We start from the raw sequence: 65,249 nt of genomic DNA on the forward strand, positions 1-65,249 counted from the left end.
CTCAGGGAGCACCGTCTTGCATGCTTTTGAAGTCTCCCCACTACAGAATTTGAAGCCGGTGAAGCTAAAACTATGCCTGCCACTTGATGAGTTTGAGGCAAAACACATTTACAGGAAAAAGTTTAGTTTTGTTTTTCTTCATAAATGTAAAATGCATATTATTTTTCTACATAATTTAATACTTGTTTGATCACAATTAATTGTTCCAGCCCTACCATAGTTAATACTGAATTTAAGGTTTTACTGCACCCGTCATGTGATAAACAGATTTGGAAAACTTTAAGACATTCAAATTTGTTAACTTGTGAAATCAGAAGTTGCAAATTGCTTATTTTTCAAGTGTGTTGATCTCCAATATCTAATAGCAGAAGGGGATGTGGGGGCTTTTAGGGTGCTAACCCAAGCCTAGTAGAGCAAAATTCCTTGTGCAAAGTTGACTTTTTCCATCCTATACACATAAATTGGAAGATTGATAGTACATGATGAAAATGTTTTTCCATCTGCTGCCAAACAAGCATTTCTGAAGAGTTTAAAAATAAAGGAAATGAATAACTTTAAACAGCATTTACATTTGAATGGGAATCAAAGGCACAAAACATGCATTAGGGATATGGCTGTAGTTAGTTTAAAAGGAAGGTTCAACATATATATATATTTTTTTAAATACACATCTTGACTAAATTGTAAATTAATAGCCAAAGTGATTTCAAAAACAAAGAAGCGTTGAATGCAAAGCAGAGGTTATACAATTGTCTTATTTTTTATCTCAACTTCTGGCAATCAAGGAAAATTTGCAATTTAATTAGAAAGAGACGAAGCAAACATGAACCAACATGCTTTAGTTGATAGATTTTATGTAAGCTTGCAGAAGCAACCATATCTAAATGTTTCATTGATGTGCTCCTTTCTCATCCATCTATTCACGCTGCAACATCAGCTCTCCTTGTGACTTTTGAGCACAAAACACCTCCACCTCCTGCGGAAAATCTAATAGCCTAATTGATGACTTGAGATAATGCCATGGCATGCACAACGCAAATCACGTTAGCAATGAAATCAAGGGTCTTAGCCTCAAGACACGTTGTAGATGAATTTTACATAAAAAGCATTTCCCATCAATCTTTGAAAAGGGCAAATTTCAAAACATCACCATGTGGCCACAGGTAACATGTTGTTGAGCAGAATTAATCTACATTTTAACATTGCTGTTCAAATGGTTCATTTGCTCATTTCTTATAAATGAGCAAATTGTTTCCACATGTGCCTCATATACAGTGGGAGAGTTTACATGTCCGGTAAGAGAAAATTATACTTCCCCCCCCAAAGCAGATGATTTAAATCATAACCAGTTTTTAAGATGAGGTTTTCTGTATAAAAAACATTTATAAGCAGCTGAGTCATCACACATATTTACATAGATTTGAATTCCCTTTACTGTGTTTTGAAGGATGATGAGTTTCTCCTATGGATGGTCCGTCACCTCCATCCTCATTCAGTCCGTATGTAATCCATGTAGCTCATCTGTTTGCTCTTTCATCTGCAACCTGCCTCTTAGCAATTACTTCTTTTAAAACGCTGCTTTGCTTTACCATATATTTGTTCTTGCTGTCTGCAGAACAGCTCAGTCACATATGGATGGATTCCTAGAGACTGTGACCAATTTCACTTTTGGTTTTCAGTACAAAACGTTAATAGAAAAAAAATTGTACATGGGCAGCAAAAGAAAAACAAGTGAAACTCGGGTACTGTGTTTTATTGCACCCAATTAATTGGTGTAAATCAATGCGGCACGTTCTTTGTAAGTAATCATTGTTGTGCTGCTAGTATTTGGTTTCTCTTGTGAAAGAGGAGTTTGAGTATCTTCGTAACTAGGATCTTGCGAATATAAAAAAAAGCAACAAAAAACCCAAATGAGAAAGCGGAAATGTAATTTGAATATTACAATCAGATATTCCATTTATTAGAGAATGCAAAACATCTAATACATTCTAATACTTTCAGCCTAAATGACAAGAAAACACTTCGCGACAATGTCATAACAATGACATGAGACAACTTTAGTATTTGGAAAAACTAGGAATCCTCATTTTTCTTTTTCATAAAGGTTTTACCGATTAAGCTTTGAAAGAACTTGACTAATGTATACATTTCGGTTTTCTCTCTTGTCAAAAAGTGGCCCAAAAGTAAAAGGAAAATGTTCCTTTTGGGTCTTAAAAACTATAACAAAAAGTTTAAAATTTTAAAGAAACTCGGTGTACATCCATCAGCTTCATGTTTGTACCGTCAATGTTCTCATTCCTGCATGGAACAGCGAGTCCCGTTTCAAGCAGAACAGGACTTGCTGTTCTGCATGCTTTAGTGTTTAGTTGCAGCCACACAACTGACTTAAATGAGTGGGTGATTAACAGGCCTCTGCAGCACTTGAAGACATGCAGAGGAGGTAATGCAATAATTTTAATTAGGTGTACTGGAGCAGAGATGCTTTTAAAATACAAAAGGCAGCTGGCCCAAAGGATCAGGTTTGAGAACTAATGATCTAGTCTGTTGAAATTTCTACAAGACTCAAGTCATACTGCTTAAAAAAAAGGATGAGTATGTAAACTTCTGAACCTAAAGAAACGTTTCCTTATTGTTTTTCTGCCATTTAACAAATAGCCATAATTTTGATAAGAACTGACCAAACAAGTATTTAATTTTATTTAATGTCAGACAGTAAGAAGAATGTTTGTATTTTTGTACAATATATGTAAATATTTGATTTCAAGCCTGGCAATGCCTTGAAATTCTCTTAATGAATCTTGAGATTGTTGCACTGTTAAACCAGGTGCCATTTTAATGCCTTCATGCAGTGGCGCAACTACACATTATTCAGGTGGATGCAAAAACATAAAACATAAATTGCCTCGTTATGTGCGAGAGGTGAAGGAGCGTGAGGCGCGCTGAAGTGTATGGGAAAACATAATCGGCGAGTCGCCCCCTCCAGACGGGGTTTTGGCGCCCCCTCTGGTGCTGCGCCCCTATGCGTTGCATACGCTGCATACCCACTTTTTGCGCCTCTGCCTTCATGCTAACTGAGATGGATCATATTTCAGACAGAAGACACAGCTTCCTTTCACTTTGATGGAGAGCAAGAATATGTCTTGTTCATCCTATGTTCACTGAGTTAGATCAAAGATTTTCCATTTTCTTTTCGTTTCAAAAAGGTTGGAGAAGTCAGAGATGCAAGATAGATTTGATTTGCTGTGACAGAGCAAAGGACAGTTAATTGATGACAACGATTCACCGAAGCACAAGAGTCCACAGAAATGTCTCCTGTGTGTGTGACCAAAGTATCACAGTGTACTCCCCTCTCAGGGCTGTCTTTACTGTGAATTGCTTTTGCAAAGAATAAGGAAAAAAAGTTGCTGTGGTCAGAAGAGTGCCAAACAATGCAGAAAACTGAAGACATCATAGATTGTCAGTTTTCTTGCATTTTTAAGTAGCTTTGAGGTGTAAATGGAGCAGAGAGACAGAGAGGACAGACGATGTAGCTATGATGCCAATCTCTAACAAAAACAACAGAAATGTCTCTCTATACTACTATCTTATCTGCTTTTGGCCATGGTTGCTTTAAAACAGGTTACACCTTTTTGTCCCTTTAATGACAGGGTTTTTGAGAGGTTTTGTTTTTTTGTCACTTAAATGTTTTAAACATACCTATTTAATCAAATATTGAATATCCCCACCATGAATCCAAATGAGCACACCAGTCTGTAATATGACAAGGCAGGCTGCTTTTTCCAACTTAAAAAATGTGAGGATATAAATGTTGAAAACTGCTGAAGTACAAAACCTGAAGAAAAATCATCAGCAATCATCCTTGGCCTGCTAAATGAAACCCAAATATTTAAAACAAAATATACATAGCTGAAAGTCTTCATGAGCTTCTTTGCTAGCTTTTGGTACTTCCTCTGTATTTCATAACAATCGATGTTATAAAAACTGTTAATTCTTCAATAGATTAAATTATATTTAAGATGTTTAAATGGAGAAAAATATGGATATTAGCAGCTTTGATTTAAAATATAACCCTGAGATATCCTTCAAGTCTGATGTTTGCGTTTTGTAGAATCAGCAAGTCAGAAGCAGTTTTACAATCCTGCAAGCTCCTCCGGTGCCCGTTTTCCTTTAACAAAGTTAAGACTAGAATAGCCTGAGTGATTTACAATGCAGACAACACCTTTATCATTTCTGTGACAGGTGTTAGATTGGAAATAACAATGGTTACACAAGAGTAGTCAAACACAGACATAATTAAAATTAACTATCAGAGCAAATCCCAGGCATGTTGTCCATAATAACGCGGCAGTGATTAGAGAACATCTAATGAATGGCACATTATGTACATAAAGATCAATCAATGCCAATGGCATGAATTATTGCAAGACCGTCCTCACTTCAATGGATTACAATATGATTTTCCTTGTGTTACCTTAAATAAAATTACAAACGAATGTAAACTGAAACATTAAAACAAATAATGATTATGTAAAGATTTTTTTTTAGCCAATACTGTGTTTAGTCCACATGCTACTCTTGGTGCAATTACAAAAGAAATCTGGATTTATGTCTAAAGTATTTCTTTAAACACATAGTCCAAGTTTAATACAGTTGCAAGAGGAACAAAAAGAGAAAACAAGTAGGAACACATGGAAAATAACATTGTACCACAATATGATTATAGATCAAAGCAGCATGTTGTCCACAACAAAAACTAATAAAGTTGCTTGAAAAGCTTCTAATAGATCTTGTGACGGGGTTCTCTTATGCTTGGACAAAAAAAAAATGACTGCCCAAGGCCAGAGATCACTTTAGTGAAATTTATTCAGTTCTTCAAGTGAGCAAAAAGGTGGCAGGTGAAGAATATATATACAGGGACGTCCAGGCAGGTTAAAACAGACAAAACAACAGTACCTTCAAGGTAAGAGTCCATCACCTTCGCTGTGATCTGGCAGGAGTCTAGTCACAGACTGCCTCCCTGTGGCGCAGAGCCCTGCTTTTAAAGCCACAGGCTCCGCCCACAGAAAGACCAATCAAGCAAACAAAACAATTAAACAATTAAACAATTACTTCCAACTCAAATGAACTCTTAAAGGATACAAAACAATCATAATAATAAAGAAAATAAATAAACTTGTAATCAAAAATACAATAATCAATTTAATAGAGAACACTCAGTATACTCCAATGACGTCATCATGATTCCCTCCCGGCGCGCCACAATCCGGAAATAACCCTTATTGACAACAAAACCGGGAAAATGTTTGGAAGTGAAAACAGATTAGGATAGATACGCTAACCGAAGCAGGAACACCGCGTGTGCACCCACGATGAACCGCATCAGTCTAAGCCGGAACAGAAGTTGGTTAGCGATTGTGTAGGTTTATGTATATATGTGTACACATGTTGACACGGACTCATAATTAAGTCCCAGCTCGTGACGGCTCCTCCGTCACAGGTCTGCAAAGGAAAACAATATACGTGGCTTCTCATTCCTGGAGAAAATTTCAGAACATTCTGTCACCAGCTCTTTTCCAAACAACTTTATGAAACACTCTAAACAACAGCTGGATTGACCATAATACTGTAAATTAAACATAGGAAATACAGAAAGGCCCAAGAATAAAAGGTAATGAAACACCCAAGAATACACATCAACAAAAAGTAGAATACAATACAAATGGTACCAGAAGTAAAAATGAGTCCAATGTCAATAACTCACACTGGGTAAAAAGCCATAGGAGTGGCATGGAAGAGAGCTTTTAAATTAGATTTAAAAATGTTAATATAAGGTTGCAGGTTAATGTTTATTGACTAAGCATTCCATTGAATTCTGCAGCTGCAAGATAAAATCTTCATCTGATGACCTGAGAGCATATATGGGTGTATGAGTTCTGAGAAAAAACATCTCAAAATACTTCAAAATTAAGACTTAGAATGGCACAGAGATAAAAAGTGAATCAGTGAAGGGTAGCACAAATTGAAGGACTCTGCTCTTGTTCAAATATGCCTTTCATCTTGTACAAGATGTGAGCAAAGAACAGAAGACTATTTCTAAAAACGGGGCCATTACACTAAACAAGACATAAGGTTATAAAAGCATGGGCTACTCTTTCAAGATTTCTTTTAGACAAATCAGGCTTCATCTCAACTGCTTCTGTTGAAAACACAGGGCATGTTTTCCTTACTTTCAAGTTTAAGGGATCCGTTTTTACACCCAATTTTGAATTAAAGCTCAATAAGAGATGCCAGAAAAGTAAGGTTGATAAAAGTGTTCCTTCCTGTGCGCTTCAGTCTAAATAACATAAGTCCAGGCTGTCTTTAAAATATTAAAGATTTAATACCATGCATTTCCTCCTATGAAGAAGGGAGTCAAGGAGAATCTGAACAGAATAGTTGCCAATGTGATTCAGTTGGGAAAAAATCTGATAGATGTAAACCTAAAAAAAAAAGGTAATACCATGCTTTTAGTAAATGGTATCAACTGGCATGAGAAAAAAATGGTAATCTATAAAAGGACGAGACTGACAAGTTAGTCTTGTGGCTCCCCCAAAGCGAAGCCAGGAGAGCTGGAGACAACAAAATTAAAAAGTAGATCCTAACACTAGGATGAAAGGGGCTCAACATATGATACCTAATGGCTGCTCAAAGCTAGAGATGATGATCTTCTAAGCATTGAAATCCACTGCTAAGTTCAGCAGCACTGAACTTAACCAACTGCTGATACCAATTGTATAACAATTAAGCCGCAGAGAATGAGTGTTGTTGCATTAACCTCTGTCCTGAATACATAAGGTGGTATGATCAAGTTTGTGTTTCATGGTTGCTAGGAGGACAAGCCACAGTTTTAAATAGCTTCTCACACCTTTTACTCCACAATAATGAACTCTATATACCTTACAATTGCCTTATTGTCTTTTTCAGAGAGGTGGCAAGATTTGCTACTGTTATATTACTCATTCCTTCTTGATATTGTATGACCACATACCTGATGCATCAAATCATTATTGTCAAAACCTCTCCTTGTATGTTTATTGTCCGATTCATAATTGGTTACTGTATTGTTTTGTATGATGTGAAGCACTTTGAACTGCCTTGCTATATAATGAACTAAACAAATAAACTCAACTTCAGTAAAGTTGATCAAACATACAGTAGAATATCAAGTCCTGTTTTCTTCCTTAACCTTTTAGATCTCACAGAATAAGGGCCTTTTACAGTTTGGCTCAGATTTGACTAGATAACAGGTAAAACACTTCTTGTCTTGTCACTTCTTGTCTTCTTGTTTCCCTAAAGTTGGATTGACTTTTGCTTTAAATTGGTAAACAGAATTCAAATAGGTGGTAAAATATTATTTTACTATGGCTTCATATAATAAACTGCATTCAACCTGCAGTAAACAATCCAGTGACTGGAGGAAAGTCATGTTGATCAATTCAGAAAAGAAAAAAAAAATAAAGCCAAAGATGTCTTTGCAAAGAAGAGAAATTCACTACTTAGGAATGCTATTCTTAGAACACATTCTATTCTTACCACTTGCTATTTGGTGTGAATGTAGTATGTGGAGTGAGTCTTATTTTAGTTTCAAGGCGTGATCATTTCCAGCAAACAGAAAAAAAACTGAAAGAACCTGATATACTTCCATGGCGGGAGGAGGAGACTCACGGTAAATTGGGAGCACAGAATGAAATGGAAGTTGGCATTCTGAGGAGAAGAGACACGTGGGTGGTGCTCATAATAAGCAGAAAAACAGGAACTAAGTGATAACATGTAACAAAGTACACCTGCACACCTGAGCAAAGCCACTCCTTGTCCAGAGTGGCTCAGAGATGGTTGACTAGCTGAAGCAAGAGGTTGGTCTAAAAAGGACTGCAGAGGATTTTAATTTCGTTTGGGAGAATTTTTTTTGAAGACTGTAATTCAATGCATTTGTATATACATATAATTTGGAATTCCATCTACAGCAGCAAAAATAAACTTTTTTCTCCTGCTTATATGCACTCCTGAAGAAAATGTGGCCTAGGAACATACTGGTCCTTCTTCTGTTCTGCTATGGTGAGTAAAACCAGCTAGTACAGATTTATCTTTTTTTAATTTGAAGATGTATAGATGTAGATGTTTCACTCAATTAACTATTAATTGAGGTAATACTATAAAAAGCAAAAAATAGTTACAACCACCAGCACATGGAAAAAAAACCTCTGCCACTCATTAATAATGAAGGAAAGTCTGAGAACTCCATCACAGGAAATGCTGGTTTATTTTAATGTTAATTCAAGACTGTATCACTTTTAAGTACACTTCTTTAAGTATAATGTTTTAAACATATCCGTTTAAGTTTTTTGACTGTCATATGTGTTATCTCTACCATCTCCAGGTTAGTAAATAAACTAAAAAAAAATCATTTAAGTCACTTTCTATGTAAGATAATTCAGAGCAACAAAAAGTATGATGTCCTGCATGCTATTTTCTAAAGCCCGTCTTGAAATATTAGAAATGTATTGTATAAAAAGTAGGTGACAGGCAGGATTAAGTAACAGCAGTTTTGAGTTTCAGTTATTAGCAGAGACAAAGTCCAACTCCAACAATACTTTCTGCGACGCCCTGAATCCAGGGTGTAATATCACACTGGGCTCTGAGTCACCTATTGCTCAGGATAAAAATATGTTTGAAAGTGAAAATTTTATTTACTGCGTATAATAACTTGCCATCACATTTGAAGACTAAAAAGCAGTTTAAAATGCCTAAAACTTGTTTTTTGACACCTTTTCTAAAAATGATTGGAACAATAACTATTAAATTTGTTGAATAAACTTGAACAATAAACAAACCAAGTAAATAAGCAGAAATACATTTTCTCCCTTTCTCCAACAGCAAGTCCCTCAACTGGAAATGACCGCGTGTATTTCAGGTCCAAAAACTTTAACAATGTTCTTCACTGGGATCCTGTGGAGCCTGCTTTTCCAGGCCAAAAAGTTCTCTATAGCGTGCAGTACTGGAGGTAAGATCAGAGTACTGAATGTTAATTGTCATTAATCTAAAGTCTCCGAAGAGGCCATTCTCCAGATGACAATACACAAAAAGAAGTCTAGTACAGACTTCCAAAACTGTTTAGACAACATAGTTGTTCAAATTTCAAAGAAATTTTTGTGTTTGTGTTTTTTGCATAAATTAGCAGTTAACTGCTAAGTCCAATGAACTATGCTGTAACTCCAAATTAAGATTATCCCTACTCACTAATCAAAAGTACTCCACTTTAAAACCAATAAGGGTCAACACTTTGAATAAACCTAGTCTACTAAACCATTGTCAACTACACAGCTGCAAGTTTTGAAATTTAATTTAATATTCAAGTGCCATCCATGGTAAAGATAACTATCAGTATTGAGTAACTGGCCTCATTGGTCTTAGATTTTTCCTGAGCAAACAAAACTGTAGATTATCCTTATTTTTAGTGTTTACTTATCTCACACGTATGAATAAAAAGATCTGTTTTTGAGAATGCATATTTGTTCAAATTGCTATGCAACTATGTTGAGTGTGAAACTGTTTAAAAATTAAGAATTGAATCATATTTAAAAAAGCTACACATAGCTGAATACAGGATGCTTTTTCCATTTACATATATGTCAAACACTTGTTTTTTTAAAGAAGATGAGCTCAGTAAATAGGATATGACTATTAATTTTAAGCTGCAATTCTTTCTTTACTATTGTGCTCAAACTAAAAATGTTATTTCAGCTAATTACTAACAGGACAGTTTTGCAGAAAAATATCAAGTGCCACCCCATTCCTGTTACATTTCTCTAAGGCGTCATCACCTGAAATGACTAAACTGAAAGAATCAAATCAACCACCTATAAAATCCATTTCTAGGTCAAAATGATGCATGATTTTATACCTTGAGAGACATGTGGCCTACTGAACAGATACAATCTTGAAATGCTCATGGTATTTTTAAAGCAAATAAGCATTTGATTTGAAAATACTCAATACATTTAATTGCAATCATTACAATAATGTTTACAAAACTGCAAATGAAAAAAATGTTTTATTGTAATTTTTGGAGGGCTCTTTTAATTTAAGTATCATACATTCATATGACCAATAGCCTATCTTTGGCCAATTAGATGGTCTCCTAGTGCCATGGTGCTCATGCCTGAAAAAGAATGTAATAACTAAATTGAAGGAAAGAGGGAAGAATATATTCCTTATATTGTGCATTGACACCTTGCTTGCAACTATACAAGCTCTGAATGAGAATGTAGGAACTTAATTTTGTCTGCAAGATTGAATTGGTTTAGTAGTTACACAATTAATGCGGTTGTGAATTTCCAAAAGACTGACTATACTGTCTATTGCACCGATTACAGGGGTGATGATCAGAACTACTTGAAAAAAATGGAGTGTCAAAACATCACCAGCCTGTCATGTGACCTAACTGCAGAAACCCCATCAGTGTATGACGTTTACTACAAAGCTAAAGTAATGGTTAATGGGAGCTGTCATGGCATCACCACCTCCTTTAATCCCTTGAGAAACAGTAAGATTCTCCACACACGTTATTTTCTGATGTACTTTATCACAAATGTATTCTCCTATGACATTCATTTATTGTTTTAATTTTCTGTCTGTAGCTGTCTTTGGTCCACCAGTTTTGTCTATTCGCACAACAGCGTCTAGCCTGCATGTCAACATCACGGTGCCAAAGGGGCCAAATGGAAAATCCATTCCAAATATCATCAACTCCACCAAAAACGCTGTGCTGGAGTACACCTTAAAAATAACCCGTCCACAGTGGGCTGCACAGGTTTGTTGACATTAACAAACATCATGAACATATGTTTATCTTGTATTAGAAAACAAGTTGCATTAAATATATTATTGAAACTGGATAAAATATTATGGTAAAAAGCAGGCATAAATATATATTTGATTTTAAACAGGAATATCTTATTGGCATAAAAATCGCTACTCTTCTGGGTATTTTGGTTAAAATTAGAAATGTCATACACAAGCTACTAAAGACAAATAGAGGGAAAAAAACAACAGCACAAAAAATACTTAATTTAAAAAGGACCAATGTTCACCTAAATCTTTTTTAAATCTTAAGTTAATAAGAATTACAAATTAAACTAAATAAATTAAATGGACAATAATTAAGCATGTTCTGGAGATCATTTCAACATAAGCATTGGTTTGAAAAGCAGTCTTGTCCAAAGCTAAATGTGCACACAGTGATAAGTCTGACCTTTGAGCAACAGCCATCTTCAGCTCTAAAACTGGAGAGTCGACTGTGAACATTTAGTTCTCCCAGTTAGATTGTATAAAATTGGTTTTCTGAAGTTGATTTGTTGAAGACTTTGGAACACAATGACATCTACAAACGGATGGATAGAAATACAAATAATGAAGCAGATCGGTTTTGTTTTTCATAACGGGAAGGTTGCAGTGGTGTCTGTTATTGTGCTATGGCCTTGTCTAATTCCAAACAGTGGGTAGCTCAAAATATAGTTTCCAAACATTTTCCTGTTAATCTATAAAGATATATATGTGTGTGTGTGTGTGTGTGTGTGAATTATGTTTTTCCCCCCTTTTCAAATTTACCCTCTTTTCAGGGTAATTACACATCTGTATAAGAGCATTTTCAGACATTGTGCTTTACTGCGTCTGCTGCAATATTTATTTTTTTAAGGAAAACACTTTGGTCTTACTTTCCAAAAATGCTAGGTCAATTTGACCTATTCTGCCTGCAGTGAACTAAATGTCAATTTATTCTCCTATCCTGCCGTGTCTCCAGGTCCTCAAAAGCAAAAATAACTACTTTGACATCAACTTAAAGTACAACGAGTCCGTCTACTGTGGCTATGTGGTTTACAAAGCTACTCCAGAATGGGGTCACTCAGACAGTGAGAATACATCCTTCTGTGAAACTCTGCCAGGTGAGCAAAATGATTATCACAAATTTCATGCTAGAGTTGATTGATTTTAACAATCATGATTTATATATTTTTAATAATTCAAGTAAATTAGATTTTGCTTTAAATACTTTATATGCGTTTTAAGAATCTGATTGGACGTAGCAGGAACCATTAGAACATTTACAAAAATGTGATACAACTGAAAGCAACAGTGTCACTCTTAACAGCTCTGGAGTCACAGCTGCTGGAGAGATGATGCATCAATTAAGACACTTGAAGATGGTGCATTTTTCCCAAATGCTGCTTTAATCAGTTTGAGCAAATCTTCTTGAGTGATTGCAGCCACTTGGAAATAATGCAGTGTTTAGTAATACATTGCTATAAATTGTTGTAAAACCATCCTTTGCAAAACAGTCTGCACTATGAACACCATTACAGCACAGAAAAGTCTAACCAATTAAAGCTTGTTACACTGCAGTTTCAGATTGAGATGTGGCCTTACTATTGTTGACCATTTAATCAAAATAATGGTTTGTTCTATAAAAATTATTGGGAAACTAACTTTCTACATCATTAGAGTTAAACTGAAAAAATATATTTTTTCACATTTTCAAAGATGACTTCTCCTTTTATCCTAATATTTTCAAAATGTATACAGTCAATCCAAGCTTATTCAGAAGGGAGTCCTCTGTAAGTTTCTCTGAACACATTATGCAAGATCCTCACAACAAAACAATTTTCAGAAGCAAATACAGCTTTCAGAACATTTTAGTGCATTTAGTGGATTTAGCAGTTGTACAGGGATACATTTCCCTCTAAAGATGCCTAAGCATACAAGTCATAATGGAATTTTTTCCTCTGCAAGCTTTGAAGTACCTCAGAGTGTCTTAGTTTAGAGCTACATCTGGATTTCCCCATGACATGACAGTAACACATACTTTCTCCTCCTTTAGATGATCCTCATGTACCTTTTCTGTGGCCTATCCTGGGTGCTGCTGTTCTGGCAAGCATAGTCATAATATCAGCTGTGTGTGTGTGCAACTATGTGAAGGGTGGAGACTCAGTCATGATAAAGGCACTGGTAAGTCCGTTCTGTCGTCATAGTCCTTTCCTTGAAGCAACAAGGAAATCTTGCCTTACAGGAATATCAAGCCACAGAATTCCATTACTTGAGACATTCACATACCAGTTTTATTTTAGTGATGTAAAAGAAAAACTGATTTGCTAAGGTGCTTTCTATTGTCAGTATCAAACATGTTAGCATTGCTCATTGTATAAATATTTCTAGAAATTAACAGAGCCCTTCTCACTGTCTTCAAAACAGGTAATATCCCCCAGCGAAAACAAACTTATGGAAAATCCAGATAAGAATTGCAGGCTTTCTAACGTTTCTAGGAAGGACACAAACCAAATAGTACACAACAAAGACAATACATCTATAAGTCCTGAGATCTCTCCGTATAGCCCACAAAACCCTGTCACAAGTGCACAGTCTTCTGGAAGCTATGCTGCGGTTGGAGTCCAGCCCCAGGATTCGCTGTTTTCTGTGAAAGCAGAAAGCAGCAAAGAAGAACCCCAGATGGAAGTAGGAATTGTTCAACCATTACCCTCATATGCTGCAAAACAACTACCCAACATTAAACCAAGTTGGAGTGATCCCGAGCAGCAGCCACTGGTGCTACAAACTGTAAGAGGCAACGATGGACAACTACAACTCGCATTTCAACTAGGTAACACAGACAGGAAGCTTCTCTTATCAGACGTAACCTGCCAGGATGGACCGTTTAACTCTTTTGAAAGAGTAGACAGTTTAGATGGGAGAGATTCTGGCTGTTATGATAGCATGGTTAACACACCAACCAGCTTATACTGCAACACCAGTTACTCCTCCGAAACAACGGTTCCCGATTTTCAGCAAGAATGTCAGACCACGTTTCCCGGTGATGCCATATTTCAATCAGGGTACAAACAAAACTGGATGCCTGAAAGGCCACATGAACCCATCGACATTCACAGACACTTGAACCTTCATTAGTCAAGAAAAAACACAAAGAGGACATTAGGAGACATGAAGGTCAGGTGTGAAAAGGAAATGAAAAACTTTCCTACACCATAAGAACATTTTGTCCAGTTTTTTACTCTATAAATCCACCTTCCCAGCAATATCGGTCAAGGACTGTTTTTCTCCCCTCGCTGGTGGAAGAAGAAGTTGACCAGAAAAAATGGGAACTAGAAGGAAAATGTAGAACTTTGAGAAAACAAGCAGATTTGCATGAAAGTGCTGATGGTTATGTAAAAGCAGTTCTGTATGTAAATTTTCACTCCTTCATGTGACAAAGGATGGTTTGTAGTGTTTCTTGTTATTTTATATTTTACCATTTATAACTTATATGCCACAAATTACTCAAGCAAATAATGCCAAAACATATGCATGTACTATGAATGCATTTGTGTGCCATTGCCACAACTACATAGAGATTTGTAGATCTGGTACATTGTAACTAATTTCCCAACTCAGACTTCTTTAAGGTTTGTCCTATTTCCCTTTTAGCAAATTCTGATTTCTCTTAAAACTATGGTTAACCCAACACCCAAGAGTCAAAATATTTGACATTTTATTAATTGAAAGGCAACAGACTTCTCAATTTGTGTCACATATCTACAAATGCAGTAAAGTTCTCCAAGTTATGGAATAGATATCCGGTATGTCATTTACTCATCTCACTGACTAATGTTTTTACACAACTCAAAATATAGTTGTGCACTGTTTCACAAGAAATTTGTAACTAGATGAATAATTCATTTATTCTAACCACGTATGTCCTCATGGATTATTATTTATACAACAAGGAGAGGAGATGTCATCGTGTGTGTATGAGAAAGCAGTCAGTGTTGCATAAGTCTGACGGTAAACACAATTTCACTATTTTGAAACTGAGAACTACTGAGGTAGCATTCTTTAGCTAGCCTGGTAAAAACCAGCCCCTTGCTCTTTACTTTGCTTCATACAGATGGTCGGGACCCTCAGATATTGAAAGACGACTTCTTGTTGGAGGCGTGTGTTCTGCTGAAGTTTTAAACGATTAAATCTCATTTTACCCAGACGATAACATTTGACCATGATGTATGTAATGTGCCAGCTCAATCATGAAGAAAGCTATGCTATGAAGCTTACCAGAAATTCTACACACTGTAAGCAACCATCTCCCTCTGCAAAGAGAAAAGCGCTAAGTATCCTACAGAGTTTCTTTTTCCGACTTTAACTGCTCAATATTTAGAAGTGTGGTCAACATGGACTTCCTCTGCTGCCACTGCAAGACTCCAACCATAGGCAGACTACAACTCTAAAACAACCCAGAAATTCAATATCATTGTTCAAAACTACTTTTGTTTGTGGATTGGCTAGGATGAAATGCATCCTGAGAAATTGAGCTCTGTTGGAGAAATCCCAGACAGACCACTGAAGGGAGATGAGAATCCAGGAGATTTATATTGGAAGGCAAATTTTAAGCTGTCTTTACATCAGTTAACATTAAACAGTCTCCTTACACATGTATTGCAAGTATTCATCCTCCTTACAATGAACTACTCAAAATAAAGGCATTGATTTTTAATTATCTATGTTTCGTTACAGATTGAGTTGGACAAAATTTTCACTAATTTCCTAGGGCATGTTTACTATATACCGTTCAAGTTATTTATGCAATATAGTTTTCAAATACATGTCACTGACTGTTATTTTACCACAATGCGACCATCAGTCTGAAAGTTTTCTGAAAACAAACCTTGCTGTGCCATTGTTTACCTAGCCACAATGTAACATTTGTCAGAGACATAGGAAAATAAGTGTTTTCAGTCTTTTGAAATAGATGGAAGATGAAACTACAAACTAGAACATTTTCCTCCCATCGTATTTCAGTATTATCTATGATGCATAGAAACTCATGCCTTACTTTGTGTCTTGAAATAAGAAAATGTTTTTCAAACTTGTTTTAAATTTGTACAGATTGTTTGCTGTTCTTTTAGTGAAGGAAAAAATAACCTGTGCCACATAAAGTAATATTAGGAGGTGGTGTCGTGGCGCAGTATAAGCCACACTGATAAGAGCTTGGTTTTTAAAGCTTGAGTGCAATCTTTTATGTACAGCTGTAAAGTAATAATGTGAGGTGTGTTCAGAGTGATATGAGTAACTATGTACAAAACAATGGAAATGTATATCTATCTCTGTACAAAATGTCACGTTGATTTCTCTTGAATGTCTGTGTTGTAAAGTTAAAATTATGAGTGTACATATATATGTGTATATTTTTAAACTAGTGTAAACTTCCTTTACATAAATGAGATTGTCAACTGTGGAAAACAATAAAATGTGAATTCTGTTTTGGGTTTCTAAGTAACAGAGGTCAAAGTATCTAGAGCATCAAGTGTGATAAGTGATTGCTCTGTGCTCGGAGACATTTGTCATAAGATAAAAGGGGAGAAAAATGACAAACAATCCAAAGTTCAGCTTGGCAGCCTTTTTGCAAGAAGTGAATGTTTGCAGTCAGTGTGTGCTTAAGTTAAACATTTCTGGATCTATGTTTATATTTTTCCATACTAGAGGATTTGTATTGAAATCAAATGCCTAACAAAACACTTTAGTCACTTTCCTTAAAGGATGACTACAATAAACATGAAATGCTAAACCAGGATAATTTTCTTATTTTATTAGACTGGGTACTTTTAATAACATAAATATACTGATGGGATATTTTCCAATTGTCTTGACGTCAATTTAAATTTGAAGCTCAATGGCTATTGTTAGTTTTGCTATGCAACTGCTACCCAAATAGGAAATCTTGTATTTTAAGTCTGACGTACATGCAGATGAAATAAGAGAGCCTCTTTTCACTTTTACAGAATATGGTTAAAATAATTGTTTACATAAACGGTTTTTGCAGAAACCATGATAGTTTTTTGAGGCCATCACTACTGTTCCCAATAGATTTACAAAGATTAAAAAAAGAAAAAAAAGGGACAAAACAAGACCCAGAAAAAGGCCCAGCTATAGGGAGGCAGTACTTTTTACATTTACAAGGAACGTAATAATTTTGTGGAGAGAGAGGCAAATAATTTTGAATTGGTTAATTTTTCTGCTTTGTAATATAGTCAAATCAGTTTAAACTCAACAACTAAGTTTCTATCAGCTGTAATACAATTTAAACCATTGATGTATGTTTACAGTTGTTTGTAGTGAAAAAAAATATCTTTCACTGAAAGATATATTTTAAGGCTTTTAACCATTTATGTTTATGCTCACTGCATTAGAAAAACAAAACAAAAAAAAAACAAAAAACAGAAAAGGCCATGACACAGTTTTTACATTTTGAACAACTTCTAACATCGTCTGTGTAAATAGATTGTTCCCCCCTATCATTCTGTTATTTACTTATAATTATAAAGATGACCTCAGGACTCCAGATTTGTTTTTAGCAACCCCAGTGGTGTCAAACTTTGGGAACTACTGTTTTAAAGGAAAGTCAAGTTAAACTTTTAAGGAGAATATAAGACATTTGTTCACATGCACTTGAACTTCAAAAAGAAGACAGAACCTCAGAATTACGAGTTTAAAGCTTCACAGAACTTTCTTAATTGTAATCTATGACCAGTTAAATAGTTTCTTTGTGATCAGATTTTCACCACATCCATTTTTGAGTTTAGCGTTTGCTCTCGATCCTTTACTAAATAATTTCATAATCACTTTTTTTGTAATTTCAGAAAACACCAGATTACTTGACATTATTCAGTCTCTCTTGATACTTCTTTCCCATCTCCCCCCAAAGTTTTTGAAAAAAATAAATAAAATTATTCTGGGACCTGTCAACCAAACCCCAAAAAGGTTGATGTGAAGGACTATATTCCAACTAGTGGTTTCCAGGTTAAAGTGAGGATAGGTCTGATATTAAAAGGTTATTATAAAGATATGATTCAAAGCAAGTCAAGATCTGGAAGATGATTTCAAATTTTCAGAAAGGAAACTCACAACAGTTATTAATTTAACATTCAAAATGTCTCCTGTGAGAAGCAGCAAGTGAACTCCTGTGCAAGGAGCCAGTAACAAAATATTTAATCTATAAATGAGACAATACTTTTTCAAGAAAAAAAAGCATGAAGAAATAAACAGGAAAAGCCGAATGAAATAAGAGTTCAAGTCGATACCAATCATTCAGACAAAATGCTGCAATAAAAAAAGAGAAACTTTAATGGCCAGACATTTTTTTGTATCAAGTTTCTTACAAGACAAGAAACCAGTCAGTTGCTGCTGTCAAGATTTTTCCACCATGCCCTTTGAATCTGTCTTTATATCTTGCTTATCTTTGGAAAGGGGAAAGAAATAATCATTCTTTAAATTGCCTACCAGCTCTGACATGTTCTATTCTTTCTGTCTGCTGGAAAACCCATCAATCTTTTCTTTCACATCTCCAAGTCAGGGTGATATCGAGGAGCACATTTCAGAGCAAACTCTCTTGAGTGCCAGAGCCATGATGAAACTTTGGAAGGAGGATGGTTGTTTGAATGAACCCAGTTTTCCCCACCCAAACAGAATTTCAATCACTGCTGTGGGTTTGTGCCTGGCCCAGATCAATGAATTTGTTGATGGACTCTGAGTCTGGCCACTTCAACCATTTCTTTCACAAGCAGGACATGGATTAGAGAAACCAGGTTTGACATTTCTAGAAAATAAATTATTTTGAGAAGTAGCAACTTTAGGAAGATGAAGAAATTAAAATTATTTGGTTAATCTCTGAACATACAATTCTTCACAAATATAAAGTTCAAACACCAAAAGCATCTTTTGGATGCGTTTTTTATTTTTTACTTATAGCAGTCTAGATTATTTTCTGTAAAGAGCAATACAATGAATGTCTGAAAATTATAGCAATAAAAAAATGTTTAACAATCTGGTAGCTTCGGAAAATCACATCTACTATGCTTTTCTACAAATATATGTTCATCTCTTGACAACTTTCTTTATTTTCTTTCTTTAAAGAAAGTTGGTTGACGTTTTGAAGAAAAAAAACCAATAATGCAAATTCATCCTAACCCAAAATAATTGGATTTGTCCAAATTAGTGTGAACCACAGACTAAAACATTATGAAACAATATCATAGCTTAAAAAACAGCTTCACCATTATACTTTGCAACAAAATGAACATGAACATGGACAAGGAGTCGTATCAGAAAAAAAACAAAACATTATAGTACAAGTGTTGGTATAGAACAATTTTAATATTCAGTAAATACTTCTCAAAATGCATAGAACTAATTCACAAAGCCTTTAAGTGCTTTGATGGTTCGACAGTTGCTTCAAAAATATTTATACTTAAATTCCACATATTTTACAACTGGTCAAATCATATTATAGATAAAAATTACTCAATCAAAAAATAAAAGATCTGACCTGAGTTTCAGGCTTCCCCTTAACACAACAGGTCTGGTAAAGCATAAAATTCTCAAAGTGTGATCATCAGATTTTATTTTGGTGAACCAAACAATGTGGCACTCCTTCATCATCACTGAAAAGCAGCTGAAGCACGACAACATTTGGTGCACTCTCACCTTCAAGCTTTGCTAAAGACGTATTCACTGTTACCTTCAGCCTAAAGCAGTAGTCCAAGGTCAAATCTAGACTGGAGCCATTTTATAGGATTTTAAATCTGTTCAATGAAGAGATCATTTTTACCATAAAAGTTTTAGTACTCCCTGTAGAGGTAAGCACAAGCCATCAGCTTGTGCTTATTAGCACAAGCTGATGGCAATACAGATGATTGCCAACAGTGAATGAAAAGCTAAATATTGTTCCCCCTCATAACCAAAACACAAAGTGCATGTCTTAAAATCCCTTCTATTTAACCCATGCCAATTACAGTCTAATAAACCCCGTGACAAGTCAAGGTTCCACATGTTTGTAAATGTTCTTGCATAATGAAAATATTTAAGATGTTAGAGCCAGTTATACTAGGCCTTAATATACGAGTTTCTATCTTAACATTGATGAAATACTACTTATTAAATTAGAGAAGATCAGACCTTCTTTAGATTTTCCCAGTGATGTCAGGTTTAGAGGATTTTGCACAGTGACATGAATGAATCACAACCTTCAGCCAGCCGTCCTGTTCAGAAGATGAGGCTGACCTCTCTCCCAAACTAAATTATTTCATAAATTGAAGTCTACATGTAATTGGATGGAATCACTTTGCTACTCATCCATTCCTCTCTTGCATTCTAATGATGTCTTAATGGGCCTTTATTAGGAAAAAAAAAAAAAAAGCCATGGAAACAGCTGTCACAGCTGGCCAAGAAATGACTGATCTGCCCTGAAACTTCTATGTCCATTAAAGGTATTCTGTGCTCGATAGCCAGTGAAAGGATGGAAAAAAAATATTTTATTTGAACCAGGTCAGTTCTCCTGAAGGAAAACAATCGATCCAATCTGGACAGAGTGGAGTCGTCTCTGTTCCTATGTTGTCTATTAAACTACGAGTTGCATGGTGTCTGTGCCATTTTTTCAAAGGCATGAACTGTAAACGGTGATAAATAAAAGGGGAAAAACATTTAAATGCCAGGGAGCACACGTCCAAGCACTTTATAACCAGGAAATGTCTCGTGCCAGTGAGCACACGTCTACTTTATGACCAGGAAACATCTCATTTTTATTGCCAGAAAAAAAAAAAAAAAAATCCCCCATTTCATTTTATTAAAAGATTTTTCTAGACACTTAGTGAAGCTTGTTCCATTTTTGGTCCCTAATAAAACCATCAGCTGTTCATGTGTGAACCTCACTCCACTACGGTAATTATTTATAATTTTAAGAAAATACATTTCTCAATGCTTTTCAAAACTACTCAATTACATTTACTTGACACAAAACAACTGATAAATGTAAAGGCAGCTTTTTCTGTAAACCTCTGAATTTTTTCTCAACTTCAAATACTAGTACGGCTCAAAAAATTTTAATATTGCATAAAAGAGCAATATTTCTTGCTAGTTATCTCAGAAAGCTAACCTAATATCATCTAGAACAGTGGTTCTTAACCTGGGTTTGATCGAACCCCAGGGGTTCGATGAGTCGGTCTCAGGGGTTCGGCGGACCCTCTGCCACGGAGGTAAAGACACACTTGTGTAATGTCGTGATGACGCGCCACTTTGCCATCACTTCCTGCAGAGGATCACGTCACATTGCTTAGCCAATCAGAGCTGCGGAGGAGCACTGATTGAAGGAGTTCCACTCTCAGCATAGATTTGAACTTGTGTCTTTAATTACTTAAGCAAAGCTCACCGTTTTTACCAAATTCTGTAGCTTTCGGCGTACTTCTAATTCTGCTCCTTCGTCAAATCTTTTCGGGGTTGGTACTGCCTCTAGTGGCGTGGGGGTGGTAACACGACTAATATAATTACATTTCTAAATCCAAATACTGCAAAGTCTTTATTATTTATTATTAATTTTTCATTCTCAAGGATTTAGAGCTAATTAAATAATCTAAACAAGACCTTAAAGTGGTTCCAGTTTCTCTCGATGGCCAACCTGTTGAAACTGTGGCAAATTTTAAATACTTTGGGTTGTTCCTGGACAGTCAGCTCAACTTTGCTGAAAACACTGACTATATTTTGAAGAACTGTTCTCAGAGAGTCTACCTTTTAAGAAGAATTAATGATCTTGAATTTGGGGGAAAAAAATAATATTTTATGTATCACTACAGAAGGGTTCATATGAAACTGGTGGGTCCGGTACGTCATAAAAGGTTAAGAACCACTGATCTAGAATCATCACATACAGACCGATTTATTCCAAGATTTTGTTTCTTGTAATTTTGATTATGTTTTACAGATAATGAAAACCTAAAATTTAGTCTCTGACAAAACAAAGTTGAACACTGTAGGAATTTTTATTTAGTTGAGTGATATTCATTTTAGTTAATCTTTGACCTCTCTAGTGGAACCAGGAGGAAGATAAAATGAAAAATAAATAACCAACCAAAAATAGAACACATAAATGGTGTCTGCCTGGAGATAACCACGTGTATTTTCTAATTTCTCTCCCTCATGTGACTGCCACAGTGTTAGTCTGTTTATTAGGGACATTTTGGTAATTTAAATTCTAATCTGGATTTATAGTTGAATAGAGTATTCATCACTCCTATTATTTGCAATTTTATCGCTTTTTGTGGTAATCCACTGACTCTTCCTACATAAATTATTTGGAAGTTACGACAGTATCACGAGTCCTCAATTAGACTCTGGATATAGATATAATACTCATAATTATATCTGGTTTTCTCTAGCTACAGCATAAAAAAAGCAAATCTGGGGTAAATTATTCCAAGTGAAGCCAGAATCTGAGGAGTTATACAAAGAAGAAATAAATTAGGCGCGTCTCAGCTGTCTTGTCTCAGTTATTCTTAGTCGAACACTCATGCTGATGAATGATGAAAATAAAGGGCACAGCAACCCGAGCTTGTATTGTGTGTTGATATTCCAAAGGCAGGTGTGCCCACTAAAAGCTTATAAATAAATTCTGTGGCCTTGAATGATTCCCTCTACTTGGAGCATTGGTGGAAGTTTGGTCATTGTGAGTCAAATCAGCAATGTCCACTTCATGCATGTTAAGAAAAAGAATCTTGCAATTATGACACACGTTCAACAGATTTTCTTAAGTTATTTGTGGTCATGTGAAACCATCAACAACAAGCCACAAACTCAAATACAATCTTGGAGATTCAAATATGAGAAAAAGTGGGATTAGAAAAATTTATAAATCTTTTAAGGGCAATAGAATTGACAAAAAATATTATACATTATAATTTATTCTTCAGTATGATGCACACATCTCTAGCCACTCTTGCTTGGTTAGATTTAAGCCATATTTGGCTTGTTTTCTTTATTGATCATCAATCAGAAACAATACCCTTATTCTCCTTGAGCTTTAGTATCTCTAACTGTGCATCAGCTGTGAGTGTTTAGGACAGCTAGGAGTTAATCTGGCTTAATATCTTTTTGACATGTAGAGTAATAATGCTTGACATCTGAAATTTAATATCAAATAAATATGATAGCAGTTCTTCTGGAATATTAACACAGATTATGACGACTATTTTGCAATATCATTAAGTTCAGCAGCATATTAAAGCCTATGTGTCAATAAAAAAAGGTTAAGACAAGAATGCACTGCCTTATAATAATTTAAAAATAGTTTTCATACCACTGTTTGACAACATTTCAACAGGAGAGATGTTTTGGACCCAACAAGAAGTGGAGAGTTGTTGGTTTCACAAATTTATCTCAACCTACATTCCAGAAGATGCATTTTTAAAAACAAAACACGATTGACTTTTTCAGTTCTCAATTGTTTTCCTTTTTATAACACCTTCTTTCTGTTTTCTATGTTTTTCCTCTCAAAGATCAGTCAGTATTGTATAGAGAAGAGTTGTCTCATTGTGTCTTAGCTGATTGTCCAAAAAAATAGCTCTAAATTGGATGGACTGATGATCACAGAATATGGTTGTAGTGGTGACTGTGTGCATACATTTAGGACAAGTGCAGCCTAGGTTGGGGGTATTTATGGGTAGGAGAGGATGTCATCAGTCTATATTTACCAACTTAAGAATGAAAGAGCATTGTGTGGTCCACATACTTGGCACTGGAGGACACTTTGTGTTCAGGGTCTACCTCATCGCTTCAGCAAAAGACAAAGGAGACAGAAAGGTGGACGTAGACTGTGACTGGTAATATAGAGAAAGGAGATTCCAAAACTGAACATCTTTAAGGTGAGAGACAAGGAGGCAGCCGGAAAAGGAAGTGGGATACATTTGTCCTACTATTCATTGACAGCCAGAAGACCTCGTCTGTTTTCCTTTTGAAGAAAGGGTAAGTAAGGTCTCAATCATTTCACATTTCTAGACATACTACAAACAGTATTCAAGAGGGTTTTATCTGATTGTCAATAAAGACCGATTTCATGCATTACCATACATACAAAAAAAAATAGGACTGTGTGAATTGCATTCTTCTCCAACACATCTGCAAAGTGCTATTAATTAGACAGTCTTTGCATTGCCAGGGAGGCTTTTTTTCTCGTTGTTCCTCTTGAGTGTATTTTCTAGCTTATCCAGCTTGTTGAACTTCTTAATGGTCTAATCTTTTCTTGGCCTCAGTGGATGTAGCTTTTAATTACTCTCTAGGGATGACATCAAGTAAGTTCTCATTTTGTTCAGACATTGCTTTCCTTTGCAAACCGAACAGAAAAATCATCTAAATACACTTTTCTTCCACCTTTACAGTGTTAAATATGAGTTTTGGGAGCACTTCAGTTAAGAGACTTTGTGCTTGCCTTTTCCCTCCATATCAGTAACCATGCCTACCAACAGAGATTGATCAATTTTAATGGACCACATAGTTTGATCTGCCATTAATAGTACTCAAACAAACCTCTGCTCGACTCTGTGTTCATACCAGAGTCATGAACACAGAAAAAAATACAAAACATCACAAGGGATTAAACTGACCCACCAGTGTATTAGCCCGTTATCTAACTCTCCACTGTTTTCCTCCGTGTAATCAAAGAAGATGAGAAGAAATAACACATTATGCTCCAAACACAGGTGCTCTCTGTTGGGAGTGGTTGAATGAAGCCATCACTCAAGCGCAACCTGATTCTGTTTGTTGGGCGCATTCTGCGTTCACTTCCCCAGAGCAGCACCATGATTAATGACAGGCAGGGTGTGGGCAGCAGCATGCCAAACCTCAACTGATGGATTATTAGGGACTCAGCAGCCTACAGAAAAGTGATTCATTTAACATGGGACTGTAACACACCTTTTCAAGACACCAAATCTTTAACCACAATTAGGAAGATATTTTTACCCTAATTTATTTAGCCATTTTCCTTTTGCTTGTGTAACACCTAATCCATTCACTAAATAGTTGATATATTCAACATGAAAAAGGAAAGAAGCAGGCATAACTGATGACCCAGTTAGGCTGAATCTCATTTCCCAGTGATACCCATTTGGATTCACCCATACCCATATCAGGATACCAATCCTTGGTATTTTGTTCAAGAAGCATTTGAAATATTTCACAACAAATAGGAATCTCCTTTTACACAAAAAACCCTAACCATCAGATTTTAAATACTGGGTGGTAAATTTGTTGATTTATCTTTAATTCTGCAATAAACGGGGATACAAAATTCCTTGATATGTTTCTTAAAGCAGCAAGTGGCAATGCCAAATACAACATATCTGAAAATGCTCTAAATTGTATTCATGTTTTAAATTGAGAATAATGTAGCTATGTTTTGTATTTCCTAAGCTTGTTAAGGTTAAACTGATATCTTTACAAAAGGAGTGTAAATGCTTTTGTTAAAGGTGATTATCATTTCACACCTTTTCAGTTTTGTGATTTTATACCCATATTCTTTGGATATAAAGTGGAGCCATTATCTTCTGGACAATTTTGTGCACCAAACTGCACCCTTATAGAGGATGTTTCAGATAAGTTAATGAACTTTGAGAATAACATCCATCAGTAGGAAATCCCATTATTTTGGAAAAATCAAGATCATCATCTGTCATATTTCTTTCATTAAGCCCAACTTTAGTACAACTCCAACCTGAAATAACATTCCATGTGCTTTAAATATGAAAAATGTAAATACTACTGGTAAAATATTTTTGCCTAGGTATTTAAGTTGAAAAATGTTTTTACAATAATATGTGCATTGTTTGCAGACACTGAAAACATCTCATTTCCTCTCACGGAATGCTTTATCAGCTCATTATGGAAACAAGTTGTTCTCATTTTTAATGCTTCCTAAAATTATATTTTATAAGATTTACTTCCATTTTCAGTGCAGTGGTTGCACAACCTTGACTAATATTTTTGCAAAATTTCACTACGAAGATTCATTTTGCCTGATCAAAAAAAAAAAAAAGTATTTTAGAATAAAGATGCAAGAGAAAGATAAGTTACCTTGTAGTGAGCTAGTGAGACATCAGTTTTCCTATTGATATTTTGAATTGTTGGGTTGATGTTACTGCATCTTGTAGTTTAGATTCAATTTGTTTTGTGTATTTTCTTCCACCAAATACATTTTATGAAAGACGAGAAAACAGTGGCATTTAATACTCAACTACCACTCTTGGAATATGGTATGGAAAGAAAGAATCATGTGGCAAATACAGAGTAGGGGAAAGTAAAGCCATCACATATTGAATGCATTTCATTAATACCTCAGGAAATTGCTTCAGCCTGTTAAAAGGTTTACCAAGTTTGGTTAAATATTTTTTCTCAACATTTCAATAATGTATACATAAATTTATTGCCAAAGCTGTATACATCTAACTTATTCCAAATACAGTAAATTACCCAGCTAGTGCTAGTGTGCATTTGGTGTGAGATTCTCATCGACTATGTATCCCACTTGGCTCCCCCTTCCTGCTTCTCTTCTCCCACACACTCACAGGTGCCTTTTGGGGTATTTTGCCATGGAAACCAAGATGGTGATGCAGCGAGAGCAAGAAGAGCAGATGTCCCAGATGTCTCACGGCATGCAGCTTTCCTCCCAGATAAAAAAGAGGACCTTCACTTCCAGGTGTAAATCGTTTATTGAGATTTGTTGGAGGAAAAAGAAAACGGGGATATTGCTAAGATTTCTGATTTTGCTATAAAGATGAATGCAGTTTAAGAATTAAATTGGTGAGATCCTGAAATGTAAGCACTATTTACTACAACATTGCAGCAGAAAGCTAAGCCAAATATGTAGTTATCCTAAATGTATTCATATTTCAGCTAGAAAGAGCATTCCTCTGTGCCATCTACCTTATTTGCAACCCAGAAACTATTAATAAAATCTCCAGTAATGAAACTGCTGCAATTAGGGGCACACTGTTTTATTGAGTTAGGTACAAGAGAGTGCAATTAGATTTACTTCAGCTCACTTCGACATTCCCATTACAGATACTGTAAATACCTTTTATTGCTTGCTCAATCTTTTCAATTAAAAAGGTGAATCTGTGGGACATTAGCTTAGATTCCTTTTTGGCAAGTTTGATAGCTCAGACAGCTCCACTTGATCTTAAACTGGGTAAGTAAACCATGTTTCTCAGTTTAAATGTAGCCAATGTAAAACTTTTTTGAATTTCTGAGAAAGTCAAAAATATGTAAAGTCCCACAGAAGTAAACATTTTAAACATCTGCAACTAACAGGTAATTGTGGGATTGGTGCTGTTCTGAAACAGGTGCTATTAATGCAAAATCAGCAAGGTTTCCAGTTACTACCATTTGTGTATAACTGTAAGAGATGCAAAAAACAAAGCACAATGACAGGAACAATGCATAGTATTTTCACAAAAATGTCCTTGTTAATTCATCTGATAAGTAAAAAAAAAATCTTCCCTCAGTGTCACAATATGCATGTAAGAGTTCAAAATGCTTTTCTGACTACAATAATTTATGATACTTTGCTTTTCTCATCACATATTTCTCCACTTCAGCCACCTCCACACACATCTCAGCAGCAAACCCTTCACATTTCTAAGCCCATCTCCCTGTGAGATGATATTCATCTTCACACTGACTCAAATACTGCACAGTGAGCCTACATAGCTACATAAAAAGAAGAATGAAATTCATGCAACACATCAAACAAGAGCCAAAAGAATCCTATTGAGATTTAACCAAAATCACTCTCCGTCTGTCACGCGACACTCAAGTCAAATTTGCTTGATTTTCACAGCCTCTACTGCGGCAAGTTATTAAATTAGGCTAACCTGTGGACCTACAATCTCCACTGCGGAATAAAAAGAGCACTGGATCCACTTTCCTGCTTAGAGAGGTTGAAAATGTGCAATTATACCATTAAGCTTAGTTTAACTTGAACTTAGAAGACATGTCTCTGTGTATAAAGTAATTATGAGAGAGAGCAGGTGGTTTGTAGTATTGATAAATTAAAAAGAAAAAAAAAGTTCAAACTAAGGTTTCAAGCATTTTACTTCCCCCCTTCCCCCATTGTGTGCAATGGTTAGATTGTTCTGTAAGACTTTTTAAGTTGCACACAACAGTGAGAGCAGAATGTACTGTACCAGTCAATTTTTCCTCTTTTTATTTCCTCCCGTTAGTGTTTTGAGGAACGCTCTTCATGTTTATTAACACACGACTTCACATCCCCCAGTTTTCTGCACACAGTACAAGTCACATGCTGGCTTTACTGGATGCACCTGTGCGTTTATATGCTGTGCCCTGTGGGTTTGTCTCTTTGTGTATCTAACTGTGGCTGTACTCTAGCGATACCACCCGTAGAACAGGAAAGCAGAAGTTGTTCTCACAGTACCGTGAAATGGGGAAATTTCTGAGCTGGCAAACAAAAGGAAAAGAGAAGTCATGTAAATTTGCATTGCAATTTGTAAGATGGCTTGTGGAAAGTAATGCCTGAGGCTAGACCTTAGCGGCAACGGTAGTTGGGGTTTGTGTCATTCACACCTGAGTAAACTTATCTGACAGATAAACTGTGTTTTTTATTTCAGTGCAGGTGGAGTTTACAGTACTTTGTTTCAATGTTGAGCCAATATTTTAAATATAGCTGTGAAACAACAACAAAAAAAACGCAGAAACTTAAAATCCCCTCTCAGTGTAGCTGCAATTACTCAGTTTTTAAAAAAGCAACACTCATCTGCCAAAGAGGGGAGCGAATTAAAAAGTAGCTCCTCCACTAAATGTCTTTAAACCTCATTGCCACTAGAGATTATGTTGCCAATAAAAGTCCTTCTCCTGTAAATGGGGATGCCAAAAGAAAAGGTCAGCTCGTTTTATTGTGGTGAACACTTGTTGCCTCTCACAAGCCAGTTGTACGTCACAAGAGTGTATACAAGAGTATCAAGTGTGTATCTGCATGGCTGGACATGCTTTGGATCCCTAAAGAGGCATTCTATTGAAGGAGATAACTGGTTGTGTTTTCATTAAAAATACCTTCCCTGTACATGTCTACTTCCTTGTATTATTTTTTTCATTATGCTGAGTTTATGTTCTGGCTCATCAACTGAAGCACACATACAAGCATAATTAAGAGTCGACAGCAGTGCACTGTAAGAGCTAAATGTTCCCAATGATTGTATGCTAAAACGCCACAAAAACATCACCACTCTACCATAATTAAAGTGTTAAATAGATCCAAAAGCCTCTGGCTTGTAACCTACATGATTGGTATATGCGTGACCTCACAACCATAACCACCGTTTCTCCTGATTGCATAAAATCCCTGAAGACAATAGCATGTGTTTGTACAGCACTGAGGGAAAGGGGAACACTCAGAGCTGAAGCAGCCGATTCTGGTCATGACATTTTTCACACTCGAGTAAAAATGGGTCACACTGTGCCAGACAGAACTTGAGTTACTATTGTTTTTTGCTTTTGTTTTTTTTCCCACAAAACATATGTAATGCACCAATTGAGCACTCACTGGTTACCTTATTAGGTACTTCCTGTTTGTGCCAAGTTGAATCTCCATATGCTTTGAGAACCGCTTTCAGTCTAGAGCAGGGGTGGGCAACTCCAGGCCTCGAGGGCCAGTCTCCTGCAACTTTTAGATGCGTCTCAACTTCAAATAATGAGGTTGTTAACAGGACTCTGGAGAACCTGACTGCACTTAGGAGGTGACTCAGCTGTTTGATTCAAGTGTGTTGGACCAGGGATACATGCAAGAGTTGCAGGACACCGGCCCTCGAGGACCAGGATTGTTTATTTCACCCCTGGTCTAGAGTCAAAAACAGACCTCATGAAATCTGGTTCATGTTCACCAATACCATTACATTGCTGCTGCAGATTTTTCAGCTGCACAGATAAGTGAGGTGATTTGAGTACAGTGAACCCATTAAAGAAACCAATTTGAGATTATTTAAACTTTATGATACATTACTTAGCTGAAAGAGATCAGCAGATGAGTACCCATTATGACCAAAAAGAGATGGTCAGGCTCCAAAAAATACTCTGCAAAGCTGTGGCGCTAGGTGTGCCAGGAAAAGTCCCTCACATCATTACACCACCCCAGCAGGCTGAACTGTTGAATTTTTTTTGTAATTCTGACCACCAGCTGAACATTGCAGCTAAAATCTAAACTATTCAAACCAGGCAACATTCAAACTGTGGCACCCTCTGTGGTTTTCTGCTGCTGTACCTCTTTTGCTTCGAGGTTCAAGATATCAACAGAGTTCAGAGACGGTTATCAGCATGCCTTGGATGATTTGTAAACTCAAGTACATTAACATACCAGACCTGCCCATTTGGCAACTACAACAATGCCTACAAGTCTCATAAAATCCATTCCTTCCTTACTCTGATCTTTGATTTTTATGTCAAGCTTTCTTCACCCCACCCAGATCCCTAAATGCGTTAGGTTGCTGCAATAGAAATAGCTGATTCAATATCCGTGCAAACAAAAACATTAAATAGCTGTATCTGATAAAAGGAACCAGTGAGTGAAGATTTTAGTTCAAAGTTCACTGCAGAATAACATTTTGCAAGAGCACCACTATTAGAACTGAATTACCTGAACAGGATTGTGCTCTAAAAGACTGAGAACTGGTCAGCTAGAGAATAAAATGGTGCAGACTCTAAAAGACCAAATACAACAAAGAAGCAATAACTAAACCTCTGAGTTCGTGGGAAATAAGAACAAAAATGCCTAAAAACAGAACAAGAGAAACAATAGATAGTTGAACCATTGATGCTATGCCAAAGTTCTGCACAAACCTCTTTTGGGAATTTCTTTGTCAGTGAAAGAAAATACTCTATTGCTGTAAGCTGTGATACTTCCTCAAGACAGAGCTGTAAATATGTTTTTTTTAATAGTACCTTTTAAATAAGATTCTGCTGAACATGACTCACCAAACTGCAATGTAGTACTTCTAGTGTATTTAAAACTAACAAAAGATAAAACATTACAAACTAATCAACATTTAGGGCTTATTCCTGAATAGTAGCAGAACAATATGGGGTTTTATTTTTCATGAGTGTAAAACTCCAGACTGCTTCTTTTGTTCACCTTACTAAGAACTGTGAGAAGACACCATATTGGATAAAATCAGGCTCTTTACTGACCATTTAAAACTAGTCCTTACTAGCCTAAAGCCTCATGTACATGCCATGTGTTAGTAGTAAGCAGAACTTATGTAGAAGCATGATTTCATTTAAAGTTCAGACGATTATGCAGTCAGTGCTGCTTTCTAGAGGTACACGAGAACAATGAAAATTAAAATTAACTGTTTTGAAAGCTCAATTTTACAATTAGAAAAGTAAATGACGTTAGACCAGATATAGCTTATCATTTGTGTTTTAATAATATGTAAAATAAGTGTTAATACAATATTTTTTTTCTTCTCCCGTATGTTTCCTTAGTGATGAGGATGCCTCCTTCTCTAATGTTCAACCCATCATTCCTGCTGATCTGATGTCTGTCAAAGAGATCCTGAACATGAACAATTTACCCCGCCACAGGACTTGGTAAGACAGGATTTCAGCCATGTTTGTATATGCGGTATGTTTTGTTGACAATTCAGCCTAGAGTGACATCATAGATATAAAAGCAAACAGTGCTGTCTGCATCTAGTGACGCTTCTCTCAATTACTTTTACAACACAGAGGACTGCAAGTCCCTTCAGGTCCTCAATTGTAACAAATCTTTGTCATGCCCTAGAAGGGAGACAATATGCTCTCATATTGTTTGAGAGGACAACAGTAATTGCATAACAACATCTGTGATACTTTTGTATAGTGTAATAATAACCACAGGAAAATATCAGTAGAGTGTAATCAAAAATATAATTTTAGTAATTTAATTCAAAAATTAAAACTCAAAGAGTTTCCACACATTAGTATTTTGTGACTATTAATCTTGATTATTATAGCTTACAGAAAACCCAACATCCAGTTTCCAAGGAAATGTGCCTCTGCTGAGGAGGTCAGCAAACCCACAGTGCTTGAGATTTGCTCCAGTAAATCTGCTTTGTTGACTTTATTGATTCTAATATTCCTTTTTTACAAAACTCCATAGATTGTGTGTCCTGATTCTTATGATTACAATATGTTTTTCAGTTTCTAATGGGGTCGGGATAATTTTGTTTATAAAATGGCAAAAATAAATAAATAAAATAAAATAAAAATACTCATGCTGAATTAAAGACCGGGTTCACCCCCCTTTCTTTTGAGGACTTCCTCCCTATATGATGTATGGATCTTCTAATGCTCTTCCCATCAATCAGATCTCACTTTCATATCCTTCATCTCCACACTTTAAAGAAAAAAACAGAAGAGGGTCAAGTTCTATGCACACTTTGCCCTGCAAGTCAGATCAGAGTAAAAGCTTTTAAAGTCTCATCTGACAATGGAAATCAGGGCTTCTTCCTCATCTCATTCATCCATGTCTATAAAGGCCAGCTGGTGCCCTTCAGTTGCTGTTCTAAAGAATGTCACACCAGTAATGAGCCATAATCACTCAACTGTGTCATACAGCAGAAGCTTTGTCTCTATTTCATACAGAGGAAGAGGGGAAGGAAGCGTCTGCAAAATGGTACAGAGTTTTATCAGCTGGTTTTTCTGATGGTTAACATAATATTAATGATATTCTGGATAATCAATGTGGCATTCCAAAAAGAGAGCAAAATAAAGCAATTTTAGGCACAAACATTCAGGAAGAATACCCTAAATCTTATTTTGTATCAAAATGTGTATTTCAGACCTTTTTTCCCCCTAATCTGGACATTTAATTATTCTTTTTTAAGAGAGTTAGGTACTCCAGGGATCATGTCAGAAAAGCTCAATAATTCCTGCATTAATACATCTTTACAATTGGTGATCCAAGTTGTGAAAAGTGTTGTACATCTAAGCTTTGACTAGGCTTCCGTTTACTTAACAACATTTCTACTTCCAGGGACTCATCACCAGGTTTGATGACACTTGTAAGGGATTTTTGTGAAAGGCTTGTTCTTACAATCCAAACAAGATAAAATATTTACCAGCAGAAGAACAGTAGTATCATGCTGGTTACCAGATGTAATTTGCTACCAGAGCATGTAGTCTAAAGTATTAGTGAATAGGAATCTAGGAGCACTTTGTTAACGGCATGTAGTGTAGAGCTATCCTTTACTCTGCGAGTGTCTCCTGATCATGTTGCCAGAACAGGATTACTGTTCAGCTGTCAGAAAGAGGATGTCACATCTAAAAATAAGCCCCAGAATGGAGAGGTTTAGGTCGCAGAGAACAGAAGCAAGGCAATTGTTGCCTCTGGTGACTTGATTTGCTTTATCAAAATCCCTCTCTTACTGTAAGGGCACCTTGTTTCGTCTGGGTCACGCAGCATCTGTCTTGAGATTTAATAACTTCTTCACATTTGGGGGCTTAAGTGCAGGAGCAGCTATTTTGTTGTCTTCCAATACATCCAGAATATGATTACACTTGTGTCAAAACATCTGTGACATCTTTAGGTTGTTGACCTTGTCAGCAGTGTAAAGTGGAACATTGGAATATTTTTCCCCATTTCCACGCCAATGTGGGGTGGAGAGAATAGAAAAGAAGCAAAAGAAAGTTTGATTTCATATATTAACTAAAATTGAAAAATATTAGAAAAAAACACCTGTAGATCCTACCTGAAAACACAAAGTATACAAAAATAACTGAAAAAGAAACATCATGCCTTGATCTAAAGCTCAAGAACAGATTAATTAATTTAGAAATGGTTACAAAATGACTCCAGTCATCAATTATGAGAGCTTTCATCCACAAATGGAGCAAACCCCAAGTTTCCTTGCATTAGTGTGGATCTTGTTTTTCTCATTGTAATTTTATTTAGCATCATCTTAATTTTCGTTTCAACGAAGCCCCGTCAAAGGAATATTTGTTGCCACAGACAAAATCCATCTATCCATCTACTGCAAAACAAATGTAGCACAAAGCCTTGTTTGAAATTTGCCAGAAACTATCTTGATAACCCAAGACTTTTTAGAAAAGTAAAAACAGAAGACACCTGAACAGGGGCACCGTTTTTTTCTGTCCCTGTAAATTGGAAAGTATGGCGAATACTTAGACAGCATTACCATTGAGGTGAAATTAAGGGGAGATTCTAGCTGTGCCAAAGGAGCATGAATGGGTCCTACCCAATTTACCGTCTCACATCTCTATGTGCTCTCTTCCCTAAACTTCAATATTATGAGACAATAGCCCTTTTCATTCTCTGTGCACAATTAATCCAACTTTACCAGGCCATTTCAGCTTTTAAATATTTTGTCTTGCTGAAATAGCACATTTGATCTAAACCAGATGGTAGATTTATTTTTAATAAGTTATCACTGTGATAACTTTTTCTTAAGTTATCATCAAGATGTTTCTCAGACATCTTGATGAATTCAGCATGTGTTGAAACTTCAGCACAAAGGGAGGGAAATCCCCTAATGTAGAGTATGATTAACTCCTGCAGGTTAAGAGCTGAAAGATGGGGTTGAAAGCTTATGAATAGTCGAACACTATTACTTTGGCTATGCCTGACAGGATTTGAGAGAGTGACATTCATTTTAATTTTTATTGAAGAGAATCTGGCATTTGGTGGTTTTCCAACATTTTGCCTACCTACATGTTTTAGGATGAGATGCAATTTCAGCAACAGCTCATGTTAAAATGAAGTTAAGAAAGTCTGTGTTTTATCCCCTCGAGGCTTAACATATTTGAGCCAAAATATATCAAAAACACTGGCACACACTAAATCATCAAGTGAACTCACAAGTTAAAGCTGTGTTTTGAGCACCTGGATGTGTATATGATTCTAAGCATGTGCATTTACTTGCATATTCATTCATCCAGGTTCTGCATTTTACAGAATAATTACAACCATTTGGGGTCCATTATATTTACTCTACTGGCCATCAAAGCAAAGGGAAGAGATTATCTGAAGAATGAAGTTCCAGTCTCTGCTGCTGCAACGTATTTGTTTGTGAAGTAGGTTCTGAAATAATTAAACTCTTGGGACTGTCAATCAAAAGATGGAAAAAAAATATCCCTGTTTAGGGGCGACTATTAAAATGTCTAGAAAATACAGAGAAAGACCATAACTGTGTGTGAAGCATGTTTAAAACCATACATATGAATGAACTATACTAACCACAGGAGATGTTGGATGCAACATAAGTTGGAAATATTCACAACTACAACAAGCTATACACATGTGAATTGATTCTCTTTCAAAAGCAAGGAAACAGTAGAGCAAGCACAGATATAAAGTTTTCACCAGCTATGAAAAAGAGAAAAATATGTTTCGTTGTAGAATATCACCATAAGCCTTTAAAGATATGAGCTCGACAAGAGAAATTAAGAGTGCCTCCTAGCCAAAAACAGAATCACTTTGAACTGTCCACATGTGAATTCCTGTAAAGATAGACATGCGGCAGATTTCTTTGGTAGCAGGCAGCTCATCTTTTCAAATTCAAACAAACCAGCAGTGGCAGCTGGATTTAATTTTCCTGTCCTGAAAGAGTAACATCCAACTCCCTTTAGTACACGGGAGCAAATGGAGCTCATTATACAAAACGACATAAGCACAAAGCAACAAATCACAATGGTCGACCCTGAGCATTTGAAAGAGCCATAAAAGAAAATTAACATTTGTTTAAATAAACTGGGAGAGAATTAAACATCTGCATTCAAAAAACGATCAGTGGTACCTTGCAATTGGTTCAGAACCTGCTCAGGTTGTTGGTGCTGCTGCTACTTTGTCAAATTAAAAAAAAAAAAAAAAGAAGAAAAAAGTTAGGTAATGCAGGTAATACAACTACTAAGGCGTATTGCCGTTTTACCTTGGTGTCCGTTATACTTTGTTATAACTTATTAAAAAAATATGCAAGTAATAACATTTTTTAATTTTCCTTTGTGATAGGGAAGTTCTGCAAGAAACGATGGCTGCAGATGAAGAGTACCACAGAGAGAAGTGGACTCGCTTTGGTAATGAGGCGGAGAGGACCGAGATAGATGTGATAAGGAACCAGCATCTGTTGCGCAATCGTGTTGACAAAATGGCGCTCCGCAGACAGGTAGAAACATGTGTATCTGGATAGTTCATGTATACATGAAGTGTACATGAATAGTACACTGTACTGTACTATTTATAAAGCACACTGCTTTACAGATGTATTCACACCCAAGTTTTCCAAAGCATTTAGTATATTTTATTGGAATTTTGTATAAAAGACTAATGTTGTGCAATGTCAAATTGTTAAGGGGAAGAAAAAAGTAGATTTATTCCAAGAATTTTTTTTTTACCTGTTCCTTGATCTTTTGTTTGTCATGCTTCATTTTTCATTTTCTTTTTCCATAGAATATATCAGTTTCTTAAAATACTGTCCATCATCTGTATTTCAGGCAGAAAATAAGAAGTCTGCCCATATGAACTACTTGGAGAGACTGAGTCAGAAAGCTCCAGATTTCACCATCCCTCTGAGAGCCCACACAGTCTGGGAGGGAATGAAAGTGATACTGTCCTGCAGTGTACGGGGTTGTCCACCCCCAAAGATTCAGTGGTATGAATGAGCATCTATCTGTTCTGCATGTCATTTCTATGGCTTTAGATAATCTATTGAGTGTTTCTTTTTTTCCCCAAGACACTACCAAATTTGAATTGTCCTAGACATCCAGTCTATGACTGAACTGTCAAATCTATCACTTGAAGCCATTGGCAAAATGCAAATGAGAAGCAACATTTCTGGCCAAAGTATTTGACCTCAGATCCACTCCCCTCTCAGTGTGCATACATTTTAAATATAGAGATTTAGTAGGAAATAAGATATCTTAATGTCATGTATATAATCCGGGTTTTTTTAAAGGGTCTTAATTTCCAAAAATAAATAAATAATTTGTTTCTACTGCAAAAGCTAATGAAATGTGGTTTTTGGTACTCATGCAATACAATACACAGTCATGCCAAAATTACTGTTGGCTGTGTAAATATCAGTAACATATATTCATAACAGTCAAATACGGGTAAAAAGAAATAGAAATGACCTCCAGCATGTGGCCGAAAAGTCAAGGCATTTTCTTCCCAAGCCGAGGTCCCAGAGCTAAATATTGCACCGTGTATTAATATAAAATTGCTTGTGCAAATTCAGGAAGTTTGCCAAACTATTGACCCTGAGACCTGAGTTGCTGTGAGACTAGGTGATGAAAGGGCTCAGGATATTTAGTATGCATGAACACTGAGATCGAGATAACCTGTGGCTCCCGAGTTTAACCAACCCATATGGGACCCATCAAGCCCAATGAGCTGCAAAGGTCTGTGCTCAACAAAAATCGGCACATGAGAGAATGAAAGATCAAAGGCTTTCCTTCTGCTGTGTACAGTCGTCCAAACTTTACCTCGATGCAGAATGTTAAAAACGAGTAATCAGTAAGCAGGAGAATGTAGCATCCAAATGCAGCTTTTGTTTTCAAAGGAACATGCATGCATGACTGTCATATCAACAAAGACTATTTACTTATTCTTCAGGTACAAAGACGGTGAACCACTAATAATATCTTCCCAACCATGGAATTACAGCCTCCAACAAAATGTTGGCCTCAGTTTACTGGAGATCAGAAGGTAGGTTCATGATTAAAAGTGCTATTAATGCTGAAAATATTTCCATAAAAAGCTTATTATGGGAGTGGACATAAATGGATGAAACTAAAATTGAACAAGGCAAGATATTCTGCAAGATGTGGCTGGCAAAATTAAATATATATTTTTTTCCCCTTGGGGTTTGTTTTTTTATTTATATGAACGACCCATTTGAGCTAGAGAACTACATGTGGAGTAAACTTTTTTTGTGGTCAATCATTTACAATGCATTCTTCACTCTTCAAAAGGTGCTTTCCAGCAGATGCTGGAGAGTATAAAGTGGTTGCCAAGAGCGCTCTGGGCGAAGCAACAACATTTGGAACCTTAGTAGTAAACTGTGAGTGACCTTATACATGTCAAACAAGTTTTGCTCCAAACCATTATGAAAACCAAGATGGATCCCGAGATAGGGAAGAGTTCACTTTCAGGCTTTATATTCGTTATGAGGCACTGGAAAACTGATTTGGCAAATATCAAAAACAAATAAATATTCAGATTCACTACAAAGTGAAATATCTACAGACAAATTCAGTGCACATGTCACTGCTGTCATAAAATTATCCAGTGACGAGTATAAACAACTCCACATTGCACAAATATTAAATTAAAAACACATACTGTATCTACTTAGTTATTTATTGACAACACTGCCTCCTAGTGGCTGCGTTTCAGCTGTAAAATATTCAAACAAACAAGACAAGTGCATCTTAATGAATCTAAATACCTGAATATATGAGAAACTCATTTATAAATGTAGTGAACCTTTTAAATAGAGGATATTTTCTGTATCAATATTTTAAAACAAACTGAATTAAGTGGGGTTTTTTTCTTGTCATTTTAAATTTTGGATTGACTAACAGCTAATGAAAACCTCAAATGCAGTTTCTCAGAAAACTATAGTACTACGTAAGACAATTTATATTGCAGAAATGTTCCTTAGGCTTGTTATGACCTACATAACCATGAGGAAGCAAACTGATTTGTCTAGCAGGCAGACATTGATACCCTCCATAAAAAGAATAAGCCACAAAAAGGTTATTGTTTTTGAAGCTGGCTGTTTACAGTATGATGTATCCAATAATGAAAATTTGAGTAGAAGGAAAAGTTGTGCAGCATTGAGAGGCTTGTCAAGCAATGGTTAGGGGATTTTCACAAAAAGTCTACTTTTTCAGGATAGGTTCTCCAAGTTGTTGTGTGCAAAGAAACGCTTAAACCAAGGAAAACACCTCTAGAGTGCATATAAAGCAAATCACAGCAGCAAGCCTACATTTTTATACTGAAAATTTTTTCACGATCTGTATTTATTCATTTTATTTTTGACACACTGATTTTGGGGTAGTGGCATTTGTTGTGAGCCATAGTAATCATGACAACAGAAAAGCAATTGAAACATCTCTTTCTGTATCTTAGTGAGTTTTACTCTGAGTTGGATTATTGAAATAAATGCAGTTCATCTGATTTTCAAATTTATTAAGATGAACACAGAATATTCTGTCCATGAATAGATTATCGTAGGTAAGCAAACTGTAAACACAGGTTTTAGTCAAACAGACAACTTCTAATCAAGCTTTTAGTCTAAGTAGAAATCACAAGTGAGTCCAGGTGGGGGGGGACATAAGAAGCTTAGTGCTAGAATAAACAGTGAAGACGCTCCAAGCTCTTATCAAAAACATTAAAACCACAAGAGACAGAAGAAGTGCTTTAAGTGTTTCAAACAGAGAAAGTAAAACAGATAAACCCAACACTTGAGAGCATCACAAACCTAATTCAGTGGCCATTCCACCTCCCAAGAAAAAACAAACAAAAACAGCAGGCTAGACTTCCTTACTATAATTATTGTGAAATAATAGGAAACTAGTTCGAACGAAACAAGTGGTCAAAACCAGTGCACGATTATGAAAAGCATCTCAAGAATTCAAAATGCACTAAAGTCAAAATGACGACGACGAACCAACGGGTCCTGCCACCAATAAACAACCGCTTTCACTCAAAGCAACAGCATGGGCCAAACAAAAAACAACAAAAAAAGGTATTTACTCACCAGTGGCAGAACCGTGGAGTTGTGTCACATAGATTCCTATGAAGTCCGCAAACAGCCTGTAGCCCAGTCAGTGCGTTTCTCGCAACAAATTTTCCAGTTCGCCACACTAAACATACATTAAAATATTACAATTAATCTTAAACCGCATATTTCCATTGACCAATACCGAGTTAGTTAGCTTCTCACCGTAAGTTTATGGTGGACGATGTTTATATAGATCCACTTGCCACACTTGGTCATACCATGTATCTGTGTAGATTTTTGCTGTACAGTAACAGTGGCAGTGGTACAAAAACAAGCATGAAAATTGAGGTCTTGGTGTTGCCGTTATGGTCAGCTAATCACAGGTGAACACAATTTAGCCTTAATCAGGCCCTCCACCTGCTTTTGGTATCCTAGGAAACTAGGCTCCTTTCACGTGTAGGTTAGTCGTGTATCAGATCTTATTCAGTACTTCTGATTCATGAAGCCATAAAACTGGAATGAATAAGGCCTAAGTGAGATTTGCTGTGCTTTAGATGTTGTTCTTGGTTATTTTAGGACTTCCTGGATGAAACATTTATGCTGTCAGAGCAATTTTGATTGGCTAGAAATTCATGAAAAGCTTCACTCCTATTTTATGTGTGGGGAAAAATGGTTCTCACTATTTTTCTAGTGTCCCAAATACTTAAAAGGTGCCTTTTCCAGACTGATTCATAATAATGCAGTGCAATTTAACACTTTCTCCCAAAACAACAAGGAGGGCAATTATATTTTAAGCAAATGACCAGGGTAGTTTGGCTGGTGTTTTTCTTTAAAGGGATGAAATCTTCATTTGAAAAAAATATTTTTGTATTTACTTATTTTATTTTTGTCTGATTTATGAACATTGATATCATTTTATGCAGAATCCGAAATATTTAGGTTCAACAAAAAGGCTAAAATAGAAATCATCTGTAATAGGGAACTACTTTTTTACAGCATTGTGAAAATCTTATTCAACTACTCAAGGTGTGTATTCTTTGGGTATATTTTAAATATCTGTTTTATTTATTTATTTTTTTTAAAATCCTCAGTTCCAGAGAATATTCTGTGTTTTCTGTAAATGTGGCACTGCCCAGTTTAATTTGCCTCCCTATTTTGCTACCTTCTCCTTCGTTTTTACAATGTTCTTCCTGATGTCTCTCTCTATTTTTTAAAACTCCCCTCCTTTCTTTAATCTGTCCTGCTCTGCTACTTCGTGATTCAGCATATCATGGAGCCATGGCTGGTTCAGAGTGCTCGCAGACCACCGGTAAGTTTCAAACCAGGGCCTAATAAAAAGTGTCCCCTTTCATTTTCTCTGCCACACTTTGAAGCTCCCTTTTTTTCTCCTGCGAAGGAGGGAGGTCTGAGTGGCTTTGAAAACTCTGGCATGACACTCAGCAGTGCTGTGTGCCGTGCTTCCTCAAGAAAGATATGGCTGGACTGAAAGGGTGCACTGCATCGCTGGTGTTTGTTTATCGTTGGATTTATGTTTCTCCGTGGGTGTTTGTGGATGTAAGGGTGTTAATTAGATATGAGTCGCTTGCTGCAGGGATAAAATGACTTGCTCATATCTAAGCAGAAATGACAGTCATGTATATTTCATCTCGGCAGTAGCAGGAGATTTATCCCATTTTGCTCCCAGCTCTGGTAGTCTTTGACCTATATAGCCTCAACCATGTGTGAGGATCAGCAGTTTTTTGGCCAAAATGTACAGTTCATTGATTTATATTGCTGTTTCTACAATAATAACAAGGCTGCCCACTCATTAGAATTGATCGATTGTTCATAATGTTTGACAAGGCTGTCCTGTGAATGTATGTAGAAAAAAGGCAGAAATATATCAGGAACAAAACTTTGAGGAATCAGGTCATACATAATTGGCACTTTAGAGTTTGGCTTTAATGTGGAAGTCGGATATTTTCATCAACTCAATTTTTATTCCATAATATAGTATCCAAGTCCTTCAAAAACAAGAGTAATCTGTGCAGGTCTCGACTTATTAGAAACAAATAGAATACGTATTCCAGTCGTATTATGTCTGTTCAGTTTATTCAGAGAAAACCTAAATTGCAAATCTGGGATGTGCTTGATTTGCAACTTTGAATGTGCTGAAATGTCAATCTGTATAATAAGGAGACCCTGCATTTCATTTAGCAAGCAATTCCCCCTAATCTTATGGTGTAAATCTAAAATAGTTTAATTAGGCCATTATTTGTTTGTAGAATTAGATTTTAAATGTATATTTATAAAGTTTTTGTCACTTTAAATGATTTTAAATTGGATACATCCCTGAAAATACATACAAATGCATATCAAGATTATGCGATTTAATCTAGTTTACAATAGTATGTTCCCAGAAGCTCTCTCTCTACAATCAATACAGTACATTCCCCAAAGTAAGAAATCAGATGGTAATCATTTTGAATGAAGTTTTATCAGCATCCTAGGAGAAGTTCATCTTAGAAAATGTCCTGTAAAGTTGTATGCCCTCTTTTTTTATCTAAATGATACTTGATTATCTCATGAGAATGTTTTTTTTCTTCTGCACAAATCAGCCAATAAACAAAAGAGCAACTGTGGAAAATTTATCTTTGTCATCCTATCTTCGAGGGTTTGAATGATGACAAGCGGATATGCATATTAACTTAACGGTGATTTAGCTTAGCAGAATGTAATTATCATAGAAAACATTTTGCTGTCTGTTGGTGACAGATTCACTTCAGACAACCAGGTTTGACAAGCTGCTTGAAACACATGTTGGTCATGCCCAGATTTTATGGATTGATGCCTTGGTAAGCCAGGAAATGACTGATGGCAGAAGGGAGCTGCTTACTTTCAAAATGTGCCACATTTTCAGCTTTACTGTTGTTTTATGTAGTGTTCCCACAGGCTGCTTCATGTGGAGGTCTTTTGTGTTTGTGGTCTTTTGTATGAAGGGTTTATTTTTTTTCTTATGGTTATACCACGCAGCATAAAAATATATTTTTTAATTAGCTAAAACCCCTCTGGTGTTCTTTCATACCCTTCCATTTCTGGTGTTGAAGAAGCTGGGTGTGTTCCCTCCAGATACTAACAAGTTGATATCTTTGCACACATCAGTTTTAATGGCACAATGACAGAATGTTCCTACATTTCCCATCATCAGGATCCATTCCTGTAGTTCGATCAGTTCAGAACAAGTTCAAAAGAGCATTCACTCAAAATATTATCCTTTTGTTTTCCTTCCCATCTCTCTCTCTCTTTGTTATTATATTTTTATTACATCACACTCCTTGACCTTCTTTTTCTTCTGCCTCTGCTAGGCTTGCAGCAACAAAAAGAAGCCTGGTTTGACATTTCCTTTCCACCTACCTGGGTAAAGGAGGGGAGTGGCCTCTCCCTGCAGTGTACCTTCACATCAGACCTGCTTCCTTTCCAGCAGGACGTCCTCTGGTTCAGAGATGGTTGTGCAACTGGAGTCGCCTGTGGCACATTTTTTGGCAGTTTAAATATGGCACACTTCTGACACTCAACCATGCTGTCATCCTCCAGGCATACAGCTGCAGCAGTCCAGCAATGTTGACATTAAGACATTTGACAATAAATCCATCATCACTATGATGGCTGTGTACAAGGAGCATGAAGGTGTTTATAGTGCCAGACTGAGGACCAGGGATGGAACTGAGGAACACTTGGCTTTTGTCTACCTTAAAGGTGAGAAATAAGATGAAGGCATTGATTTAAAAAAGTGACTTGCAAGAGGAATCATACCACCTTGGATCTTTTTGATCTTTTTGCATTTTGTCACATAACCACAAAAAAAAAAAAAACACACAAAACACACATTTTATTGGAATACACTTTTTTTCAGTTTTACTTACATGAATCAGAAATGTGACATGCATTTTAAACATGTTAAACAATGTTTTCTACACAGCAGAGACCAAAATTATAAAACAAACAACATTCTGGTTTGTGATTTTTCTACCCAGTTTTACTTTCAGGGTCTTCTAAGTCTCTCCGACAATGCCAGGGGGACTCATAGAAACTACCTCAGGCCTCTCAAAAAACTTGGAGCCCAGATTTCTTTTACAGAGTCAAACTCGATGTTTTTCAAACTGACGGGTACTTTGGAGTCACCTTTAGAGCTTGGAGTGTGGAATCATCATTTGCTGTCCCATCCGAGATAAATAGTGTTTGAGCAACCTCGCCTCCTCCAAACACCGGTTGTCGTCACCAAATTCTGGTTTTGCTTTCATTTCCTGTCAGCAAACAGCAGTGATTCATACACTGAAATTGCACCATCAATCAAACTGTTCTGCAGCGGAGAGCTTGTTAACTTCATTCTGTGGAACTATATGGTCTTCATGGACTGCAGTTTTACCTCTGACACGGCATCTGCAGAATGTATATAAACCACTTGGAAAAACGCTCAGCTTTGTGAGGATGCTTGGCTCGTGTTTGTTTTTCATTGTGATGCAAGTGTGTGTGCCTCAGAAGGAGTTTGATATGCTTTGCATCATTCATAAACTTTGTGTGCACAACATATGACTCCAAATACAGATATAACTTTCTGCAAAGCTTCTGTTTTCATCTTGTCTCAGGCCTCGGTTGCAAACATTAAAGAGCAGAGCCTTTATAACAGTTGGAGTAACTAATTAGTAAGTCTTCTAACTACTCTGCAAGTAAACTTCCTGATTAATTCAGTTGTCATATTTGCATTCCAAGCGTGTATAGCATTGCACAAAAAACAAATAATTGGAGGTCTAAGGGATAAAAACAGATGCACGTGATGGCGACTTCTTTTTGTTGTTTGAAAATATATTTCTAGCATGAGAAAGCGGTTTGGAAACGTCAATGTATTTCTTTAATCCCTTCAAAAAAAGACAGATTTTCTATGTGTTTTTGTAGCTTCTCTCTGTCGTTGTTTAAGTTACATTGTGCATGTTTGATCTAGATTCTTTGGTTATTTTTACAGCTGATGTAAGAGCAAATGCTAACCCCCCAAAAAAGTTTAGATTAAGACTTTTTCTGATAAGCAAACGATCCATAATAATTAAGTGTTGGATTTTTTTTCCCTAACTTTCAGCATTCTTTTTCTGACTCATTACTGTTCTCACTTAGATGGGTCGGCTGCAGTACCAGGAGGTCCTGCATCCCCTTTGGCAGTGGAGGTGTCCGATGTCAACAAGGACTACGTCTTTCTGACCTGGCAGCCGCCCAGTGCTGATGGAGGATCACCTGTGGAGGGCTATTATGTGGAGAGGTGAGAATCAGTCTGACCTAACCTGTACGTCAGATTTGTTCTGCACTTACAATATTTATAAATCGCAGATTAAAATTCAAGTTAAGTCTTGGCAAAAGAGACCCACTTAAAAGTTCAATGCTTCACTCATTTTTTTTGCTGCCCAGTAAGTTCAGACATTTGACTCAGTACTACTTAATTTTATCCCTGCTGGCAGTAATAGTAGTCAAATGTGAGAATAATTATACTGTGTTTCTTTTTTTTATTATCTTCTGAAGTTTCTTCTATTTGCCAAATGTTCCTGATCATTTTTCATTTACAGACTTTTTACAGACTTTTTCAGTGATGCTTGACTCTGATTTCGAATCAGGTAGTAATGAAACGTTTGTCTCTTTTCAGAGAGCTGGCTCTTTTAGCACAACTCTCAAAGTAGAAGTAGCTCTTTTGGCTCCGAAATGACTAAATTTATTATCATCTGTAACCTTATATTTTAACTTGACTTTGGAAATAAGAATGTCTTCTATGTTGATAAATCACTTCACATTTAATGTTTTTATGAGAAGCCCTTTACTTGCCTAATTGCCTGATTTGTGTTATGTTGCAAAAGCAGGTATTTTTTCCTTTTGTGTAATATTTTGACCAAACTTTTAGTTTTTTTAACACAATGTTTTTAACATAACTCTGCAAACAAATAACTGCTGCATTTTTTAATGTAACTATTCACTAACTAAAAATGTAACATTTTGCCTTTGCATTTTTATTTATTACATATATATATATATATATTTTTTACCTGTGATTGTTTCATTATTTTCTGCATCTGTTTTACTTTCCATTCCAACTTGTCTCAGAACTGCTGTCAGAGAAAAACATCTCCACAGGGGTTGTCATATGCACTGGCAAATTCACAGCAGGCTGCTGTCTGTGTGTTTCAGGCAGGAATGACTTTTGTGTGACCAACATAAAAGCCTACTTGTTAGAGAAATGCACTGATAGTTGTCCTCGGAGGTTTGGTATGCAGAAAATAAATTATTCCTTTCTGCTTTACTCCAAGACTGTTTGTACCATTTTTGTCTGGCTTAATAGCTGCATTCAATCATTCAGTACAATTTATATTCATGAAATAAAATCCAGGGTTTAATGTAGTAATAAAGACTGCAGAACACAAGTTGAGCAGATGAACAAGTTAAAAACAGATGAGAGTTGGCGCAGAGTCTTGAATGATGCCTGCAGGTTTAAACTCCTTCAGCTTTAGAATAAAAGAGGCTTGTTGCTTTCCCAAAAAATGCTCCTGAAAATATTTTTTTTCTCCAAAGCTGCACTGTCCTGCTGGTTCAAAGGACAATTCTGTGCAGTTTTGTCTTCATTTTCACTCTGACATACACCACCATCTTCGGGACCTCATATAAAGAAGTGTGTGCTCTCCTTATTAAGTCTTTAATAATTCACTAAGCACATGTGGACTTTCATTAAGCTGTGTAATCACCTCAAGAACCTCTGAAAGAATTGAAATCCACCAGCATCCTGCAATGAGTCTCTCTAAGAATGATCAGACACTTCTGTTTTGGGAATAAAACCAACCAAACAACATAAAACTAAAAATTAATATCTTTTCTTCTACTTAGAATTGATTTGTTCTCCATTCGGAGTTAAATTTGTATTTAAAACATTAAACCTTTATAGTTGCTATGAAGATTAAGAAAGAGAAACAATTTCGATTCCATTGTATGTCTTGCATATGATTCAAATTGACAATAAAGTATACAAAATTGTCTTATTAAATTATTTGTAAAATGAAAAGTGAAAAGACAGCAAATTGAAGACATTCATCCATGTCTAAATCTGCCAGAAAATGTGTTAAGGATAATCAGTTAGGGGCAACTAACACTGAATTTCACTGTGTTAGCAAAGGATACATGTAGGCAAAACATACTGGCTAAAAGCAAATGGCTTTCTTTGTATTTTTCTAGTACCTAAATAACATTTGTGAACAAAGCATGACAAAGACAAACGAATACAGCAGACAGGGAAGAGAGAAGGAGTTCTTAAGAAAAATCCACCATCTCAAAACGAATGGAAGATAATAATAAAACTGCAAACCTACCAAGGCACGGCCATCCTTTTAACCTGACTTTACTGCTGCAGCTTCTCTTATAGATTCGGGCAACTTTGGCTCATTATGTTGTCTTCTTTCAATCTGAAAGTTCTGGTTCAATTTCAAGTGTAAAGTACTTTGAATCGTCAGTATGAAAAATTATATAAAAGTTCAGTCATTTTACAAATGGTTAACATTTGATTTCATTTGTTAATTAGGTAATCAACAACAGTCTGAGTGATCCTTTCACACTTACATTAACATTTTACTGCAGAGGTCCTAAAGGAATTGTCTTCTCAGCTGATTGAAGCAATAGAAATGACAGATTGGATGTGTTTCGTTAGCATTACCAAGTAAGCTATGTCTGTTGAACTAGAAGGTAATTGATTTTTATAAAATAGGGACTTCCAGTGGCTGCAGTGCAGAGCCAACTTTTATTGCTTTTCTATCTGAGGCAGCAACATGCAGGTGTTTTGCTGCATGCACTTCTTGGCACAGTGTTGCCTATAGTAGAAGTGACACGCTCAGCATAATCTTTTCTCTAAACAGCACCACATTGGAAAAGCACGCACATAAAATCCAGGAAAGATTAGGGGTTCAGAGTAAATTCATTTTCAGGTGATAAATGTTTTAAGTATCTGGAAAATGTGTCTTTTCAGATTGGTGTGTGCATCATTTCCGTGTTTACTCTTGATTATGATCTCCCATCATTGTAGAAGAGAAAAATCCTCAATGTTTTCGAGTTTCAATATAAGGAGAGGAAAGATGTGTTCCAGTTCCTAAGCAACCTCCTTCTTACTCTTTTCTGAATTTGTTTTGTGAAAGTCCTCTGAATTTTTATGAAGTATTTTTTCTTTTTTTACATGACCATGACATATAATCTCAGGTTGATTTCTCCCAATTATAGAGCATGGAGGGTTTACTGATTTGCTTTGTTGTTGTAGGGGTTGGATTGTTTTATAGTTTGTTTCTCTATAAATTGTTCACATCTTTTGTTGTGTAAATATATTATTTATTTTTTCTGTACTTGCCTAAATTTCCCCGTGACTGTGATTAATCTCTTCCTCTCTTATTATTATTTTTTTTTTTTTTAGGTGTGACCTCAGTCAGGGAGAGTGGGTGCGCTGCAATGTGGACATTCAGAAAATATGCCACTTTCCCGTGTTTGGCCTGAAGGAGGGGGCTCTATACCAGTTCAGAGTTTGTGCTGTGAACAAAGCCGGGGTGGGACGTCCCTCCAAAGCCACAGAGCCTGTCCTCACTGCAGACCCTCTTGAACACACCAGGACAATGGGTATTACTTATGGGCTGCATGGCATTAGGAAGACATGACGATGCAACATTATATCTGGGTATTGGATTGTCAAATTCAGATTAACCCATATTTTCTTCACAAACCTCTTTGCCAAATTTTATACATGACTCAAGGTAGTCATGATTCAAGTGCCATTCTCCTGGCAGCTCCCAATGCAAGACATTTTCATTGGATTGCTCAACAGCATGTTTTGTCACTCCAGAGAACATACCTCCAATGGTAGCATCCTTTAAGGCATTGCTCCCCATTGCACTTGATCTGAAGGCGCAATGTAGCTGCTTGGCCAAGAAAACCCATTCCATGAAGCTTTCAGTTAGCTGAAATTGAGCTATTCTGCAACATTTTATCATTTTGCACATCAGGTCTTCCACTTTGTGACCAACTTGTTGTTGTTTCCATGTTCTAACATTTGGTTATAATACCACTAACAATTGACAATGGGATATCTAATAATGAGAAAATTTAACAAACTGACAAATGGCAAAAAAAATAAAGAAATAAATAACAAAAAAAACTAATATGGCTAGAAATAAGCAAATTTCAGGAAGATTTTTGCTCCAACTGATTTACCTCTGGTTATTTAGATTCAGCATAGCTGAATTTAGGAGTTTATCCAACACGAATGAATGGTGGAATTATAATAAAATTATCTTCAACACAGTTTTAGTTCAAGGGTCTGCACACATTTGTTAAGTTCATGTGTATGAAATGGTTTGATTATGGTTATGAAAGGGAAATACGAACTGATTAGTACTTGTGAGGGGCAAGTTGAACCCTAACTTAAGTTCTCTGTTACATTTGTGTTTACATTTCTTGTTAATATTACAATAACCAAGTAAAAAACAAAGAAATGAGAATTTCAAACACAAAGTCTGGTATTTAGGTCTGTGCTTCACATATCCAAATAAAAAGTTTAAAGCCTTTTGTGCCTCCACTATTAAGTCATTCTAATTGCTGGAAAACCACTATACGTTTAGAGTTGAAAGGGATTCTCCCTGAGGCTCCAATTAACCATAAAATGTCCCACAATATGGTCCTTTTGTTTTGTGTGGAAGCTTCTGTGTGTCTTATCTTTCTCCGCCTATTTATTCAGGCTTTTGCTTTGTGTCTCATCGACATCTGCAGTGTGCTGCAAAGATCATCAGCAAAGCATTCACGACTCTCTCCTGGTGTTTATTCACCTCATCTGCCTCAGTTGCCCTGTTATACCTGCAAAGAAATGATCAGTGCCAGAAAAAACAGATGTAGGTGTGCAGATTTAGATCTCATCCGCAGCCGCCGGGTTATTTCTGTGACAGCATCTTAATGATATTGTTGAGAAAAATGCTTTGTTTCCAAAAAAGATGACTTAAAAAGCATTTCTTGGTCTTGCTAAATATTGGATTCAAAGGGGGGGTATTTGAGGGAGAATGAGATGTGTGTGTGTGTGTGTAACGATGAGGACAGATGGGCTGTGGTCAGATGCCGTGGATCATTAAACACAGATGAAGGACAGACAGAAGGTTCACTCGCCTCTGGTCTTCTTTCCATCTTCCCGTCAAGCTGTTGTTCATCTTTTTTGTCTGCACCTCTAACATTTGCAAGAAAATGGTGTCATCATTACCTCTGCGTAACTCCATCGCCCCCCTATGTCTTCTCTCATGTCTTCTCCATCTTCTCTTATCTCAGTGGTCCAAGTGGACAGAGGAAGGACCATTACCATTACAAAAGACGAACTGGAAGGTGAGGATGTCGTGTTTTTACTTTAGTTCTGATTCCGTCTCAAAAGGAGCGTATCTAACACATGATTTACTTTTCACCGGAACACACACCGCCACCCCCACATCTGTAGGTTGCCGCAGGCTCATGGCTTTAATGCATCTCCATATTATGTTTAACAATGAGCTGCAGTAATTGTGCAGCCGCAGCAATGAGCATTTTCTCCATTTGCAGCTGTGAAAGGAGCAAAAAGTCCCCAGTGGTCTTCCAATAAATGCACATAATGGCTCGAGGTAGAGCGAATGTCTATGAAAGGGGGCCCGATAACCTTGACTGTGTACCACACATAGAGAGAATGGTGAAAGGATGGAAGAAGATGAGGCCACCAGAAAATAACTGCAGCCTGGAGGATACAATCATACTTTTGGATTCTGCTCTATGATGGAGGCTTACAGTGGAATGCATTTACCCAGGTGGTGAGGCTTTTAATGTAATGACTAGAACATAATTGGGAGATTAAGCTTCGTCGAGATCAGCTTAAAGAGCTCAAATTTTCCTTTTGGTTGTGTTTATTTGTCTATTTTGGGGCATATTTTGCTGACTGGTTTGTTATTTTTCTATTATTTTCGCTAAATAGTAGAAATGCAGCACTTGCTATAATGATTGCCATTTGCCATGGCTGATTTTTAACATCTTATTTTTGCAAGGTTTGACTGCCAATACCAATTTTGGATTGTTCTGATTTCTTTTCAAAATATAAGAAGATGTAAGAATGGTATGTGAGATCCTCTATCAAACTGGAATCCATCACACTGTCTTGTAGACAATCTTATTTATTTTTTATTGTAGGTTTTGTGTCAGAAAAAAAAAATACACCTCTTGCATCTCTACAGTAATTGTATGTATGAAACAAAACGTCCTGAGTCATTCTCATTACACACTGTACTCAGAAGAAGTTGCTTTCCTTTTTACCTGATCAGCTTTCTTCAAATCTTTGCTCTCCTTGTGCAGAGGAGAGCTTTCTCTGTACTTTCTCCAGCTCTGCAAACTCTTCAGGGGAAACAAACATGGAAACTTGCATAGTTTCAGATGGAACAACAACACCGAACACTATTTGCCCAGACTTTCACGGTCCTTCACCGCCTTGTAGAGTCCTTGAGCATTTGCTGACTCAACCTATCCAATGCTATTTGGTACACTTGACATATAAGGAATAGAGGTTAAACTGAAGCAGAGAAGGTTTGAGTGTCTCTCCCATTGTGAGGCCGTATCAGCTCCAGCAGACGCAACTTGAAGAGTTTTACAATGAGAGGAGAAAAGCTGTAACTCAGCCAACTCTTTTCATACTGACCTTGTTTTTCTCTTGTTTTCATCCTCCTCCTCCTCACTTTGCTCTGCAGGTCAGGTCAAAGCTCCTTTTCCTCCCACAGACGTCCGCGCCTGCGAGCTGAGCGACACCTACGTGGTGCTGAGCTGGACCGAGCCTGAACCCCGAGGCAGGGAGCCGCTGACCTTCTACGTGGAGCGGGTCGGTCCTTACGCCAACGCACACCTCCCCAGACACACACTTACGCACACAAAAAAAAAAACAAAAAAAAAACAGGGATTCATATTTTATCAGCTCTGAAAGCAGATTAGCTGCACAGTAATTTCATTTCATATTGTAATCATTAGCTCCAGGTCATATGAATGTTTCCCAGTTTTTAAGCAATCAGGAGTTAGACTTTTAAAAGTCTTCTGCACAACACGTTTGTTCACCCTGTTTATTTTTTCCGAGTGTAAAGCTTTTGGTCGACAACGAAAGTTTCAAGAAGAAAAGGGTCTCAAGAGTTGAACTTTTAAATTTCTTCCGTTTTGGATTGTTATGCATTTCAAAGCAGAGGTGCTTTCAAAGTTTTCTCTTGTAATGTGTTTGAATGACACAGCAGGGAGATAGAAAGATGATGTTTTGCTGTTTCCACAATTTACAGAGCTTGTATGAGCCACGTCAGGAGCCGTTTTCTCTGTGTTTCTCCCCAGTAGCTGAGGTATTTAATGCAGGGTTCACACCAGATGCATCATCAGTCCTTCATTTTCACCAGGTCATCATAGAAAGACACAGACACTTCCTGTGACTTTATAGCAAATTAGAGCAACCAAATACCTTAACATCCATACTTTTAGACTATGTTTATATGGGGAGAACATGCCAACTCAAAGACTCCTGGGTCAGAATTTGAACCCAGAACCTAATTGCCGCAGGGCCACATATTTTTGTGGTTGTTAAGAATTTGTGAATTCCAGTACCATTGAACGTCAGGGTCAAACACTACATCAACTGGAAAACATCAAGCAGGGTTTGATTTCTGTCACGCGAACATAAGATTTTTCCACTGATTTTAGAGAAGGGTATGAATAATTTTTGATATTCCTTTTTTTTAAATGAAAATACATATAAAACAGCAAAGTTACATTGTTCAAAACAGATACTCCCATCGTTGGACAGATGGCTGTATCACTTCCTGTCAGAAACAAATTTCTTGGTTGAACAACAATTTAAATCTAAACCTTTCAGCGATAGAAATATTTTCAGACACATCTCTCATAAATTGTATGTAAAAAGATGTTTCATATTCATCAACAGGTCCACTTTCCTGATTAATTTAAAGTGTATCTTTCTTTATGAACGCTGTCATTGGACATTCTGCTCAACATGGTATTTGTTGCAGATATTTTATTGTAGAGTGTGAGAACATCGGAGACGCCCTGTATGCAATTTGCACAAACATTTAGTGCAGTAAAATTTATGTGGGATATTTAAATTCATACAACTAAGGATAGAGCACCAAAAAATAATTTAAAGCTCTACAGAAGAGGCACAAAAAGCCACAGAGGACATCAGGAAATGTATGTTAGGTTTGCCTCAGATGGGTGCATAATTGTGTTTCTCCCAGAAATGAACTGGTGACACCTCTTTGGTGTCACCTTTGACCCGGAAAAGAATAAGCAGGTATGAAAAATCAATGGATGGAGCCAGCTCCCTCTTTTTACAATATTTTCTCAACTATAAATTTAAGGTTCAAAGTGATGACAGAAGCAGATCAAAAATGTGAGGCTGACCTGCTCTTTGCAACAATAGAGAGCCTTGGCTCCTCGATATCAACTCCGGGACTGAACAGCTCCTGACTTCAATAATCAGAAAACTGCCACAGGAAATAGATTTTTATTGAGGCTTTATAAGTTACTGAGGTAATAAAACTGTCAAATCTCTCAAAGGCACCTGAAATTACTAAAGTCTGCAGCCTCACTTCTGCTTATATAATGAAGTGAACATTCAAATATCCTTTTTGCCCTCAAGCAAGCACTTTATAATCACTCTTCTCTTTTACCATACCTGCTCTTTTGTTGGGATTTCTACCGACAAAACAATGACTTAGGAGAGGAAATGTGAAACCCACAGAGTAGCAACATAGAAATCCAAATAAGGAATATAAAAAGGGACCTGTTTGGTATAGTTTTAGTTTCTTGAGAGACTCTTTCAGTGACGGGTAAATAGAACTAGACACACAAAGACATACGTCTTCATTTCAATGTGTTTTCATTTAAGGGTCTGATTGGCTGAAATACCTAAGCTATTTTTTTTTAATTTACACTTTTCCTTTTTTATATATATTTACATTAAATTTATTTGCTTGAATCAGTCCTTGGCAGGGAAAAACAGCTGGGAACTGGCCAGTCTGGACACGGTGGTGAACTCTCCCAGGTACCCAGTGTTTGATCTGGTCAAAGACAAACAGTATTGCTTCAGAGTTCGCTCCATCAACAAGTATGGTGTTAGCGACCCCTCCGACCCGAGCCCACCAATTTCCCTTGGAAAGCCACAAGGTAGGAGAAGATGAGTACTGGTGCCCATTTATTACTTTGTCTGCTCAAAGGTCAGTTACATAATTAAGACTAAATTCCTGAGTCAGCATTCACCTCCTATACAATGCTGCACCTGCAATAATTGTGCCAAGACACCACTGGTTTTATTCTGGAATCACAATACATGTGTAAAAAAGACAAAACAGGTAGTATCTTATTAAAAAACAAAATGAGAAGATGTGGGAAAATATTTTTTATTAACTCATTCCACAATGAGTTTATCCATGTCAAATCCCCGTTAAGTCAATTATCAAGTTGTCTATAATATTGGAAGATTAAAGATGAAGCTTCTGGATGATTTAATTTCTAGCAAAGATTAGATAAAAATGCATCAGAGAAAGCAAACAAAAAAAAGCTATACAATTAAACCAAAATGCAACAAAACTGCAACATAACATTTACTGTTTAAAAACAAACTCACCAAAGTAAGTTAAATAATCCACAAAATAAAAAGTTATAGAATTTAGTGGAACAATGATCACAGATTTGTAAAGTTTTCCTCAACTAATGTTAACTTTGGTTAACTTTCTGCTACTTTGAAACAGTAGCAGAAAAAGGTGCTTAAATGTAAACCTGCCAGATACTGCAGAACGTTTTCATCCTGCCTCGGAGCTACCATTGAATTTACGCACATGAAATAAAGCATGACTACCTTCACTTATTGATCTTTGATTTGACTATTAAGTGTTCTTATGACAAAAAATGAGATGTTTCCTACCGGTTACCTTAGTGCATATGAACATGTGGTAGTTGCCATCGATCACAGTTTCACTGGACATGAGGTCAGCTGCAGGCCTTGATCCATTTCTTGCATTATTCCAGACTCCGTATGGGTTTTGAAAATGGCGCATTTTCAAAACCCATTGATTCTTCCCATCTCTTTTTTTTTTACATGCCATATGTGTTGATAGCTACTTCAGGATTCTGAATTAAATCAGATTCAAATATCTGAAAATAGTTCAGGATGAGTTTGATATTTTCTTGAATTTTTGTAGAAATTGTTCACCCACAGTATAGAAATCTAAAACATAAACCTCACTCTCTCTTTCTCTAATTTATTCATCCTCATCGGAAAACAAATGATGCAATAGACTTCAATTTACAATTAAATTTTTCTTTAGAAATTGTCATGGGTAAATTTCAATGAACTCATTGAACTTATTGAATGCACCATCAGTTCATAAATTACCTCCATTTGTTTTGATGGATTGAATCTCATTTGATTCCCTTTAGCTGTGCCGCCTCCACCTCACTCAGTTTTGGCCATTAGAGACACAGACACCTCAGTTGTGCTGCAGTGGCAAGAACCAAAAGACAAAGACAACATCCTGGGATATTATCTGTACTACAGCGAAGCAGGAAAACAGGAGTGGAAAACTGTCAACAACAAACCTTTAACGACAACCAGGTAAAAAAAATAAATAAAAAATTGACCTATAACATGTGTCTGAATGCAATTAATAAATTGTTGTAATTATAACATACATTGCCATTGATTCTTATGAGTGTGTGATCCAAGCATGATGTGTCTTCAGGTTTATAGTTCACGGTCTGAAGACTTGGAAGGAATATGTGTTCAGGGTGAAATCTGTGAGTCGAGCAGGAAACAGCAAATATTCAGATGAGTCTCACCCCATCCTGGTCAAATCAGCTATCAGTAAGTTCAAAAAGGATTTTGTGATGCTGCAACAGTTCCTGAAATCTTAGCAGTATGTTTTAATATTTCATTTAAAGCATGCACCCTAAATGTAACCCAGAGTAAACACATCCAGCCAAAAAGAAGTGCTGAAAAAGGTTTGAGGCTCTTTTCATTGGCATTGAAGTTATTTAACTTAGACTCTGACCCATCTGACCCAATACTTATTTACAGTTTGCCTTTTTAGCTTTCAGCAAACAACTATTGGAGAATGTAAAGAGGACCTTTTTCACTTCATATGCACTTTCAGAAACTACATTGTGCTTTGGCAGGTTGCATTACATTGTACTGTTGACAGATTTGGTTCACTGCCATCAAAAATCCATCACAGTCTCTCCAGCTCTGAAATATCCTGGTGGATAATAGCATTAGTCCAGTTTTTTCCAAGAAATGAATTTTTATCAAAGAGAATATGAGCTGAATAATTCCTTTAAACCTGGCACAGATGCAACAGTTTGCCATTCTAGACAGAATCTCAAGCCTTCTAAGGAAATCTCGGCATTCGTATGTTGTGAAAGCCACGTGCTAAGATACTTTCACCAATATCTTTCACCTCTACTTCTTTTGTTTGTTTGTTTGTTTGTTTGTTTTTCCCCCCTCATTTCTGCAGATGTTCCCTCACCTCCCTCGGGTATTGCTCTACTGCTGTGCACCGAATCAGAGATGGTTCTGGGCTGGAGGGCTCCATCCTCTAACGGGGGAGGCTCTGTTCGCGGCTACTACCTGGACCAGAAGGAGAAGGGCATGGAGTTCTGGAGAGAGGTCAACATAAAGCCTGCCAAAGAGAAGCAGCTCAGGGTTGGTTATACCTATATTCTTGGATGAAGTTGGTGAATGGTTTTCTAATTAATATAAAACAAAAACAAAATTATTACAGAGATGACATAAAAAAAACTCTCTTTAGCACCTTATATTAGCATTGAGCAAGATTAGCACAACATGAAACCACTGACTAATACTGCACATCTCTCTGAATATACCATTACCATGGTGAAATGGTATAAAGAAAAGAGTAGATTTCAAAGTCCAAATAGACTTCCAAAAGGACTTTTAGTAACAGCATTAAGGGTTTTGAATGGACGTCTTGAATAGTAAAGTTTTTTATCCACTTTTGCTTTTCTTGCAAATAATTGGCAATAATAGCAAACCATCATTCACTCAATCTGTCTGCGTCTCTAGGAAACCTGGCAGTGTCCATGGAGACTCCTAACAAAGTAAAATTGGTATAGTGCTTCACCAAGAATACAAGAGCTCCATAATTAGATATTTTATAAATGTGTGAGAGGCTGTTTTTATCTCCTGAGGAAAAAAAAAAAATCAAGGACAAAGCCAATTAGAATGAAAATGGCTATGCACAATAACTGACCCCCTCATGTTGTGTCCTGCAGTTTTTAGGACTGGAGGTTGCGTTGTCAGACAAAACTCATTTTGGCACTTTCATAAGACGACAAGAAGCACAAACTATTTCCAGCATGGGGTGTCATTTTAATCAAGATGCTGATTTCTTGGAATCAAATGAATCATTTAAACATAAATTGAGCTGCAATTTGTAATCAAAACAGTTATGCTTCGTGGGATTGGAGCTTTGCTCATGATTTAAGCCTAAAAACCTTTAATTTTCTATACATCAAGAAGAAACCTACAGTCATGGTGAAAAAGAAAGTACTGGTGCACCCTCTGTCTGTTTTAAAGCTTAAATGTAGACAGAACCACGCAAAAGAATCACACTTATGCACAGTCACTGTTTGGAAGAAGGTGTTCTGGAAGCTTCTTGTTGTGGGAAAGTTATTCCTCAGCAGGAAAAGGGGAGCTTGTTAGAGTTGATTCAGAACATCCTTGAAGAAAGCTGGTTATTAGAGGATGGGAAAGGTCAGATATTGGTGCAGAGGTTCCCCATCTAGCAGAAAAATAACCCTAAACGTACAAAGAAGAGCCACCGTGGAATGACCCTGATCAGGAGTCTGAAGCTAAAACTCTTGATGGCTGGGTTCCTGCAGCAGTATGACTGTCTACTTCAACATGACTCAAATAATTAGCTCATTAGTTGAGCTCTTTAGAGGTTGACTGCCTGCCAAAAGGCAATTTGGCCATTTTATTCAGGTGTGGAGAAGTGAGGATTTAGCTAAAAGTTGCAGGACACGATCTTTTGAAGACTGAAGTTTGAAACCTTTACTTTAGATCAAAGCATGTTAATGTATTAAAATGACTTTAAAGTTCATACATAAATCTATTCAAGAATCTGTGGACAGATATATGAAAATATATGTTTAGAGACTGTCAAATGTGACTGAGATTGAGCTATTTTGCAAAGAGGGTAAAAATATTAGATATGAAAAACTGATAGCTATATATCGAAAGACTTGCAGCATACTTTTAAGAATATAAGTTGTTAAAAAATAAACAACTATGTGTTCATTCTTTTACTCTTCACAATTATGCACTATTTTCTGTTGATCTATCACAAACAAGTCAAACAAAATACACTGAGGGTGGTTGTAACATGAAAATTTTAAGGGATACGAGTACCTTTGACAGGCAGCCATTTATTCTTCACAAGGTTTTAAAATTTTAAGAATGAGAAGATACTTTACAAAAAGAAGAGTAAACTCTCAACATCCCTGGATATGTAAAAAAAAACTCCCCATTTTAAATTCTAGCAGCACACTTAAAAGTACTAGAAAAAAAATTACTCTAAATTTATTTACTTAAAAAAAACTCCAAAAGTGAAAGGCTTTTATACATAAAAAGATAGTTTTGGGTGGAAACTATTTCTCAGATTTATTACTAATCCATCATTGTGTACTCACTTTGTAAGTAACGTTTGTTGAGGTTATTCTTTGATTTATTACTTGGGTCTATGGTTCAGTGGGTAATTTGCAAATGTTTTCTTCTAGCCTTCAAGGCTTTATAAATGAAACTATTGATCAATTTTAGAAATGGGGGGGAAAAAAAATCAACTTGCAAGTCTGTAACCGGATTGTTTACATTAATGTTATTAAAAAAAAGTGGAATAACTTTAGTTGTCAGATATACGTATTGGCAACAAAGATTATTTCACCTGATCATTAGAGCAGCAGGTCGAGTATCCAAACAGACAACTTTTCTTCCCAGAGAACAAAGGTTAATCTATCAGTCAGTCAAATGTAGCCTGATTGCCCCCTGGTGGCAGAAGTTTAATTTTAAAGACACTACCCATGCATTTCTCGTGCTGGGACTGTACATCGGTCTGATTGATTTGTTGTTCAGTTTAAATATATCATGCAGGAAAGGATTTGCACCTAATGAAGAAAGGTGCAGGTGTGACATAGCAGCTTTCAGGTAGCAGCTGCTGCTGCTGTTATGAAAAAGCTCCCTTTGCTGAGGTCAATTAGTTCCTCGGAGATAGGCAGAGGCTGTGGAGGTTCGCAGCTGTTCGCCGAGGCGATAAGGGCCTTAGAGTCTAAGTGGCTGTGAATAGGCGGATCAATGAGCAGATCAATAGGCCTGAATCCCTTCACCTCTTCCCCTCCGAGCGAAAAATGTCTCAGGAGCTCAGAAACATGTTTCAGCACCAGTAGAGCTAATAACTTGTAAATAGTCTTCTAAATTCCTGAATCAGACAGAGTGAAGCTGTACAAGTGGAGAACATTTCCCCCTGATTGGACTTTTGTATTTATGTCTCGTTAAAACTGAGTAAAATTAGCAAAGTAAGATTGATGAGGTTTTCATTGTAATTTGAAAAAAAAAAATAATAATTTACAAAGCTGAATTTAAAACACACAAAAACTACGAACGAGTAAATAATAAAATGATTTGTTTTAAATGTATTGCATTTCTAAAAATAAATTCATGACAGCAAAGTAATAAAGGAAAAGTTTGAAGAAAAAGGAAGAGTTATAAACGTCAGACCAAATTAAACAAATTGTTTAAAAGAAAAAACGTTTCCACTGAGATAAGTTATGTACCTGCTATCTGGGAACAATGAGATCCAGTGGGATAATGGGGAACAATCGGTTCTTTGAGATAAGATGGATCAAGGCCATTCAAGCCTATAAATGTAATGAGGATTTTAAAATCCATTCTAAATCACAGAGACCCAAGGCAAAGAGGCTAAGGTGAGAGGAATGTGATATTTCCTGGGTATCACTGCAGGCAGTCATCACTCTGCCTGCAGCATTGGAGATCTGCTGGAATAAAAAGGAGGCAATGTTTTAACTCCAAGTAAAGTTGTTGTGTAGTAAAGCTGAGATTTGACGAATGCATGGAGATTTTTCCAGTACTCCACTAAGACGGAATGGCTTACAGGAATATATCCTGTGATATATATCACAGATATATTCCTGTGAATATATCACTGATGGTAAACATTTAGCATGTTGTAACCATTTTTTAAATTCTTGTAAACACATATATGTATATATTTACATGCAATGTCACATGCATCAGCTTTGTTTGTCTGCAGGTATCAGACTTGAAAACTGGACATTTCTACCAGTTCCGCGTCTTTGCTGCCAACGCGGCTGGCGTTGGGAAGCCGTCTGACGCCAGTGAAGCGTTTCTGTGCGAGAAGTGGACAATGCCAGAACCAGGTGAAAGCTAAACTCTCATCAAATCCATGCAAATGCATCTCTGCTTATGTGAATGCTTAACAGTTACATCCAACAATTGCAAACCTTACAGGTATTATTACAGGATGATTAAAATAATAATAATAAATAAATAAATAAATATTCCAGATATAAAAACAATTACCTGCAGTAAATTAAGAAAAAAATATCATGTTTGCAGTGTTAAGTAAAGATTTTATGTCTCTATACTTGTTAGTTGTGGGCAAAATCTTGTTTTTGTTTATTACAAACTTCCCTGCCTCAGTTTTTATGGCTTCAGTTTGCATCAAGTCAGGGTTGCTACTGAATGACTAAAGGAATCAATGCAAAGTTCATGAAAGTCAATGACAATTTACTTAATCACTAAAACCTAATTTGCTCTGTGTTTTAGCCCAGCCAAAAATTACCTGCTTTTAGTGATTTTCTCATTAGCCCAGGGGAAAGATTATTGAAGACAGAGTAACTGATAGACATCACTGACAGCATGATTGAATTAGAAGAGCAGAGTGGTTGCTTTAAAAATGTAAATCCTTCTTCTGTTCTCAACACAAACGGCAAGGCTATTGCACCCATTCATTGAACAATCAAGGACCTCAAGCAGATAAGTTTACTCTGGTGAAGAAAGATCCAGATTGATCAAGAATGTCCAGAATGTGTCCTAAAGATGATTCAACTAAGCGGTCTGGTCACCACCAGTGGAGAGTTTGCTGGAGACTGGCAGATGGCATGTGTGAGTTTTTCTGCATGCACAGTTGGACAGAGACTTTCTGACTGAAAGAGAACAGCAAAGAAGCCACTTCTCTGGAAGATGAACATCAAAGACAGACAGAAACTCTGCAGGAAATACCAGGATTATACTGCAGAGCAATAGTTATTTTCTCTGGCTAAGTCCCTGTTTGGAATAAAAGCTAGAAGAAAAGTTGAACACTCCCAGGAATCTGCCTGTATTTATGTTATTCTTTGCAAAAGACATATTATCAAACCAGCCAAAATGTGATTAGAGAAGCCACGACTGGTAGCAATTTGTGTTTGCTGTAGCAATGCTTTTGGTAAGTAAATGAAACATCCTGCCCAGTGTTGCTTATGAAAGGCTTCAGTTATGTCATCACCCTTAAGGCTACTGTCATCGTTCTGTTTCTATCAGACCGAATCGCACATAAATTACTGTGATGAAATCCTTAAGGTTAAATTCAGACAATGATTTCCAGAACTTTGAGTAAAAGTTTGGTAATTATTTATGAGAGTGTGGTCTCCTTGTTAGGGATCTGGTTCTATGACCCTCGACTTTACCCAATGATACAAAAATGATTTGGTGCTATTTTTTGTTTTGTTTTGTTTTGTTTTCAAAGTACAGCACAATGGCACAATAAAAAAATGGTTAAGCAAGTGGCTAAGGATTAAAGCACTTACATTTCAAGTCTACATCCTAGAATCTGATTCAGTCGAGAACATCTAATTGTGTCATTATTTAAGCTATGATCAACCAAGAACTGATTACTACGAATCATAATTTGGCTCAAATGCTGATGTTCTGCATGGTAACCTGTAAATATTGACACTTTGCATAAACCTGTTGTGTTTCTCAATAAAAACCTTTGGAAGATAGTAAATGTTTATTACCAAACATCAGTATAACGTAGAAAAAAGAAACACTTAGGGAGGAACATTTCCTGCTAGCTACAATTTTAGACTCAACAGCTACAAACAGTTGGCAGACAAAGCTAGTTTTGGATTTCACAACTTGCACAAGCAAAAGTGACAACAAAGGCCGCAACTTATTGTTAAATTAAAGACGAACTCCACGGTTAAAAATCAGCCATTCCCATGTGATTCATTTACCTAAGAGCTTTGGGAATTTGAGCATCCGTCAATACTCTGCTGCCCTGCAGCTTCTACAATCTGTTTATCGACCCTAGCTGCGGAGGAGAGGGGAGATAGAAATAAACACCATCCATCACCTGCAGAACCCATTTCCACTTGCTGCCATTTTTACTTTTATTTAAGCTGCATCTCTAATAGCGTATGTAGTCATCTCGCAGCAAAATAAACAGGGCAGTATGAAATACCAGGATAATAATATGCTGCCTGCCTATTGTACCATTAAAGCACACAGTAATGGTACTTCATTTAACCACTTAAGGTCAGTGGTTAAATGAATAGTAAAGTGGTTGAAATTGCAGCATTGAGTTAGAATTAGCTATTAACTATTTACCATGCGTGGTCCATGTTTGATTTGTTCTTGAATATCATTGCTGGTGGGGAATTTATAATGAGAAATAATCATTTAACTCTAACAGCACATTATTAAAAGGGTACATGTTTCATAAACATGCGCTGTAATTTCAAAATACTGTATAATTACCTGAACCACTCAACACAGAAGCAGAAAAACATAAATGATTCAACCTTTTCATAATCTTATAAACTTATATTGCTCACGTTTTTTTTTTTTCTTGAACTCTGCCTACTTTTCTCCCAATTTTCAATCACATCCTCTTACTTGAACATAACAGATCCTGTGAAAAGAGGAAAAAAAAGTTGGAAAAGTAGAGACCAAAAAAAAAGATATTAGGCTTCAAATGGCATCTTCTGCAGATACATTTTACCTGTAGAATATCATCAAAGAATAGCAGCCAGGACCCAAGTGATTAAAATCCCTCAGTTTTTAATTGGCTGTTTATATTTAAATGCTTAGCTGATAATAATGATCAGAAGTTTTACTTCAGGCTTCCTGCATCTTCAAATCTGTTCCTGGCAAGTCTTTGGAAGGAGCTTATTTCAGTCTCTTGCGTGACCTTGGTCCTTGGGTCATGATCTGTATCTTATAACTGTAGGCGAGGATTGGAACATAAGTCTGATCGATAAATCAAAAGCTTCTCTTTAGGCTCAGTTCTTTCTTCACCAAAACAGAGCAGAGCCCACATTACTGCAGATGAGGCCCTAACCTGTCAGTCCAGGTCTTGCTCCATCCTACTGATGATCAGAACATCAAGATACTTTAACTCCTCTGCTACAAGCAAAGGCAGGGAGGGAAACCAATGTGTGAGTTGAAAGTGGCAAACCCATCTGGCAGCGTCTGATGGGTCTGGCCCCCTTTTTACTGGATCTTTGTTGCCTTTGACATTAACTGCATTGTTATAGCCTCATTTGTAAAACACTTTGAATAAAAGCATCTATGAATGGACGTAATTTGATGTTAAACACAATTCAGTTACTTTTAGCTTGAAGAATATCCAAGTTAAATGTTAGAATTAACCATTTAACTTTTCCCCTTCTGAGGTTTCTAGATCACAAACATTGCTGATAGTGTGCAACAGACATAAGACTAGTGTTGTCAAAGACTTTTACACCAGTAAATTAGTAAAGCAAGCAAAAATCAAAGCAGTTGAGTTCAGGAGACCATTTTGTACCTAAATTATTCAAATGAAAAACATTTCTCAGATAATGATCAGGTTCTAGACAGAAAATTAACAAAAACAGATAAAATGTAGAAAACCCTTGAATTTTTTTTTTTCAGATTGCACAGAGAACAAATTAAACCAGAAAATGATGACTGATGAAGTGTTGAAAAGGGAAGGATCTTCTTAAAGAGACAGAGACCAATTTCAAGGCTTCAGATACACCATCATGCAAAGTCAAAAGTCTTTTACGTTATTTTTATAACAACTAAAGGTAGAACAGTGAACCAACTTGACTGTGCTATAAAATAACACTATGTTCTTGGAAGATACATAATACCCTCCCCCATTTAAACAAAGTATAGGTCTCTGCTCCTTTCAGATATACAGACAGATTTTGAACAATTTCATTTTCGCCGTAAGAACTGTGCGACAAAAACAATCATAGAGTTGAAATTTCTTTATTATCTTAAAATTATTACTGTTTGTAACATTACCAAACAGCATTCTCTGTGGATTGCCTAAATAATTCAGACCCTTGCTTTCAGTCAAAGGCTTCCAAGGTGGAGTAATATTTCCAAACCCATATTGTTGGGTTTTGCATTACCTTCAACTGTACTGTAAAACAGAGAATCTTTGTTGTTTGAAGAACTTTTAGTAAAAGGACAGGCAAACAGGGTAGAGGAAAAGGTCCCAATGCCCAGTTCCTTATTTCTGAACTTTGATGGTCCAATTTAATCCAAAGACCAAATCAAAGTCCAGAATGTAGAAATCACTACTTGGAAGGAGAGCAGAGTTCAGTCACCAAAATGATGCAATAATAAAAAAATAAAAAAATAAAAAGTCCAACTCACTATCTTCAACAGGGGAAAGGCAGAGGAAGGGTCAACAAAACAGTCCAGGGCAGAATCGCAGATATCGGGGTAATTGCTTGAACTTGTGCTGGAAAGCTGAAACAGGGCTGCAGCCGACTTGGCAGAGGGCAGAAGGAAACAGATCAGTTTTATAAGCAGCAGGACAGAAGCAGACAATCAGGCAATTACAGGGAGAGTAATTGATGCATTCAGGACTATCTGGGAAAACACACATCAGCTGCAACCATTACATCTTTAATTTGGATTTTTTTTAAAAGATGAAGTTTGAAGGCAGTAGACACAACTCTTGTTTCTCCTTAACAGATCTCAATAGGCTCGCAATAGGACCCGGTTTCCTATCGCAAACATAACTAGTTATGACAAATCTTGGGATTTGAGGAGATCGTGTTGACTTTATTTGTATATAAAATTAAAAATTTTTATTATACATATTATTAATATAAACGTTACCGCCACATGCTAATTCACCCGATCTTTGTGGCAAGTGAGTGGAGAAGACATTTGCCTTGCTCAGTCCTGTATTTTGTACCATTAATATAGGAAATGGAGACAGGCTCGGTAAAATGAGCAGCTCATTAATCTTGGCAAATGGGCTTTTCCTCTATAACATCAATAATTTAAAAGTGGCTAAAAATCAATCTGCAAATTGACTACCACGTGCAGCATTGGAGTCAATCTGGGTAGATTGGGAATCTATGACCTTATTTTCAACTTGACTCATATTCACAATTTATTTGTGGCTTGCAGATGTGTGTTGCTCATCCAGTTCTCTGGTCCTCAGGTTGCCC

The 65,249-nt window shown here is 36.5% G+C and overlaps 2 protein-coding genes across 2 annotated transcripts; both read left to right on the forward strand.

Moving 5' to 3' along the window:
* The first annotated feature begins 7,798 nt into the window (after positions 1-7,798).
* On the forward strand, positions 7,799-16,339 carry ifnlr1 (interferon lambda receptor 1). Its single transcript, XM_007553838.2, has 8 exons — positions 7,799-7,892; positions 8,049-8,094; positions 8,914-9,040; positions 10,413-10,582; positions 10,677-10,849; positions 11,840-11,981; positions 12,914-13,041; positions 13,285-16,339. The coding sequence occupies exons 2-8, from the start codon at positions 8,052-8,054 to the stop codon at positions 13,993-13,995; spliced, it is 1,494 nt and encodes a 497-aa protein (XP_007553900.1). The 5' UTR covers positions 7,799-7,892; positions 8,049-8,051; the 3' UTR covers positions 13,996-16,339.
* Positions 16,340-23,667: 7,328 nt separating this feature from the next.
* On the forward strand, positions 23,668-60,170 carry myom3 (myomesin 3; the record flags this gene model as incomplete). Its single annotated transcript, XM_016672333.1, has 19 exons — positions 23,668-23,865; positions 26,465-26,593; positions 31,390-31,494; positions 35,912-36,065; positions 36,394-36,551; positions 37,514-37,606; positions 37,873-37,961; positions 40,894-40,938; positions 42,974-43,114; positions 43,203-43,364; positions 44,775-44,916; positions 48,085-48,284; positions 49,974-50,027; positions 51,404-51,531; positions 53,684-53,867; positions 55,140-55,314; positions 55,442-55,563; positions 56,213-56,400; positions 60,044-60,170. Coding segments are annotated over exons 2-19 (2,374 nt in total), but the record flags the coding sequence as incomplete, so codon positions are not given.
* Between the last annotated feature and the right edge of the window lie 5,079 nt (positions 60,171-65,249).

This window comes from Poecilia formosa, unplaced genomic scaffold (genome assembly GCF_000485575.1).
Source record: "Poecilia formosa unplaced genomic scaffold, Poecilia_formosa-5.1.2 Scaffold59, whole genome shotgun sequence".
Lineage (NCBI taxonomy): Eukaryota > Metazoa > Chordata > Actinopteri > Cyprinodontiformes > Poeciliidae > Poecilia > Poecilia formosa.

Excerpts from the sequence above, each read along its gene's own strand:
- ifnlr1 (XM_007553838.2), top strand. The coding sequence starts at position 8,052 with ATGTGGCCTAGGAACATACTGGTCCTTCTTCTGTTCTGCTATG. Across the intron at positions 10,583-10,676 it reads CTTTAATCCCTTGAGAAACA|CTGTCTTTGGTCCACCAGTT; the intron begins GTAAGATTCTCC and ends TTCTGTCTGTAG. Across the intron at positions 13,042-13,284 it reads CAGTCATGATAAAGGCACTG|GTAATATCCCCCAGCGAAAA; the intron begins GTAAGTCCGTTC and ends TCTTCAAAACAG.